This window comes from Coregonus clupeaformis, chromosome 17, assembly GCF_020615455.1.
Source record: "Coregonus clupeaformis isolate EN_2021a chromosome 17, ASM2061545v1, whole genome shotgun sequence".
Lineage (NCBI taxonomy): Eukaryota > Metazoa > Chordata > Actinopteri > Salmoniformes > Salmonidae > Coregonus > Coregonus clupeaformis.
This window is the reverse complement of record NC_059208.1, coordinates 31,561,514-31,633,602: the sequence shown is the minus strand read 5'-3', so window position 1 is coordinate 31,633,602 and position 72,089 is coordinate 31,561,514. Positions and strand designations below refer to the sequence as shown.

At 46.4% G+C, this 72,089-nt stretch overlaps 1 pseudogene; it reads right to left on the bottom strand.

The window, feature by feature from the left end:
* Positions 1-40,443: 40,443 nt before the first annotated feature.
* On the bottom strand, positions 40,444-56,307 carry LOC123492838 (annotated as a pseudogene).
* Positions 56,308-72,089: the final 15,782 nt, after the last annotated feature.

Below are 72,089 nucleotides of genomic sequence, written 5' to 3'. Positions count from 1 at the left end.
ATTTTTGCTCACCGTTCTTGTGATCATTTTGACTCCACGGGGTGAGATCTTGCGTGGAGCCCCAGATCGAGGGAGATTATCAGTGGTCTTGAATGTCTTCCATTTCCTAATAATTGCTCCCACAGTTGATTTCTTCAAACCAAGCTGCTTACCTATTGCAGAGTCAGTCTTCCCAGCCTGGTGCAGGTCTACAATTTTGTTTCTGGTGTCATTTGACAGCTCTTTGGTCTTGGCCATAGTGGAGTTTGGAGTGTGACTGTTTGAGGTTGTGGACAGGTGTCTTTTATACTGAAAACAAGTTCAAACAGGTGCCATTAATACAGGTAACGAGTGGAGGACAGAGGAGCCTCTTAAAGAAGAAGTTACAGGTCTGTGAGAGCCAGAAATCTTGCTTGTTTGTAGGTGACCAAATACTTATTTTCCACCATAATTTGCAAATAAATTCATTACAAATCCTACAATGTGATTTTCTGGATTTTCTTTTCTCAATTTGTCTGTCATAGTTGACGTGTACCTATGATGAAAATTACAGGCCTCTCTCATCTTTTTAAGTGGGAGAACTTGCACAATTGGTGGCTGACTAAATACTTTTTTTCCCCACTGTACCTATGTCATGCCTGAAACAAGTTATCATCCTATAGGCTTTGATTACATTTCAATTATCCTCGCACACGTGGAAATTCTGTAAGAGTAATATACACTACCAGTCAAAAGTTTTAGAACACCTAGTCATTCAAGGGTTTTTCTTTATTGTTACTATTTTCTACATTGTAGAATAATAGTGAAGACATCAAAACTATAAAATAACACATATGGAATCATGTAGTAACCAAAAAAGGGTTAAACAAATCAAAATATATTTGCACTCTATTGGCATTCTCTCCACCAGCTTCACCTGGAATGCTTTTCCAACAGTCTTGAAGGAGTTCCCACATATGCTGAGCACTTGTTGGTGGCTTTTCCTTCATTCTGCGGTCCGACTCATCCCAAACCATCTCAATTTGGTTGAGGTCGGGGGATTGTGGAGGCCAGGTCATCTGATGCAGCGCTCCATCACTCTCCTTCTTGGTAAAATAGCCCTTACACATTCTGGAGGTGTGTTGGGTCATTGTCCTGTTGAAAAACAAATGATAGTCCCACTAAGCCCAAACCAGATGGTATGGCGTATCGCTGCAGAATGCTGTGGTAGCGATGCTGGTTAAGTTTGCTTTGAATTCTAAATAAATCACAGACAGTGTCACCAGCAAAGCACCCCCACACCATAACACCTCATCCTCCATGCTTTACGGATGGGAAATACACATGCAGAGATCATCCGTTCACCCACACCGCGTCTCACAAAGACACAGCGGTTGGAACCAAAAATCTCAAATTTGGACTCCAGACCAAAGGACACATTTCCTCTGGTCTAATGTCCATTGCTCGTGTTTCTTGGCCCAAGCAAGTCTCTTCTTCTATTTGGTGTCCTTTAGTAGTAGTTTCTTTGCAGCAATTCGACCATGAAGGCCTAATTCACAGAGTCTCCTCTGAACAGTTGATGCTGAGATGTGTCTGTTACTTGAACATATATTTGGGCTGCAATTTCTGAGGCTGGTAACTCTAATGAACTTATCCTCTGCAACAGAGGTAACTCTTGGTCTTCCATTCATGTGGCGGTCCTCATGAGAGCCAGTTTCATCATAGCTCTTGATTTAAAAAAAATATGTTAAAATGTTTTTTAAAATATATTTGTATTCAAGTTTTACAAGTACAAAGATATTACCATATCCCAACCACCCTCCCTCCCTTCCTCCACACAAGACATCCACCCAACCCCCCAGGCCCTTCCCTATCTCTCCGCCCTACCTCAGTCCACCCAACTCGATTCCCTCCCTCACAGTTTTGTTGGTGGAGTGTTTGTCCAATGACATAATACACAGATAGATCTGAGAAATGACTGCTTTCTGTCGAGGTAATAGCGTATATGCCATCCGAGGGTTGGCAAGGGGGTGGAGCAGGGAAGGCAGAAAATTGGGAGGAGACACAATGCCTAATTTGAAGGTAACGGAAAAAGTGAGATGGAGGCAAAGTGTATTTAGAGGCCAGGTTGGGAAAACTAGAAAAAAATGCATTTACATACAAGTCTTGGAAGGACGTAATACCTTTCCTTGTACAGTGAGAGAAAGCATTATCTATTAGGGAAGCGGGGAGTAAGTGATTATTGTCAATAGGACCCATAGTAGATGCAGAGGACAATTTAAAATGCAGTCGAAACTAGCACCAAATCTTAAATGTGGAAAGCACTACAGGATTGCGAGTATAGCGAGAGGGGGATGCTGGGAGAGGAGCAGAAATACAATAATGTACCTCTAGTTGGCACCATGGGGTATCTGGAACATGTAACCAGAATGGCAATTTCTGAAAGTTGGCTGCCCAGTAAAATTATAAAAAGTTGGGAACGTACAATCTGCGTACCTTTACTCCCCAGATAAATGTGGTAACAGCCTGATTGATTAAAAAAACACATTGGTGAAAACAATGGGGTAGATTGAAATAAATAAAGGAATTTGGGTAAACTGTTAATTTTTTACAAGCGATAGTGGCAAGCTACCCCATCTCTGAAAATCAGTTTTCATTTGCGCAAGAAGGGGAGCAAAGTTTGCAGAAAAAATAGCATGTAATTGATGGGAATTTTAAGTAAACTATAAGATAAACAAAGTTAATCACAACATGACGAACACGGAGCCAGGGTTAAACATGGATACATCTCTGTTGCTAGGCAAGAACTTAATTGGTTCATCTCACTGGTGTAGTTATTGTGTGTGAAATAGGATTGTTTTCTTCTTTTTTCATCTGACCTGTCTTCGGGTCAAATTCCTCGCTCCTCCCTAATCCACGGCTGTCCTGCCTTATCAGTGACTGAAACCAGACTGCTGCCCTTTGCCTCTCTCCTCAGGCATAGTCCTGGAACACGGAGCCAGGGTTGAACAGAGTTCAGACTAAACATGGTTGATCACAGCATGAAGGGCGTTTACACTGGGTGAGACAGAGGGAGAAGGCTTGTATATATTTGAGAGATTGATTATGGACCTGCCATGTTTTAAGCCATGTTTAAGTATCGATTGATAGGTTTGGGAATCAATCAAAGGGTCAGAACGGAGTCAGGGAATGGCTCTGTAATTTTTGCATGACGGGGCTTGGTCCCACCACTATTATTTCCAGACATGGATCTAAAAGGGAGGGAAGTCAGATACCGCCATTAATGAAGTGGGCAGAGCGGTCAAGAAGTGAAAACTGGAGACAGTGGTGGAGGAACCAAAGAGGGAGAGATTAAGCTAAAATGTATGTAAAGTGACTATATAAACTGAGAGCTGAGAGGTGGAGAGGAAGATGCTCTGCTATATTGATTGTAATAAAGTATATCTTAATTCTACAAAAACACTTTGTTTGCTTGATAATTTTCTACAACATAATGAATGAGTTACGTTCACGCCAATGTATTTGAAACCAGAGTGGCTAAACTGAAAAGGCAAGTCTGTCTGCTGGAGCTGTAGCGCTGCTGGATTGATTGGGAAACACTCACTTTTCTGGAGATTCAGCTTGTAAACGGAGAAGGAGCCAAACTTCTCCAGAATAGAAAGGATATAAGGTAAACAGGTTACAGGGTTATTTACATTGAGTAACAAATCATCTGCATATAATGATAACCTATGTACAACTCCTTCCCGTGTTACACCTTGGAAAGAGGAGGATGCCCGTAAAGCTACGGAAAGGGGCTAAATGGCGACGGTAAATAATAAAGGGGACAGTGGGCAGCCCTGGCGTGTCCCACGATCCAGGGCAAAATCATCAGAACGGGTGTAATTGGTACAGACACTGGCCTGCGGAGATGTATACAAGAGATGGATCCATGAGCTACGTTCAAGTGACTTATTATACATAGATAGAAGTAAAGGGGCTAACTTGGTATGGAATTTCTTAAAGAACTCAGTTGGAAACCCATCAGGACCTGGAGCCTTGCTGCTCTGCATTGACTTGATAGACTGAATAACTTCTTTTAGACTGAAATCTGCAGTTTCAGCCTCAACTGTGGGAGTCTCCAGTTCACCCAAAAATGTAGTCATATTGGCAGTATCTGATGGAAAGTCAGACGCATACAGGGAGGAATATAAATATTTGAAGGTGTCATTGATCCCCGTAGGGTCAGAAATCAAGCTATTAGAGGAATCTTTAATTTGGGGAATCAGACGGGTAGCAGCACTGCGTTTTAATTGGTGTGCAAGCAGACTACTTGCCATGTTCATAGTAGGTAAAACATGAATGCAATAGTAACCATTCTGCATCTGTAGTGGACAGGAGATTGAATTCAGATTGTAAGATCAAGCATTGCTTATATACAGTGGGGAGAACAAGTATTTCATACACTGCCGAATTTGTAGGTTTTCCTACTTACAAAGCATGTAGAGGTCTGTCATTTTTATCATAGGTAAATTCAACTGTGAGAGACGGAATCCAGAAATCACATTGTATGATTTTTAAGTAATTAATTTGCATTTTATTGCATGACATAATTATTTGATACATCAGAAAAGCAGAACTTAATATTTGGTACAGAAACCTTCGTTTGCAATTACAGAGATCATACGTTTCCTTTAGGTCTTGACCAGGTTTGCACACACTGCAGCAGGGATTTTGGCCCACTCCTCCATACAGACCTTCTCCAGATCCTTCAGGTTTCGGGGCTGTCGCTGGGCAATACAGACTTTCAGCTCCCTCCAAAGATTTTGTATTGGGTTCAGGTCTGGAGACTGGCTAGGCCACTCCAGGACCTTGAGATGCTTCTTACGGAGCCACTCCTTAGTTGCCCTGGCTGTGTGTTTCGGGTCGTTGTCATGCTGGAAGACCCAGCCACGACCCATCTTCAATGCTCTTACTGAGGGAAGGAGGTTGTTGGCCAAGATCTCGCGATACATGGCCCCATCCATCCTCCCCTCAATACGGTGCAGTCGTCCTGTCCCCTTTGCAGAAAAGCATCCCCAAAGAATGATGTTTCCACCTCCATGCTTCACGGTTGGGATGATGTTCTTGGGGTTGTACTCATCCTTCTTCTTCCTCCAAACACGGCGAGTGAAGTTTAGACCAAAAAGCTCTATTTTTGTCTCATCAGACCACATGACCTTCTCCCATTCCTCCTCTGGATCATCCAGATGGTCATTGGCAAACTTCAGACGGGCCTGGGCATGCGCTGGCTTGAGCAGGGGGACCTTGCGTGCGCTGCAGGATTTTAATCCATGGCGGCGTAGTGTGTTACTAATAGTTTTCTTTGAGACTGTGGTCCCAGCTCTCTTCAGGTCATTGACCAGGTCCTGCCGTGTAGTTCTGGGCTGATCCCTCACCTTCCTCATGATCATTGATGCCCCACGAGGTGAGATCTTGCATGGAGCCCCAGACCGAGGGTGATTGGCCGTCATCTTGAACTTCTTCCATTTTCTAATAATTGCGCCAACAGTTGTTGCCTTCTCACCAAGCTGCTTGCCTATTGTCCTGTAGTCCATCCCAGCCTTGTGCAGGTCTACAATTTTATCCCTGATGTCCTTACACAGCTCTCTGGTCTTGGCCTGTCACGCCCTGGCTCTGGGGACTCTTATATGTTGAGCCAGGGTGTTAGTTTCTATGTTTAGTTTTCCAGGTTTTTGTTCTAGTATGTTGTATGTTCTATGTTCATGGTCTAGTTCGTTGTATTTCTATGTTGGCCAGGGTGGTTCCCAATCAGAGGCAGCTGATTCTCGTTGTCTCTGATTGGGAACCATACTTAGGCAGCCTGTTTTGCACTTGTCGTTTGTGGGATCTTGTTCCGTTTAGGTTTGTGTTGTATGACCGAGGACTTCACGTTTCGTTTTGTTGTATTGTGCAAAGTACGCATTAAAAGATGTACGCATATCACGCTGCGCCTTGGTCCGTTGCTTACGACGAACGTGACAGAAGATCCCACCATACAAGGACCAAGCAGCGTGTGCAGGAGCAAATGCCGGGTAAGGAGCTGGAGAGGTTGGTGAGCAAAGGGCCATGTTCGCGGGCAAAGGGCCATGGGCTAAAGTTAAAGCCCTGGCGAGAGAGGAGGTACGGCGCCAACAGTGTCGTCATCGGACAGGCGAGAGGCAACCCCAATAATTTTTTGGGGAGGGGCACACGGCATGGACGACGGGGCTGCTGGAGGCAGCTACAGGGTGAGTTTGTGGACTAGGAGAGGAGGCCACCAGGTTACGGGGGCTATTGGTCAGGAGGGAGAAGGAGAGTGTAGAGGCACGGCGAGAGGAACTGAGTAGGCAGCAGAGGGAGCGGAGGTTTATGAGGAAACCCAGTCCCGCTCCTCGCACCAAGCAAGTGGTGTGTGTCACCAGTCCGGTCCGGCCCGTTCCTGATTCCCACACAAGGCCAGTGGTGTGTGTTCCCAGTACGGTCAGGCCCGTTTCTGCTCCCCGCACTAAGTTAGTGGTGCGTGTTCCCAGTACGGCCCAACCCGTCCCTGCTCCCCGCACTAAGTTAGTGGTGCGTGTTCCCAGTCCGGCCCGACCCGTTTCTGCTCCCCGCACTAAGTTAGTGGTGCGTGTTCCCAGTCCGGCCACACCCGTTCTTGCTCCCCGCACTAAGTTAGTGGTGCGTGTTCCCAGTACGGCCCAACCCATTCCTGCTCCCCGCACTAAGTTAGTGGTGCGTGTTCCCAGTCCGGCCCGACCCGTTCCCCCTCCCCGCATTAAGTTAGTGGTGCGTGTTCGCCAGCCCGGCCTGTTCCTGCCCCTCGCACCAAGCCTGTGGTGCGCGTCGCCAGCCAGGCCCGGCCTGTTCCTGCCCCTCGCACGAAGCCTGTGGTGCGCGTCACCAGCCCGGCCCGGCCTGTTCCTGCTCCTTGCACCAAGCCTGTGGTGCGCGTCGCCAGCCCGGCCCGGCCTGTTCCTGCCCCTCGCACCAAGCCAATGGTGCGCGTCGCCAGCCAGGTCCGGCCTGTACCTGCTCCCCGCACCAAGCCAGTGGTGCGCGTCGCCAGCCCACTCCGGCCTGTTCCTGCTCCCCGCACCAAGCCTGTGGTGTGTGTCACCAGTCCGGTCCGGCCCGTTCCTGATTCCCACACAAGGCCAGTGGTGTGTGTTCCCAGTACGGTCAGGCCCGTTCCTGCTCCCCGCACTAATTTAGTGGTGCGTGTTCCCAATACGGCCCAACCCGTTCCTGCTCCCCGCATTAAGTTAGTGGTGCGTGTTCGCCAGCCCGGCCTGTTCCTGCCCCTCGCACCAAGCCTGTGGTGCGCGTCGCCAGCCAGGCCCGGCCTGTTCCTGCCCCTCGCACGAAGCCTGTGGTGCGCGTCGCCAGCCCGGCCCGGCCTGTTCCTGCTCCTTGCACCAAGCCTGTGGTGCGCGTCGCCAGCCCGGCCCGGCCTGTTCCTGCCCCTCGCACCAAGCCAATGGTGCGCGTCGCCAGCCAGGTCCGGCCTGTTCCTGCTCCCCGCACCAAGCCAGTGGTGCGCGTCACCAGCCCACTCCGGCCTGTTCCTGCTCCCCGCACCAAGCCTGTGGTGTGTGTCACCAGTCCGGTCCGGCCCGTTCCTGATTCCCACACAAGGCCAGTGGTGTGTGTTCCCAGTACGGTCAGGCCCGTTCCTGCTCCCCGCACTAATTTAGTGGTGCGTGTTCCCAATACGGCCCAACCCGTTCCTGCTCCCCGCATTAAGTTAGTGGTGCGTGTTCGCCAGCCCGGCCTGTTCCTGCCCCTCGCACCAAGCCTGTGGTGCGCGTCGCCAGCCAGGCCCGGCCTGTTCCTGCCCCTCGCACGAAGCCAGTGGTGCGCGTCGTCAGCCCGGTCCGGCCTGTTCCTGCCCCTCGCACCAAGCCTGTGGTGCGCGTCGCCAGCCCGGCCCGGCCTGTTCCTGCTCCTTGCACCAAGCCTGTGGTGCGCGTCGCCAGCCCGGCCCGGCCTGTTCCTGCCCCTCGCACCAAGCCAGTGGTGCGCGTCGCCAGCCCGGTCCGGCCTGTTCCTGCTCCCCGCACCAAGCCAGTGGTGTGCGTCGCCAGCCCGGTCCGGCCTGTTCCTGCTCCCCGCACCAAGCCAGTGGTGCGCATCGCCAGCCCACTCCGGCCTGTTCCTGCTCCCCGCACCAAGCCTGTGGTGCGCGTCGTCAGCCCGGTCCGGCCTGTTTCTGCTCCCCGCACCAAGGCAATGGTGTGCGTCGTCAGCCCGGTCCGGCCCGTTCCTGCTCCCCGCACCAAGACAGTGGTGCGCGTCGTCAGCCCGGTCCAGCCCGTTCCTGCTCCCCGCACCAAACCAGTGGTGCGCGTCGCCAGCCCGGCCCGGCCTGTTCCTGCTCCCCGCACCAAGCCAGTGGTGCGCGTCGTCAGCCCGGTCCGGCCCGTTCCTGCTCCCCGCACCAAGCCAGTGGTGCGCGTCGTCAGCCCGGCCCGGCCTGTTCCTGCTCCCCGCACCAAGCCAGTGATGCGCGTCGTCAGTCCGGCACAGCCCGTGCCTGTCCCACCGGTGCCTGGTCAGGTACCGGTCAGCTGCTCCACACCGGAGCCTAAGCAATCCGCTCCACCGATGTCCAGTCCAGCTCCAGCCAGCGGGACCAGACCAGGGGCGCTACGGGGGGGGGTAGCTAGAGAGTTGTGGTCACGCCCGGAGCCGGATCCGCCTCCGAGGTGGAATGCCCACCCGGCCCCTCCCCTGTTGGGTTTAGTTGGCGCGGTCGCAGTCTGCGCCTTTGGGGGGGGGTACTGTCACGCCCTGGCTCTGGGGACTTTTATATGTTGAGCCAGGGTGTTAGTTTCTATGTTTAGTTTTCCAGGTTTCTTTTCTAGTATGTTGTATGTTCTATGTTCATGGTCTAGTTCGTTGTATTTCTATGTTGGCCAGGGTGGTTCCCAATCAGAGGCAGCTGATTCTCGTTGTCTCTGATTGGGAACCATACTTAGGCAGCCTGTTTTGCACTTGTTGTTTGTGGGATATTGTTCCGTTTAGGTTTGTGTTGTATGACAGAGGACTTCACGTTTCGTTTTGTTGTATTGTGCAAAGTACGCATTAAAAGATGTACGCATATCACGCTGCGCCTTGGTCCGTTGCTTACGACGAACGTGACATGGCCATTGTGGAGAGGTTGGAGTCTGTTTGATTGAGTGTGTGGACAGGTGTCTTTTATACAGGTAACGAGTTCAAACAGGTGCAGTTAATACAGGTAATGAGTGGAGAACAGGAGGGCTTCTTAAAGAAAAACTAACAGGTCTGTGAGAGCCGGAATTCTTACTGGTTGGTAGGTGATCAAATACTTATGTCATCCAATAAAATGCAAATTAATTACTAAAAAATCATACAATGTGATTTTCTTGATTTTTGTTTTAGATTCCGTCTCTCACAGTTGAAGTGTACCTATGATAAAAATTACAGACCTCTACATGCTTTGTAAGTAGGAAAACCTGCAAAATTGGCAGTGTATCAAATACTTGTTCTCCCCACTGTAGCTCTGGAGATGGCGTCAGGGCATATTGATGGTCTAAGTCAAGGATGGCTTTAGAGAGTTCTTCTAGTTTAGCTTTCCGAGTTTGGTTTAAATTAGAAAAATAATAAATAATTCATCCTCTAACATAGACCTTAAGTGATTCCCATAAGAGAGAATGGGAGGTTGAGCTTGTCTGATTAGAAAAAATAAAATTATCAATAGAGCTGGAGATTCAACGTTTCAAAAGTCTGCATCAGACAGGAGAAGATAATACAATCTCTAGAGAGGAGTACGAGTTTGCCCTGATAGGACTATGTCGAGGGCTAAAGGTCCATGGTCAGAAATTACAATGGGTAAATATTCAGAAGAGGTGACATTTGGAAGTAACGGATGATCAATAAAGAAATAGTCAATACAAGAAAAACAATGGTGTACATGTGAAAAGAATGAATACTCTCTTGCCTGGGGATTCAGAAATCTCCATGGATCTGTACACCCATTCTGAACCATAAAATCTGAGAAGGACATTGACATAGCAGAAGGAGATGTAGTTCTGGGGTTGGAGCGGTCTAAAGCTGGGCTAATAACACAATTAAGATCACCCTCCACTCCCCTCCCCTCCCACCCAAACCCAAAGTCTCCTTCCCCAGCAAATGGAGACAGCAGGTTGAAGTTTGCGCAGCTTCGGTGCATATGAACAGAAAACCTTCCTATCCTAACGAGTAGTGAAATACATTTGAAAAGGCATTCACAAAACAGTAAAGTAGGTCAACAGATAACCAAAACAATGACAGAAAACCCCATAACAGTAAAACGGAACTGTCCTGACTCAGGGAGTCTTCAATCAGTGCAACACGTACAATGTGTCTTAAGGATGGCCAAATAAGTGTCCCTCGTTATGTTCCCCTGTTACAAAAAGGGAAAAGGGCAGAGTGTCTGCACGTGTACGAATGATCAAGAGGGCGTAATAAAGTGGTGAAAAGTCCTTCAGTAAGTATCTAGACAAAAAAACTAATAAAGGAAAACTCTGCAAAAGCCTGGAATTGTAGCCATGCATTAACGTACTACGCTAACCATCAAGCCAAAGAAAAATGACCTCCCAAACGTGTAGCTAAATAACAACCACACAAGACAGTTTTATACATTTTTATCGGAGTTCAATAGTGTACTGCTGAGTAGAAAAGGAATGGCAACAGGGGGCAAAAGGCCCTGCCGTAAAAGTCAAAACATACCTTCGACATAGAGGGTAGGCTAGGCTAGGCTATGCATGCTACCTGACAAAAGAGTAGGTCAAAGATACGGCTCAGAAGTGACTGTCGAACCAACACTGGGCGTCCTCGTGGGAGTTGAACTGTAGATTCCCCCCCGGCATGTTCAATGTGGAGACGAGCAGGGAAGCGGACTGAGAATTTAACTTTCTTCTCATGAAGGTTGCGTTTCACATCGATGAATTTAGCTCTTTTCAATGCGACATTCGAGCTGAGGTCAGGAAAGATGAACACCTTGCGTCCGAAGAAGTGTAGCTGGTCCCTGCCCTGCCTCTGGGCGATGCGCTCCTTGTCACGGTAGTAGTGCAAACGGACGATAAACACTCTAGGCTTGGAGTTGTCGTCTCCGCCCGCTGGGGAGGGGCCAATGCGGTGGGATCTATCCTGCTTCGGGGGTGCGGGAACGATGGCCGGACCCAGCACCTCCACGAAGAATTCTGACACGAACTTAACTGAGTCCCCTCCTTCACGTTTCTCTGGTATACCAACAACCCGAAGATTTCAATGGCGAGAACGGGATTCCAGGTCATCGGTCTTGTCAATCAGCTTTTGGTTTTCGGAGCTCAGACGGGCGACTGTTTCCTCAAGGGCTGCTATGCGGTCACTGTAGTCACACAGGTCATGTTCAAAGCCGTCAATTCGGTTGCCTTGTTCATCTGCAGCGGCTCGGACACCATCCAGGACGGCAGAGAAGGGGGCCAGAGCAGCATCGATGGCAGTTTTGAGCTGAGTGGCAATGGTAGCTGTAATTTCCGAGACCAGAACCATACAGAGGTTCTGAAGATCTGTGGGGAGTGTGACCGCATGAGGCTCTGTAACGGTTGGACTGGAGTCGGCGCCATTTCCACTCACATTTGCCATCGCGGTTGAAACGTTAGTTACAGGTCTTCTGCTCCTAATGCGTAGGAGCCTCGTCCACAAGCTTCTTCTCCACTCACAGCTAAACTGGAAGCCGCGCTTGATGTTTCTGCGACTGCACTTCAAGAAACTTTCTTGAAATTTTCCATAAAGTAATGATGGACTGTTGTTTCTCTTTGCTTATTTGAGCTGTTCTTGCATAATATGGACTTGGTCTTTTACCAAATAGGGCTATCTTCCAAGATAAAAACATCATATTAAAAATCAGTAAGTTAGACTAAATATTAGCATTTCATATATTCGCAGTTAATAAAATTCAATCTGGATAATAACACAAAACAAATCATAAGGCTAGAGAAATATATCGACAAATATTACAACAACACGCAACACCCAAACATGTCGGAAGATAAATGAGGAGAACCAATCTCCAAGAGAAAACGCGACTCGTCGACTGATACAGATTATTTATGCTTTTCACCACTGGGTCTGGTAAGTGTGGAAAGTGACCTGTTGAAGTCGATAAATGACAAACTGGGCATACTAGAGTTGGTCAGTAAGGATGTAAAGGAGTTGAAAGATAGTCTTGAAATGAGTACCGAAAAAGCTGTGATAATGGAGAAAGAAACCAAAAAATTAAAAGTGACAGTCACTAAGATGGAAATGGATGTTAGGGAACTTAAAAAGGAGAACAACCTTCTGAGAGAAGCCTTACTAGACATCCAAACTAGATCAATGAGAGAAAATCTAGTACTTACGGGTATTCAGGAAAAAGAGGGAGAAGTAACTGAGAATATTGTGAAGGACTTCTTTCTTACAGCGCTGCAGATTCCACTCGAGGCTGTCGATAAAATCCAACTCGAACGTGTACACCGTTTCGGACAAAGAGGACAGAAATACGAGCGTCCAATCGTTGCCAAATTTGCTTTTTTAAAGTTAAAAGCCTAGGTAAAAGACTTGCTGGCACGAAAATAGGCATGAATGATCAGTTTCCGAGGGAGATTGCAGAAAGGCGCAAAGTTCTGTACCCAATCTTCAAGAAAAATAGATTAAAAGGGAAACGTGTTGCACTCATTGTCGATAAACTGTATATTGACAACCAAATGTTCCGAGACACAAAGATTACTCCATGGCTATTCTAGTTCTAATAGAGGAGTCGAATAATGGAACACCCAATACTAGCCATGATAGGGATTGTAATATTAAAGAACAGGTAGAGTATTTTATAAAAGGATAAGACGATATAACAAGAAAAGATAATAATCGGAATAATACATCTTCAAATACAACTAATTAGAACATTGTATTTTTGGCAGGCAATTGTTGTTTTGGCGGACAGTTGTTGTGGTTGGTCCTGTGTTCTCCCTGGCGTCCTTTCCCCCTTGCGGCAGGTGAATCGCAGTGGTTGTTTGTTGAAGTGGTAGTTGCTTGTTAAATATGTAATGTAATACAATGGCAATTCGGGTTATATGTTAAAATCCTACGCATGAATGCCAACATTATTACACACATTAATTGATAATGATGGAAAATAAGATATGCAAGATATTTGAATAGATGTTTTTTAAATAGCTATATAAATATATTGAGGTGAGAGCATTGGAAATGCTTTTGGCGGTTGACCTGCTTCTGTTTTGTTGGTGGCACTATGTGATGTTTTCGATGGATGGGTCCTGGCCCCTCGGGGGCATATGGATCCGGGGGGACAGGGCTGGTATGCTGATTAATGGGATGACAGCCCAACTTGGGATGGGGAGGGGTTTTAGCGGGGGAATTAGTGGAGAACAATTGGAGGGTTATTTAGTAACATTGCAAATATCATGGTATAGCTACAGTGGGGGAAAAAAGTATTTAGTCAGCCACCAATTGTGCAAGTATTTTCTATTGGTAAATTTACAAACATATATAATGACAAATAGATTTGAAACTTGTATCTCATTATGGTATGTGGTGAAATAAGTATAGCCAGTTATAATTGTAATGGTTTAGCAGATAATAACAAAAGAAGAACAATATTTACATGGCTCAAAGAGAAGGAATATAATATCTATTGTTTACAGGAAACCCATTCAACAATTCTAGATGAAGTTGCGTGGAAAAAGGAATGGGGGGGCGAAATATACTAAGAAACTCAAAAGGGATGATGATATTAATTAACAGTAATTTCGATCGCAATGTACAAATTGTCCAAACAGATACGCAAGGTAGATGGATTATTTTAAATATGTTATTGGACCATAAACAAATATGGCTCATTAACCTTTACGGACCAAATAATGATGATCCACACTTATTTGAAAATATATATAATAAATTATCGACCTTGCAAGCAATTCAAGACTCTATTATTATGGTGGGAGATTATAATACCGTTTTAAATAGCTCAATGGACCGTAAAGGAAATCACACTATAAACAATCACCCTCATGCGCTTAAGGAAATCGTGAATGTCATGTATACATTAGAACTAGTAGATTTATGGAGGTTTAATTATCCTGATCTAGTGAGATATACATGGCGGAGACTCAATCAAGCTAGTCGAGGATATTGGAAATTTAATCAAAGCCTATTGGATGATAACTTGTTTTTAACTAAGACAGAGGAATTTATAACTGATTTCTTCTGACATAACATAGGTACAGCAAATCCCCTTATTGTATGGGACACCTTTAAATGTGCCTTTAGAGGCCATGGAATTCAGTTCTCATCTCGAAAACAAAAGCAATTTAGGTCAAAAGAGTCCACACTAACAAAGGAAATAGAAGGTCTAACAGAACAGATAGATAGCAATAAAAACTGTAACATAGAGGCTCAGAATAAATTAGAGGAAAAACAAAAAGAAATGGAGAAACTTATTCAAGAAAGATCAAGTGTAATATATTATAAAAATAAAGCAAACAGGATGGAATATGGGGAAAAATGCACCAAATTATTTTATAATCTTCAACATAGGAATGCTACCAAAAATAATTTATTGAAACAGGTTACAAATGATGGAGTCACCCATGATTCACCAAATTATATTTTGAAGGAGGAAACAAAGTACTTTAAGCATATGTTTTCGTTTCAGTCGCCTCCATCTCCTCTAACTGAAGCAAATTGTAGATATGTTTTTCTATTGATAATGTAAAATTAACAGCCATACAGAAAGACTCATGTGAAGGTGAAATTACAGAGGAGGAACTTCTGGATGCAGTTAAAGACTTTAAGTCCGGGAAAACTCCAGGATTGGATGGAATACCAGTCGAGGTATACCAAACCTAGCGCATAGAATTAAAAAGGTATTGTCGGACATTATTCATTCTAATCAGACAGGTTTTTTACATGGGCGATACATTGGAGATAATACTGTATAAAGCAAGTACTGGAAACAATAGAACACTATGAAAAATCTGGGAAGCCAGGCCTACTATCAATAGCAGACTTCTAAAAGGCATTTGATAAAGTACGACTGGGGTTTATATATAAATGCCTGGAGCATTTCAAAATTACAACCAAATAATTGCAGCATTACTGCAAAAATTGAAGAGGAAAGTGGAAGGAGGAAAAAGTAAGGAACTTGTCTGTCGGCCTTGCATTAAAGAACATAATTGGTTAAATAAAGTTTACCAGTTTCATTTAAGGACCAAAAGATTGACAGCCATCCCATATAAATTGCAAAATAGTTGGGAAGAGATTTTTGATGTACCGATTCCATGTCATAGTGTTTATGAACTGATACGCATAACGACGCCGGATTCAAAACTTAGAATTTTTCAATTTAAATTATTATATAAAATTCTTGCTACCAATAGAATGTTATTTGTATGGGGGACACAATCTTCCCAGCTCTGCAGATTTGGCTGTGAAGAGACAGAATCATTAGATCATTTGTTTTGGTACTGTCCATTTGTAGCTTGTTTCTGGACACAAGTCCAGGAATGGCTGAAGGATTGCAATATTTCAATGGAGCTGACCCTGCAGATAGCACTACTGGGTGATCTGAAAAGTCATAGTCAATCGATCAATAATATAATAATATTTTTAGCAAAGATGTTTATTTTCAATTCACAAACTGTAGAAACAATGAGAATAGAAAGGTTCAGCACTTTTATAAAACATCACAGTACAGTTGAAAAATATATGGCAAATAGAAATCCAATATGGATGGTGTTAAAAGATAGATGGGAGGTGTTGAATGGAGCTGAAGGATGGGACTAATAACAACAACTAATAACAACAAGATAACTAGTGTAAGACAGGCTGTGTCCATAATGAGTATATAAGTTATATATTGTGAGCTTTTGTGAAAGAGCACAGTTAGAAAGATATGGCATATAGAAGCATACCAGATGGACATCATAAAAATGATCGGAGGAAGTTCAGGAGTAAAAACAAACAAAATATAATTATTGACTGTGTCCATAAAATGTATATAGTATGTATAAGCATGACGTAGAGGCCTAAGCATTGTTGTTCACTAGTTTACTCCAATTAGGGAAGGGATGGTGGGGTTGGAAAGTAATAAAGGGAAATATATATATTTTTAAAGGATATGTATGTACAGTGGGGAGAACAAGTATTTGATACACTGCCAATTTTGCAGGTTTTCCTACTTACAAAGCATGTAGAGGTCTGTAATTTTTATCATAGGTACACTTCAACTGTGAGAGACGGAATCTAACAAAAAAATCCAGAAAATCACATTGTATGATTTTTAAGTAATTAATGTGCATTTTATTGCATGACATAGGTATTTGATCACCTACCAACCAGTAAGAATTCCGGCTCTCACAGACCTGTTAGTTTTTCTTTAAGAAGCCCTCCTGTTCTCCACTCATTACCTGTATTAACTGCACCTGTTTGAACTCGTTAACTGTATAAAAGACACCTGTCCACACACTCAATCAAACAGACTCCAAACTCTCCACAATGGCCAAGACCAGAGAGCTGTGTAAGGACATCAGGGATAAAATTGTAGACATGCACAAGGCTGGGATGGGCTACAGGACAATAGGCAAGCAGCTTGGCGAGAAGGCAACAACTGTTGGTGCAATTATTAGAAAATGAAAGAAGTTCAAGATGACGGTCAATCACCCTCGGTCTGGGGCTCCATGCAAGATCTCACCTTGTGGGGCATCAATGATCCTGAGGAAGGTGAGGGATCAGCCCAGAACTACACGGCAGGACCTGGTCAATGACCTGAAGAGAGCTGGGACCACAGTCTCAAAGAAAACCATTAGTAACACACTACGCCGTCATGGATTAAAATCCTGCAGCGCACGCAAGGTCCCCCTGCTCAAGCCAGCGCATGTCCCGTCTGAAGTTTGCCAATGACCATCTGGATGATCCAGAGGAGGAATGGGAGAAGGTCATGTGGTCTGATGAGACAAAAATATAGGTTTTTGGTCTAAACTCCACTCGCCGTGTTTGGAGGAAGAAGAAGGATGAGTACAACCCCAAGAACATCATCCCAACCGTGAAGCATGGAGGTGGAAACATCATTCTTTGGGGATGCTTTTCTGCAAAGGGGACAGGACGACTGCACCGTATTTGAGGGGAGGATGGATGGGGCCATGTATCGCGAGATCTTGGCCAACAACCTCCTTCCCTCAGTAAGAGCATTGAAGATGGGTCGTGGCTGGGTCTTCCAGCATGACAATGACCCAAAACACACAGCCAGGGCAACTAAGGAGTGGCTGCGTAAGAAGCATCTCAAGGTCCTGGAGTGGCCTAGCCAGTCTCCAGACCTGAACCCAATAGAACATCTTTGGAGGGAGCTGAAAGTCCGTATTGCCCAGCGACAGCCCCGAAACCTGAAGGTCTGTATGGAGGAGTGGGCCAAAATCCCTGCTGCAGTGTGTGCAAACCTGGTCAAGACCTACAGGAAACGTATGATCTCTGTAATTGCAAACAAAGTTTTCTGTACCAAATATTAAGTTCTGCTTTTCTAATGTATCAAATACTTATGTCATGCAATAAAATGACAATTAATTACTTAAAAATCATACAATGTGATTTTCTGGATTTTTGTTTTAGATTCCTTCTCTCACAGTTGAAGTGTACCTATGATAAAAATTACAGACCTCTACATGCTTTGTAAGTAGGAAAACCTGCAAAATTGGCAGTGTATCAAATACTTGTTCTCCCCACTGTATATACAGGTAAAAGTCAGTAAATTATAATATTTTGAAAAACTTGATTTATTTCGGTAATTGCATTCAAAAGGTGTAACTTGTACATTATATTTATTCATTGCACACAGACTGATGCATTCAAATGTTTATTTCATTTAATTTTGATGATTTGAAGTGGCAACAAATGAAAATCCAAAATTCCGTGTGTCACAAAATTAGAATATTGTGTAAGGGTTACATTTTGAAGACACCTGGTGCCACAAACTAATCAGCTGATTAACTCAAAACACCTGCAAAGGGCTTTAAATGGTCTCTCAGTCCAGTTCTGAAGCCTACACAAACATGGGGAAGACTTCAGATTTGACAGCTGTCCAAAAGGCGACCATCGACACATTGCACAAGGAGGGAAAGACACAAAAGGTTATTGCAGAAGAGGCTGGCTGTTCTCAGAGCTCTGTGTCCAAACACATTAATAGAGAGGCAAAGGGAAGGAAAAACTGTGGTCAGAAAAAGTGTACAAGCGATAGGGATCACCGCGCCCTAGTCAAGATTGTGAAAAAAACCCATTCAAAAATGTGGGGGAGATTCACAAGGAGTGGACAGCTGCTGGAGTCAGGGCTTCAAGATCCACCACCAAGAGACGCTTGAAAGACATGGGTTTCAACTGCCGCATACCTCGTGTCAAGCCACTGTTGACCAAGAAACAGCGCGAAAAGCGTCTCACCTGGGCTAAGGAAAAAAAGAGCTGGACTGCTGCTGAGTGGTCTAAAGTCATGTTTTCTGACGAAAGCAAATTTTGCATTTCCTTTGGAAATCGAGGTCCCAGAGTCTGGAGGAAGACAGGAGAGGCACAGGATCCACGTTGCCTGAAGTCTAGTGTAAAGTTTCCACCATCAGTGATGGTTTGGGGTGCCATGTCATCTGCTGGTGTCGGTCCACTCTGTTTCCTGAGATCCAGGGTCAACGCAGCCGTCTACCAGCAAGTTTTAGAGCACTTCATGCTTCCTGCTGCTGACCTGCTCTATGGAGATGGAGATTTCAGGTTCCAACAGGACTTGGCGCCTGCACACAGCGCAAAATCTACCCGTGCCTGGTTTACGGACCATGGTATTTCTGTTCTAAATTGGCCAGCCAACTCCCCTGACCTTAGCCCCATAGAAAATCTGTGGGGTATTGTGAAAAGGAAGATGCAGAATGCCAGACCCAACAACGCAGAAGAGTTGAAGGCCACTATCAGAGCAACCTGGGCTCTCATAACACCTGAGCAGTGCCAGAAACTCATCGACTCCATGCCACGCCGCATTAATGCAGTAATTGAGGCAAAAGGAGCTCCAACCAAGTATTGAGTATTGTACATGCTCATATTTTTCATTTTCATACTTTTCAGTTGGCCAACATTTCTAAAAAATCCCTTTTTTGTATTAGCCTTAAGTAATATTCTAATTTTGTGACACACGGAATTTTGGGTTTTCATTTGTTGCCACTTCAAATCATCAAAATTAAATGAAATAAACATTTGAATGCATCAGTCTGTGTGCAATGAATAAATATAATGTACAAGTTACACCTTTTGAATGCAATTACTGAAATAAATCAAGTTTTTCAAAATATTCTAATTTACTGACTTTTACCTGTATATACAGTGAGGGAAAAAAGTATTTGATCCCCTGCTGATTTTGTACGTTTGCCCACTGACAAAGACATGATCAGTCTATAATTTTAATGGTAGGTTTATTTGAACAGTGAAAGACAGAATAACAACAAAAAAATCCAGCCTTGTGTAGGTCTACAATCTTGTCCCTGACATCCTTGGAGAGCTCTTTGGTCTTGGCCATGGTGGAGAGTTTGGAATCTGATTGATTGATTGCTTCTGTGGACAGGTGTCTTTTATACAGGTAACAAACTGAGATTAGGAGCACTCCCTTTAAGAGTGTGCTCCTAATCTCAGCTCGTTACCTGTATAAAAGACATCTGGGAGCCAAAAATCTTTCTGATTGAGAGGGGGTCAAATACTTATTTCCCTCATTAAAATGCAAATCAATTTATAACATTTTTGACATGCGTTTTTCTGGATTTGTTTGTTGATATTCTGTCTCTCACTGTTCAAATAAACCTACCGTTAAAATTATAGACTGATCATGTCTTTGTCAGTGGGCAAACGTACAAAATCAGCAGGGGATCAAATACTTTTTTCCCTCACTGTATATATATATATATGCGAGAAATAAAAAAAAACATATGGGGGATTGGAAGTGATGCAGACAATTACATTGATGGAAGTTACAATCTATCTGCAATATTAAATCTGATCTACCCCCTAAAGAAAAGAAAAAAATAAGAAACAAATTAACTTTTAAGAAGGCACACCTGTTAATTGAAATGCATTTCAGGTGACTATCTCGTGAAGCTGGCTGAGAGAATGCCAAAAGTGTGCAAAGCTGTCATCAAGGCAAAGGGTGGCTATTTGAAGAATCTCAAATATAAAATATATTTCGATTTCTTTCACACTTTTTTGGTTACTACATTATTCCATATGTGTTATTTCATAGTTTTGATGTCTTCACTATTATTTTACAATGTAGAAAATAGTACAAATAAATAAAAACACTTGAATGAGTAGGTGTTATAAAACTTTTGACCAGTAGTGTATATGCCAATTATTTGATGGTCCGACCGCATTCTGTCCCTTATCAACACTTTAAAAAAACGTTTGGTGCCAGAGAGAATGACATAAGAAAGTAGTCAAGACCACTAGCTTGATTGAGCCTCCGCCATGCATATCTCACTAGGTCGGGATATTTAAGCCTCCATATATCCACTAGATCCAGTATATCCGTGATTTCCTTAAGTGCATGAGGGTGATAGTTTGTAGTGTGATTTCCTTTACGGTCCATAAAGGTATATAAAACCGTATTATAATCTCCCACCATAATAATAGAGTCTTGTATTGCTTGTAGGGTTGCAAAATTATTATATATATTTTCAAAAAAGTGTGGATCATCATTATTTGGACCGTAAAGGTTAATGAGCCATATCTGTTTATGGTCCAATAACATATTTAAAATCATCTACCTTGAGGATCTGTTTGGACAATTTGCACATTCGGTTCAAAATTATTGTTAATTAATATCATCACCTCTTTTGAATTTCTTTGCCCATGGGATAAATATATTTAGCCCCCCCAGTCCTTTTTGCATACAACTTCATCTAAAATTGTGGAATGAGTTTCCTGTAAACAATAGATATTATTTTCCTTCTCTTTTAGCCAGGTAAATACTGATCGACTTTTTTTTATTATCTGCTAAGCCATTACAATTATAACTGGCTATACTTATTTCACCATTTACCATAATGAGATACAAGTTTCAAATCTATTTATCATAATATATGTTTGTAAACTCACCATTAAAAAGTACCATAGTGATTGAGTGTCCATACCATGATATTTGCATTGCTACTAAGTAAACCTCCAATTGTTCCCCACTATTCCACCCGCTAAAACCCCTCCCCATCCCAAGTTGAGTTGTCATCCCAGTGAACGGCAGACCACCCCAGTCCCCCCGGATCCCAGTGCTCCTGAGAGACCGTGACCCATCCGAAAAGAGCACACAGTGCTACCCACAGAACAGAAGCAAATCAACCACCAAAAGCAGGTGATCAAAAGCAGGTTCTTTGAAAATGCATTGCATTCTACAGACAATAACACACATTACAAGTTTGAACTGTGATTTATTGGTGATGCTTATTCCTATGCTCAATGATGCAAAATAGCAAAGCCTGCTGGTGAAACACTTGACCTACATAGCCTACACAGTACAGCCGGATTGGAACAGCTCACAACCATCTGGATCAAGTAGTTCCCTACCCCATCTGGAACAAGGAGTTCCCGTACCCCATCACCATTTATTGTAGTGTAGCGTCGCCTGCTGGTGAAAGTTAACATTTGTCTGTTTGTGCATAATAGTGTACTTTTAATTACGACAAGGCTGTGGTCTAAATGATCCATTATAAGAAAAAAATATATGAAAATAGGAAGACTGAAAAATCTAGCAAAGTACCTAGACCTACTTAGGCCTGATGACAAAGTAGGGTACACAAAGTACATTTTGACTGATGCCAATGATATGTTCACCTATGGTCCCGTGTGGCTCGGTTGGTAGAGCATGGCACTTACAACGCCAGCGTTGTGGGTTTGATTCCCATGGGGGACCAGTACGAACGAATATGAAAATGTATGCACTCACTACTGTAAGTCACTCTCGATAAGAGCGTCTGCTAAATGACTAAAATGTAACTATGGCTAGAGGTTTACTTCCAAACGTTAATAAGACCTCTGTGTTGATGTATCAAATAAAACAAGTGAGGTGGGCGATATGGACATTTAATTAGTCAATCGGACAATGACAAAGCCACCTTACCAGGTGAAAACAAAAAAAACACGCCTCCCGTATTCCAAGGACCAGTGTATGAAGACCATGACCTCAACAAAACAAGATCGAGTATAGTATACATTTTTAAAAACATTCCTGTGAGATAATAAAGCCTAGGAGGATGCAAAGATGATGATGGTAAAGTCCCATGGGCCACACCCTCTCATTCAATGCCATGCTAATTGACCACATGGTGGTGCAATAACAAACGATTGAAAATGCTAACTTTGAAAGCTCACACCCCTCGCGCTGATTTATAGCATCTATGGACCAAGGACTCTCAACGCAATATTTTTCAGGCCAGCATCTAAAAAACATGGCCGCTACTGACCAATAAACATTCACATTGACGTGGTCTGGCACATAAATTCATATTTATCAGACAAGGAGAAATATGTTTCCATTGATGTCTTCGCCCAAGATATTAGTGACCATTGCCCAGTTGTTTGTGTTGGAGATGTGAGAATACAAAAATCCATGCCTTGTGTTATCACAAAGAGGAACTTAAAAAACTTCAGTGAACAGACATGGCAGCTCTGCTTCTAGCTCCTAAGCAACTTCGCAGTACATCGTTTTTTTGTGTTATTTCTTACATTATTAGCCCAGAACGTTTTTTGTGTTATTACATACAGCCAGAAAGAATGTTTGGATTTCAAAGCGGCGATAACTCTCCATCATTACAACCAGAAATACGACTTTCCTGAATTGTATACTTTGTTCGTACCCCCCAGGGCTATTGAATGGATCCCAGAGGCTGCTCCAAAATGCCGCTGGCGGAGAAGAGGTATTCGGAGTGGACTTCTAGTCCGGCTCAGGAGGCGTGCACACCATCCACCGCTTCCGAGTATACTACTCGCTAATGTTCAGTCCCTGGACAATAACGTAGATGAGCTCAGGGCGAGGATCTCCTTCTAGAAAGACATCAGGGACCGAAAAACATACTATGTTTCACGGAATCATGGCTCTCTCCGGATATACTGTCACCGTCCATACAGCCATCTGGGTTCTCAGTACATCGTGCAGACAGGAAAAAATAACTCTCCAGGAAGAAGAAAGGCGGTGGTGTATGTTTCATGATTAACTACTCATGGTGTGATTGTGATAACGTGCATTAACTAAAGTCATTTTGTTCACCCGACCTAGAATACCTCACAATCAAATGCCGACTGTATTACCTCCCAAGATAATTATCTTTGGTTATATCCACAGCCGTGTATATTCCCCCTCAAGCCGATACCACGACAGCCCTCAAGGCACATTAACATGGACTTTGTGCTCAGGATATCTGGAAACCACATATCCTGAGCCCGTATTTATTGTAGCTGGGGATTTTAACAAAGTAAATTTGAGGAAAACACTACTGAAGTTCTATCAACACATTGCATTTAGTACTCGCGCTTCAAAAACTCTCTACCATTGTTACTCCCCCTTCTGGGATGGCTACAATGCCCTCCCCCGCCCTCCCTTTGGCAAATCAGATCACAACTTTATTTTGCTCCTCCCTTCCTATAGGCAGAAACTCAAACAGGAAGTACCCGTGCTAAGGTCTATTCAACGCTGGTCTGACCAATCGGAATCCATGCTTCAAGATTGTTTTGATTACACGGACTGGGATATGTTCTGGGTTGCCTCTGAGAATAACATTGACGAATACACTGAAATGGTGACTGAGTTTATCAGGAAGTGTATAGGTGATGTTGTGCCTACTGTGACTATTAAAACCTACCCAAACCAAAAACCGTGGATAGATGCAGCATTTCGCGCAAAACTGAAAACGTGAACCACCGCATTTAACCACGGCAAGGTGACTGGGAATATGGTCAAATACAAATAGTGTAGTGATTCCCTCCGTAAGGCAATCAAACAGGCAAAATGTCAGTACAGAGACAAAGTGGAGTCGCAATTCAAAGGCTCAGACATGAGACGTATGTGGCAGGGTCTACAGACAATCATGGATTACAAAGGGGAAACCAACCACGTCGCAGACACCGACGTCTTGATCCCGGACAAGCTAAACATCTTCTTCGCCTGCTTTGAAGATGACACAGTGCCACCGACGCGACCCGCTCCCAAGGACTGTGGGCTCTCATTCTCTGTGGCTGACGTCAGTAAGACATTTAAGTGTGTTAACCCTCACAAGGCTGACGGCGCAGACGGCATCCCTAGCCATGTACTCTGAGCATGCACAGACCAGCTGGCTGGAGTATTTACAGACATATTCGGTCTCTCCCTATCCCAGTCTGCTGTCCCCACATGCTTCAAGATGTCCAACATTGTTCCTGTACCCAAGAAAGCAAAGGTAACTGCAATAAATGACTATCACCCCGTAGCACTCACTTCTGTTATCATGAAGTGCTTTGAGGTCAGTACAGGTTTATCAAAGCTGTGACCAAGAGACTGAAAAACAGCTTCTATCTCAAGGTCATCAGACTGTTAAATAGCCATCACTAGCCGGCTACCACCATCACTAGCCGGCTACCCCATAATGACAAAGCAAAAACAGGTTTTTAGACATTTTTGCTAAGTTGTTAAAAATAAAAAACAGAAATATCACATTTACATAAGTATTTAGACCTTTACTAAGTACTTTGTTGAAGAACCTTCGGCAGCAATTACAGCCTTGCGTCTTCTTGGGCATGATGCTACAAGCTTGGCACACCTGTATTTGGGGAGTTTCTCCCATTCTTCTCTGCAGATCCTCTCAAGCTCTGTGAGGTTGGATGGGGAGCGTCGCTGCACAGCTATTTTCAGGTCTCTCCAGAGATGTTAGATTGGGTTCAAATCCGGGCTCTGGCTGGGCCTCTCAAGGACATCCAGAGACTTGTCCCGAAGCCACTCCTGCATTGTCTTGGCTGTGTGCTTAGGGTCGTTGTCCATTTGGAAGGTGAACCTTGGCCCCAGTCTGAGGTCCTGAGCGCTCTGGAGCAGGTTTTCATCAAGGATCTCTCTGTACTTTGTGCCATTCATCTTTCCCTCGATCCTGACTAGTCTCCCAGTCCCTGCCGCTGAAAATCATCCCCACAGCATGATGCTGCCACCACCATCCTTCACCGTAGGGATGGTGTCAGGTTTCCTACAGACGTGACGCTTGGCATTCAGGCCAAAGTGTTCAATCTTGGTTTCATCAGACCAGACAATCTTGTTTCTCATGGTCTGAGAGTCCTTTAGGTGCCTTTAGGCAAACTCCAAGTGGGCTGTCATGTGTATTTTACTGAGGAATGGCTTCCGTCTGGCCACTCTACCATAAAGGCCTGATTGGTTGAGTGCTGCAGAGATGGTTGTCCTTCTGGAAGATTCTCCCATCTCCACAGAGGTACTCTGGAGCTCTGTCAGAGTGACCATCGGGTTCTCCCTGACCAAGGCCCTTCTCCCCCGATTGCTCATTTTGGCCAGGCGGCCATCTCAAGGAAGAGTCTTGGTGGTTCCAAACTTCTTCCATTTAAGAATGATGGAGGCCACTGTGTTCTTGGGGACCTTCAAAGCTGCAGAAATTGTTTGGTACCCTTACCCAGATTTGTGCCTCGACACAATCCTGTGTCGGAGCTCTACGGACAATTCCTTCGACCTCATGGCTTGGTTTTTTCCTCTGGTATGCACTGTCAACTGAGGGACCTTATATAGACAGGTGTCTGCCTTTCCAAATCATGTTCAATTAATTGAATTTACCACAGGTGGAGTCCAATCAAGTTGTAGAAACATCTCATGGATGACCAATAGAAACAGGATGCCCCTGTGCTCAATTTAGAGTCTCATAGCAAAGGGTCTAAATTCTTAAGTAAATAATCTATTTCTGTTTTAAGTTTTTTATACATTTGCAAAGATTTCTAAAAACCTGTTTTTGCTTCGTCATTATGGGGTATTGTGTGTAGATTGATGAGAAAAAAATACTTAATCAATTTTAGAACAAGCCTGTAATATAACAAAATGTGGAAAAGGTCAAGGGGTCTGAATACTTTCCGAAAGCATAGACAAGGAATCGCTGGTCAATTTAATAATGGAACGCTGGTCACTTTAATAATGTTTATATACTGCGTTACTCATTTCATATGTATATACTGTATTCTACTGTATTTTAGTCAATGCCACTCAGGCATTGTGAATTGTTATATACTACTGCACGGTTGGAGCTAGGAACACAAGCATTTCACTACACCTGCAATAACATCTGCTAAATATGTGTATGTGACCAATACAATTTGATTTGATTTTACATTATTATAATTTTTTGTGATCTTGATTGTATTTCAGCTATCTCTGAACCTGATTCAGCTTTTAACCTTTTTTCAAATGTATTCAATACTATTGTGGATAATCATGATCCCTTAAAAAACTAAGGGTTAAAGGTAGGTCGAATGCCTTGTACACTCCGGAATTATCAGAAGTCATTCATAGAAGAGATGATGCTTGGGTAAAGGCCAGGAACACAGGCGTAGGCCAGGACTGGCAACCTTTTAAGCAACTGAGGAATCATTGTGTAAGACAAATCAGAAAGGCTAAATCTGATTATTATGTGACCTCTCTTTCGGATTGTAATGGGAACCTGGCTAAATTCTGGAAAACGGTCAAATCCCTGAAGGGTTCTACTTCCTCTTCTCTGCCACAACAAATTAATTCAGGCCTCATTACGGAAAAAAATGCCATCATTGATGAATTTAATCACCATTTTATTTCAGCAGGCTAGCTCTTTGAAATAACTTATTCACAATGATACTGGGCTGGATGCTGATAGGGGAAACTTGCTGAATAATCAGAGAAATTATAGTCAAAGCTTTTCTTTTAGCCTATTTTCAGAAAAAGAATTCCTGGATTCTTTGATAGCAATAGACAACTAGAAATACACAGGGGCAGACCAATTGGATCCCGGTCTGCTTAAGTATACAGCGGCCATCATAGTTGGCTCAATAACCCACATTTGTAATTTAACATTGTTATCAGGAAATGTTCCAAAAGTATGGAAATCATCTCTTGTGCTCTTAATAATTATCAACCCATTTCAAGGCTTCTTTGTCTAGCTAAGATTCTTGAATCCTTGGTAAATATACAACTTTGCTCTTTTTTTATCTGAGAAATGTATTGTGATTTTACACCAATTAGGGTTTAGGCCTGGGCATAGGACTGTTTTTAATTATCTTGTCAATGCTTTATACACTAAAATTGAATGTGCTGCTATGTTTGTGGACCTGTCAAAAGCTTTTGATACTGTTGATTATGATATTTTATTGAATAAATTGCCCTCGATAGGCCTGAGGTCTGACGCCTATTCATGGTTTCATGATTATCTTAGTGACAGAACTCAGGCCATCGTGATTGATGGGGTTAAGTCTGAATTTCTTGAAGTGCATAAAGATGTACCACAGGGTCAATTTTGGGACCAGTTCTCTTCACTATTTATATAAACACCATTTGTCAATCTGTTAAAAATTGTCAACTTCATCTATATGTGGATGATACTATTATGTATGCTATTGCCGTGACTGTAGATCTGGCTGTGTCAAAACTACAGTCAGATTTTATAGCCATGCAGGAATCCCTTGCTGATTTAAAACTTGTGCTTAACACGGGCAAAACGAAACACGTTGTTTTCAAACTCTCTTAAGAAAGTTTGTTTATGTTCAATAATTAGATGGTTCTCCAATTGAACGTGTTCCCGCATATAAATACTTGCTTTTGGATTGATCTGGATTTGACGTTTAAAAAACATATAGATGAGCTTGTTAAGAAGCTAAGATTTAAAGTTGGCTTTTTCTAAGCAGTAGGAAGCAGATTATTCAGTCAACCTTTTTATCTGTTCTTGATTATGGTGATATTGTTTATCAAAGTGCAGCTGGTACTACTCTTAAACCTTTGGATGCCATCTACCATAGTACACTTCATTTAGTTACAGGTGACAGTTTTGATACTCATCACTGCATCCTGTGTCAAAAGGTTGGCTGGACTTCACTAAAGACCCGTAGAGCTCTACATTACTCTCTATTTGTTTACAAGGCCCTACTTCATAAACCTCCGTCTTATCTAACATTGCTGTTGAAATATGGACACCTAAGTTGCCTAACCCGTTCACAGGATTGGTTAACTCTTGAGGTTCCTAGGGTTTCCACCGACCTAGGTAAATCTGCTTTTAGTTTTAAAGCACCGTATTGCTGGAACAAAATGTAATGTAATCTTAATGTTCTGGTGCCATTCGGGCAGTTTAGAGTATTGATTGGGGACATATTTGTGGAGGAATGTAATTTGATTTGACATTTTACTTGTGCTTCCCATGACTGTGTTTTTGCATTTTAATGTGTATATGTGACCGACCGGCTCGATTAGGTCTTATGTAGTAACATTTGAAATTGTGTTTTTTACATTGGATAAAGTAGAGACTCAGAGCTACAAAATGGTATGTCATACACTACAGTTGAGGAACAGTGGGAAAGTTATTCTGCTTTGAAAGTTGATCAACTTGTAACCCCACTTTTGAGAAAATGGCCCTTGAATGTTTTGGTACACCTACTGGAGAGCTCTTCTTTGTCTACACCCATTCAGCATAGTTCACACCCTCTTAAGCCTTACCCCCACCCATATCTTTAAGGATTCACATGTGAAGCCATGTGCTAAACAGTGTGAGTACGGTAGTGTACTAAACAACCAAAGATTTCAAGACTATAGCTGGTTTATGCTACGTCTATCAACATGTCTGTAGACAGTTGTCGCAGTGAACATTCTATTGCCGTCCGACATCAAACTTGTCGTTGTCGTTATGAAAAAGTATAAACACAAACAAGACAGGCTGCATGACATCAGCAGCCTGGTGGTCCAAAATAGCATAACTGGTTTATTTTAACACCAATATACCCATCCGTTTAAAAATGAATTTAGTATATGTCTAAACTAAAAGCAACTTTCTAAACAATGTTTTGGTTCGTTTCTAGCTTGTTAGCTAGCTAGCTAATGTTAAGTTAGCTGGCTAGCCAGTTCAAATAATGACCATGTCATAGCTGACAATGTCTTAACTTTAGCACATTTTATTCATTATTACAGGAAGATAAACTCACAACAAGATAATTATTTACAAGTTAATGGCAAGCTAATTACAGAAAATTGTTTACGGTTGTGAGTGTGAAAATAAAAGCAGGGCATTCTACCGGATAACTTTAGAACTTGGACACTGTGTCAACGCGTGCTGTAGGTGGGTGCAGTGGTGGAATCAAACGCAGGACACCGACGGATAGTCCAACAGACTTTAGTAATCGCCAAACACGAAAATAGGACAACTCTGGCCCGAAGGCGAAATACGCACGAAGGCGCACAAAACAAAAGCGCACAAAACAGGTGCGTAATACTCCAACGCAGTGGAGGGAAGCTCAACCGAGCGAAATACAAGAATGAAGCCCTACACACGACTGACCAAAATCAATAACACACAACACTAGACAAACACAACGAGAAACTTATAGAACACTAATTAGGCTAAACGAGAACAGGTGTGACAACAAACAGACAAAAGCAACCGAACATGAAACATACAACGGTGGCAGCTAGTATTCCGGAGACAACGAACGCCGAAGCCTGCCCGAACAAGGGAGAGAGGCAGCCTCGGCCGAAACCGTGACAGTACCCCCCCCTTGACGCGCGGCTCCAGACGTGCGCCGACTCGGCCTCGGGGACGACCCGGAGGACGCGGAGCAGGGTGCGTCGGGTGCCCACGATGGAATTCCGTCAGGAGAGACGGGTCCAAAATGTCTCTCCTCGGCACCCAGCACCGCTCCTCCGGACCGTACCCCTCCCACTCCACTAGATACTGGAGACCCCCCATCCGACGTCTCGAATCCAAGATGGACCTCACAGTGTACGCCGGTGCCCCCTCGATGTCCAATGGGGGCGGAGGAGTCTCCCTGATCTCACTTTCTTGGAGTGGGCCAGCTACCACCGGCCTGAGAAGGGACACATGGAACGAGGGGTTAATACTTTTATATTCAACAGGCAGTTGTAATTTGTAACACACCTCGTTCAACCTTCCCAGGACTTTAAAGGGCCCTACAAACCGCCGACCCAGTTTCCGACAGGGCAGGCGGAGGGGCAGGTTTCTGGTAGAGAGCCAGACTCGATCACCAGGTGCGTACACCGGTCCCTCACTGCGGTGGAGATCGGCGCTCGCCTTATGACGTCGGAGGGCCCGCTGCAGGTGGACGTGTGCAGCGTTCCATGTCTCCTCCGAGCGCCGCGCCCACTCATCCACCACAGGAGCCTCGATCTGGCTCTGCTGCCAAGGTGCCAGAACCGGCTGGTACCCTAACACACATTGGAAAGGGGTTAGGTTAGTGGAGGAATGGCGTAGGAAATTCTGGGCCATTTCGGCCCAGGGAACGTACCTTGCCCACTCCTCCGGCCGGTCCTGGCAGTATGTTCTAAGAAACCTACCCACATCCTGGTTCACACGTTCCACCTGCCCATTACTCTCCGGGTGGTAACCCGAGGTGAGGCTCACCGAGACCCCCAACCGCTCCATAAAGGCTCTCCAGACCCTGGAGGTAAATTGGGGACCCCGATCAGACACAATATCCTCGGGTACCCCGTAGTGCCGGAACACATGGGTGAATAGTGCTTCGGCGGTTTGCAGGGCAGTAGGAAGGCCCGGCATGGGGAGCAAACGACAGGCCTTAGAAAACCGGTCCACAACGACCAGTATAGTGGTGTTCCCCTGTGAAGGAGGAAGGTCAGTAAGGAAATCCACCGAGAGGTGAGACCATGGTCGTTGTGGAACGGGCAGGGGTAGTAACTTACCCCTAGGCAGATGTCTAGGCGCCTTACACTGGGCGCACACCGAGCAGGAGGAAACATAAACCCTCACATCCTTCGCCAACGTGGGCCACCAGTACTTGGCACTAAGACAGTGCACTGTCCGGCCGATACCAGGATGTCCAGAGGAGGGTGACGTGTGAGCCCAATAGATCAATCGATCCCGAACCTCGAGCGGAACGTACTTCCGACCCTCAGGGCATTGCGGTGGACTAGGGTCGGTGCGTAACGCCCGCTCGAGTTCAGCATCGACCTCCCACACTACCGGTGCCACCAGACACGACTCCGGCAGTATGGGAGTGGGCTCCACGGACCTCTCCTCCGTGTCATACCGCCGAGACAGCGCATCTGCCTTCCCGTTCTGTGACCCAGGGATGTACGTGATCTTAAATGTAAACCTGGTCAAGAACATATTCCATCTTGCCTTTCGAGGGTTCAGCCTCCTCGCTGCCCGGATGTACTCCAGGTTACGGTGGTCCGTCAAAATGAGGAAAGGGTGTTGAGCCCCCTCAAGCCAATGCCTCCATACCTTTAGGGCCTGTACCACGGCTAACAGCTCCCTGTCCCCTACGTCATAGTTCCGCTCCGCCGGACTGAGCTTCTTAGAATAAAAAGCACAGGGGCGGAGTTTAGGTGGCGCGCCAGACCGTTGTGAAAGCACGGCTCCTAGACCGGCTTCTGACGCGTCCACCTCTACCTGGAACGGCAAAGAGGGATCCGGATGCGCCAGCACCGGGGCCGAGGTAAACAGGTCCTTCAGCCTCCCAAACGCCCTGTCCGCCTCGGCCGACCACTGCAGACGCACCGGACCCCCCTTCAAAAGAGACGTGATGGGAGCTGCCACCTGTCCAAAACCCCGGATAAAATTCCGGTAGTAATTCGCAAACCCCAAAAACTGCTGCACCTCCTTCACAGTGGTTGATGTTTGCCAATTACGCACGGCCGACACCCGGTCTACCTCCATCTTCACCCCTGACGCAGACAACTGATACCCCAAAAAGGAGACCGACTCCTGGAAAAACAGACACTTCTCTGCCTTAACATACAGGTCGTGCTCCACCAGCCTCCGCAACACTCTGCGCACCAGGGCCACATGCTCGACACGGGTAGGCGAGTACACGAGAATGTCATCTATGTACACAACCACCCCCTGCCCCTGCATGTCCCTGAAGATCTCATCCACGAATGATTGGAAAACTGACGGAGCGTTCATCAACCCGTATGGCATGACCAGATACTCGTAATGGCCCGAGGTGGTACTAAAGGCTGTCTTCCATTCATCGCCCTCCCCTGATGCGCACCAAGTTGTACGCGCTCCTGAGATCTAATTTAGTGAAGAAACGCGCCCCCATGCAATGACTCAGTCATGGTCGCAATCAGCGGGAGTGGATAACTGTACTTCACCGTAATCTGATTGAGACCACGGTAATCGATGCACGGGCGCAAACCACCATCCTTTTTCTTCACAAAAAGAAACTCGAGGACGCAGGGGGAAGTGGAAGGCCGTATGTATCCTTGTCTCAGAGATTCCTCTATGTAAGTCTCCATAGCTTTCTTCTCCTCTTGAGACAGAGGATACACATGGCTCCGTGGGAGCGCAGCTCCTGCCTGGAGGTCTATCGCACAATCTCCCTGCCTATGGGGCGGCAACTGCGTCGCCCTCGACTTACTAAACGCAATAGCCAAATCCCCATACTCAGGGGGAACGTGCAATGCGGGCACCTGGTTTGGACTCTCCACCGAGGTAGCCCCTACGGAAACGCCTAAACATCTACCCACACACTGGGCAGACCACTCCATCAGAGCCCTCTCCTGCCACGAAATAGATGGGTTATGGGTACTCAACCAGGGCATGCCCAGCACCACCGGATACGCAGGAGAGTCAATCAGAAATAGCTGAATCATCTCCTGATGACTGGTGTCCCTACAGGCCAGCTCCCGACGGACGTCCTCTCGTAGACTACATCTGTAGTGATCGACGAGGGCCCGATCATTCCACCCTGCATCTGCCGCTAGAGTACGGAATTCGAGGGCGAACTCCTGAGCACTCCTCCTCCCCTGCCGGAGGAAGACCAGACGCTCCCCGCCGCTTCCCCTCCGGGGATGGTCAAACACCGCCTTGAAGCGGCGGGAGAACTCGTCGTAAGTTATGGTGTCCGCGTCGATCCTCCTCCACTCGCGTTGGCCCATTCCAACGCCTTCCCGGACAGGCAGGAGATCAGGGCGGACACGCTCTCATGTCCCGAGGGCGCCGGGTGCACGGTGGCCAGGTACAGCTCCACCTGGAGAAGGAAACCCTGGCACCCGGCCGCGGTCCCATCGTAAGCCCTCGGGAGCGAGAGTCGAACTCCTCGGGGTTCCGGTGCGGGAATAGGCTGACTGGCCGATGGTGCTGGCAGGGAGGGTGGCGGTGGAGGCGTCCCCCAGCCTCGGATGGTGGTGATCACCTCCTGCAGCGCGGTCCCCATCTGCAGGATCTGGTCAGCTTGTTCCCGGACCCTGTCCTCCAGCGTCGCCTGGGCTGCTGCGGCTCCTGCTGATTCCATTGTAGGTGTGTTATTCTGTCAACGCGTGCTGTAGGTGGGTGCAGTGGTGGAATCAAACGCAGGACACCGACGGATAGTCCAACAGACTTTAGTAATCGCCAAACACGAAAATAGGACAACTCTGGCCCGAAGGCGAAATACGCACGAAGGCGCACAAAACAAAAGCACACAAAACAGGTGCGTAATACTCCAACGCAGTGGAGGGAAGCTCAACCGAGCGAAATACAAGAATGAAGCCCTACACACGACTGACCAAAATCAATAACACACAACACTAGACAAACACAACGAGAAACTTATAGAACACTAATTAGGCTAAACGAGAACAGGTGTGACAACAAACAGACAAAAGCAACCGAACATGAAACATACAACGGTGGCAGCTAGTATTCCGGAGACAACGAACGCCGAAGCCTGCCCGAACAAGGGAGAGAGGCAGCCTCGGCCGAAACCGTGACACACTGTCTCGTTGGCCTAACGCTATACCCTAATCTGACTTAGTTGCAGGTAATGTTGTTCTTCACATTACTGTCTCTGGTAAACACACACTATATCAAATAAAATCAAAGTTTATTTGTCACATGCACAGCATATAGAAGATTTAAATGTACGTTGAAATCGTTACTTGCATAGTGGAGTCTTTTGTTTAGACATGTAGCTAGCTAAACAATGAACCATAATCCCAACTCATACCATTACTACCTTGCATGAATCTGCAGGTAGCTAATGCTAAGCAACTAGGTTCAATGTTAGCTAGCAAGCTAACATTAGGCTATAACTAACAATGCAAATGGATTTCTGAGATACGAATAATATTACTACACAGATCAGACATGTAACTTTAGCTAGCGAGCCAGCCAGCTAACGTTAGCTAGCTATCTAACAGTACAATTTAACTTGCAATAAAAATGACTGTGACAAAACTAGAAACGTATAATATCTGAAAATGTAGCTAGCTAGATTATTTTACCCTTAAGAATGGATGAACGCTTCTCTCTGTCACTGATGCCATGGTTGCCCTTAGTTTGAAGATGTAATCCGGAGACTGTGTGTTCTCTTTTCGACTTCCTCTGCATTATTTGCAATCAAACGCCAGAATTTTCTCCATCTCCTTAGCTATCATACTCTGCTTCCACTGGGCATTCCACTAATTTCAAAACTCTGTCAACTTCTTCTGTGACAACAACACTGTTGATCGCCATTTCAGTTAAAATTAAAATGTTTTTACATAAATCTGGGATTTCCTCATTGTCTGATTTATTTTCAGAGTCAGAGAGAGTCACCATCGCACGATTGTCCTCCAGAAAGTGGAGAGCATTAGCAATACTTTTGCAGTTCTTCGTGATATCTTTAAAAAAAAGCCACGTTGGAAAGGATTACCTACACATACTGAGCAGCTCATGTTATAAACAGAAGCATGCTACATGGCAGACCACTCCGAACTCATCTCTCGGCATGTCCAGCCCATCCATTATCTCAGCCAATCATTGCTAGCGGGAAGGTTCCTGGCTTTTTCCGTGGCTAAACCAACTAGGCTCGTAATTTAACCATTTTATTCGTATTTACAGATGGAATACAAGTTTGTTATTAAGACACATGAAAGTTCACATGTTCCAGAAGGTGTTTCTGCCAAAAAACGTGATTTTTATTTTTTTATGTTTAAGTTCAAATGCCTCTCCTGTCAAATAAAATAAAATAAAGCCATATTTTATTTGTCACATACACGTTTTTAGCAGATAGTTATAGTTATAGCGGGTGTAGCGAAATGCTTGTGCTTCTAGCTCCGACAGTGCAGTAATATCTAACAATTTCACAACATATACCCAATACACACAAAAGGAATGGGATTTAAGAATATATACATATATGGACAAGCAATGACAGAGCGGCATGGACTAAAATACAGTAGAATATTATAGAATAGAATGAGTAGTGCAAGATATGTAAACATTATTAAAGTGACTAGTGTCCATTCTTAAAGTGGCCAGTGATTTCAATAGGCATCAGCAGCCTCTAATGTGCTAGTGATGGCTATTTAACAGTCTGATGGCCTTGAAATAGAAGCTGTTTTTCATTCTCTCGGTCCCAGCTTTGATGCACCTGTACTGACCTCGCCTTCTGGATGATAGCGGGGTGAACAGGTAGTGGCTCGGGTGGTTGATGTCCTTGATGTTCTTTTTGGCCTTCCTGTGACATCGGGTGTTGTATGTGTCTTGGAGGGCGGGTAGGTTAACCCCGGTAATGCGTTCAGCAGACCTCACCACCCTCTGGGGAGCCCTGCGGTTGTGGGCGGTGCAGTTGCCGTACCAGGCGGTGATACAGCCCGACAGGATGCTCTCAATTGTGCATCTGTAAAAGTTTGTGAGGGTTTTAGGTACTAAGCCGAATTATGAAGAGGCTCTGTTGTGCCTTCTTCACCACACTGTCTGCATGGGTGGACCATTTCAGTTTGTCGGTGATGTGTACGCCAAGGAACTTGAAGCTTTCCACCTTCTCCACTGCAGTCTCGTAGATGTGGATAGGGGGGTGCACCCTCTGCTGTTTCCTGAAGTCCACGATCATCTCCTTTGTTTTGTTGATGTTGAGTGAGAGGTTATTTTCCTGGCACCACACTCCCAGAGCCCTCACCTCCTCCCTGTAGGCGGTCTCGTCATTGTTGGTAATCAAGCCTACTACTGTTGTGTCGTCTGCAAACTTGATGATTGAGTTGGAGGCGTGCTTGGCCACGCAGTCATGGGTGAACAGGGAGTACAGGAGGAGGCTGAGCATGCACCCTTGTGGATCAGCGAAGTGGAGATGTTGTTTCCTACCTTCACCACCTGGGGGCGGCCCGTCAGGAAGTCCAGGAACCAGTTGCACAGGGCGGGGTTCAGACCCAGGGCCTTGAGCTTAATGATGAGCTTGGAGGGTACTGTGGTGTTGAATGCTGAGCTATAGTCAATTAACATAATTCTTACATAGGTATTCCTCTTGTCCAGATGGTATAGGGCAGTGTGCAGTGTGATGGCGATTGCATCGTCTGTGGATCTATTGGGGCGGTAAGCAAATTGAAGTGGGTCTAGGGTGACAGGTAAGGTAGTAGGGTGACAGGTAAGGTAGTGATATGATCCTTGACTAGTCTCTCAAAGCACTTCATGATGACAGAGGTGAGTGCTACAGGGCGATAGTCATTTAGTTCAGTTACCTTTGCTTTCTTGGGTACAGGAACAATGGTGGCCATCTTGAAGCATGTGGGAACAGCAGACTGGGAAAGGGAGAGATTGAATATGTCCATAAACACACCAGCCAGCTGGTCTGCGCACGCTCTGAGGACGCGGCTAGGGATTCCGTCTGGGCCGGCAGCCTTGCGGGGGTTAACATGTTTAAATGTCTTAATCACGTCGGCCATGGAGAAGGAGAGTCCGCAGTCCTTGGTAGTGGGCCTCGTCAGTGGAACTGTGTTATCCTCAAAGCGGGCGAAGAAGGTGTTTAGCTTGTCTTGAAGCGAGACGTCGGTGTCCGCGACATGGTTGGTTTTCTTTTTGTAGTCCGTGATTGTCTGTAGACCCTGCCACATACGTCTCGTGTCTGAGCCGTTGAATTGTGACTCCACTTTCTCTCTATACTGATGTTTTGCCAGTTTAATTGCCTTGTGGAATGAGTAGCTACACTGTTTATATTCTGCCATATTACCAGTCACCTTGCCATGGTTGAATGCTGTGGTTCGCGCTTTTAGATTTGCGAGTTTGCTGCCATCTATCCACGGTTTCTGGTTAGGTAAGGTTTTAATGGTCACAGTGGGCACAACATCACCTATACACTTCCTGATAAACTCAGACACTGTTTCAGTGTATTCGTGTAAATTAATTTCGGAAGCTACCTGGAACATATCCCAGTCCGCGTGATCAAAACAATCTTGAAGCGTGGATTCCGAATTGTCAGACCAGCGTTGAATAGTCCTTAGCACGGGTACTTCCTGTTTGAGTTTCTGCCTATAGCAAGGGAGAAGCAAAATGGAGTCCTGGTCAGATTTGCCGAAAGGAGGGCGGGGGAGGGCCTTATAACCATCCCGGAAGTTTGAATAGCAATGGTCGAGGATTTTAGCAGCGCGAGTACAACAGTTGATATGTCAATACGGAAAATGTCAATAACATTGAACATTTCTTCAAGTGCAGTCGCAAAAACCATCAAGCGCTATGATGAAACTGGCTCTCATGAGGACCACCACAGGAATTGAAGACCCAGAGTTACCTCTGCTGCAGAGGATAAGGTCATTAGAGTTACCAGCCTCAGAAATTGTTCAAGTAACAGACAAATCTCAACATCAACTGTTCAGAGGGGACTGTGTGAATCAGGCCTTCATGGTCGAATTGCTGCAAAGAAACCACTACTAAAGGACACCAATAAGAAGAAGAGACCTGCTTGGGCCAAGAAACACGAGCAATGGACATTAGACAGGTGGAAATTTGTCCTCTGGTCTGGAGTCCAAATTTGAGATTTTTTGTTCCAATGGTGTGGGTGAACGGATTATCCCCGCATGTGTATTTCCCACCTTAAATCATGGAGGAGGAGGTGTTATGGTGTGGGGGTGCTTTGCTGGTGACACTGTCTGTGATTTATTTAGAATTCAAGGCACACTGAACCAGCATGGCTACCACAGCATTCTACAGCGATATGCCATCCCATCTGGTTTGGGCTTAGTGGGACTATCATTTGTTTTTCAACAGGACAATAATCCAACACACCTCCAGGCTGTGTAAGGGCTATTTTACCAAGAAGGAGAGTGATGGAGTGCTGCATCAGATCACCTGGCCTCCACAATCCCATGACCTCAACCAAATTGAGATGGTTTGGGATGAGTCGGACCGCGGAGTGAAGGAAAAGCAGCCAACAAATGCTCAGCATATGTGGGAACTCCTTCAAGACTGTTGGAAAAGCATTCCAGGTGAAGCTGGTTGAGAGAATGCCAAGAGTGTGCAAAGCTGTCATCAAGGCAAAGGGTGGCTATTTGAAGAATCTCTCATCTCAAATATATTTTGATTTGTTTAACACTTTTTTGTTTACTACATGATTCCATATGTGTTATTTCATAGTTTTGATGTCTTTACTGTTATTCTACCATGTAAAAAATAGTAAAAATAAAGAAAAACCCTTGAATGAGTTGGTGTGTCTAAACTTTTGACTGGTAGTGTATGTCACAGGATGCTCCTTGCCCCCTCAAATCTCAGACAGCATGGCCCCAAGGCCCACCTGTGAGGCATCGGTATGGACCACAAAGGGCTCCTGGACGTTGGGGGTGACGAGTACCGGTTCCACCCAAAACAAATCCTGGTCCACCAATTTCTTCCAAGTGATGTTGTTGGGCAGGTGTTGTCTGGTCATGTCATGGAGAGGGGCAGCAGTCGTGAGAATCTGGGGACTAAACCGTTGATAATACCCCACCAACCCATAGAAAGTTTTTACCTGCTTCTTTATGGTGAGCTTAGGCCAGGTTGAAATAGCCTCCACCTTTAGCTGCTGAGGTTTGACACTCCCCCAGCCAATCATGTAGCCCAGATATTCAGCCTCTAGGCCTGCATTTTCTCTCGTAGGGCCCTCAAGACTGCGTCCAGCCGTGCTAATTGGGTGGTCCATTCTGAACTATGAATGACTATGTCATCCAGGTAGGCTGCTGTAAACTCACGGTGTGGTCGCAGGATCCGGTCCATCATGCGTTGGCAGGTGGCCGGAGCTCCGTGCACCCCGAACAGAAGGACCAGATAGTGGAATAGTCCCTCTGGGGTGGAGAAGGCCATTTTTCTTTGGCGGCTTCTGTCAGGGGTATGTGCCAGTACCCCTTGGTCAGATCTAATGTGGCGATAAAGCGGGCAGGCCCTAATCTCTCGGTTAGTTTGTCTACTCTGGGCACAGGGTAAGCATCAAACTTTGAAATCTCTTTTAACTTCCGGATGTCATTACAGAACCGAGTGCTACCATCGGGTTTGGGCAATAGTATAATGAGCTAGTCCAAGAACTGTGGGATTCTTCAATGATGTCTAGTTCTAACATCATCCTCACCTCCTCTCGGATGGTCTCTCTTTTAGCCTCTAGGATGCGGTATGGCCTTAATCTCACCTTCTTACCAGGTTCCGTGACGATGTCGTGCTGGGCCACTGTGGTGCTTCCTGGTATCTCTGAGAAGACATCCAGGTTTTGGCTGATCAGCTCCTGGAGATCCTGTCGTTGGCTGGGGCCAAGCTGGGGACCCATCGGCACCTCTGGGAGCCTTGGGGAGAGGGGTACACCAGATAGGGCAGTCACTCTCTCCCGGGAAGGGGCATGCCACTGCTTTAGCATGTTCACGTGATATAACTGGGTAGGTTTGCGTCTCCCCAGTTGCTTTACTTTGTAGTTCACCGCATTCACAGTTCCTGTGCCTTGGCACGGGCGCTGGTGGCACGTAGTGGGATGGCATCAGAGTAGCGGGTGGCGTAGTCCATGATTACCAAGATGTACCTATGTCCTCAATTGGACTTGGGCAGAGGTCCCACTATGTACATGGCAATCCTCTGAAATGGGGTCTCGATTATTGGTAAAGGGATTAAGGAATTTTGATAGATTACCTTTGGGGCTGTTTTCTGGCATTCCTCGCACTGCCGGCAGTAATCCTGGACAGCCCTCTTCACTTCAGGCCAGTAGAACCGAGCCAGGATCCGATCATGTGTTTTCTCCACTCCTAGGTGTGCTCCAAGCAAATGTGAGTGTGCTATGTATAGGAATTTGGAGATTTGGGCACTAAGAGTTGTTCTACCATTTCATCTCCCGCTTTCACAACCCAATAAAATAGATTATTTTTTGACCGCAAAATGTGGAAAGGAACGATCACTCACCCCCTCTACTGGTTTTCCACCGACAGCTCTTACACTCGTCCTCACCTGCTCCAGGGTGGGATCGGTGAGTTGGGCGGTGCTAAACTATCCCGGGGAGGTTCCCTTTCCCTCCTCCTCAATGGGAAACTCAGAAAATTCTTCATCTCGGTCGGTGCCTGGGGGAGCCAAGGAGGGGATCGGCTGGGGCCTCCACAGAGTCTGAGGAGGTGGGCGGGGAAGCGGCGGCACAGGCTGGTATGATGCTTCTACGTCGGGGAACCATTCTCCTTTTCCCCAAAGCTGATCTCCTAGGTGCTGTGGCCCCTCTGCTCCAGAATCTCTGGAAAATCGGGCAGTCCCGGCCCACTAGGACATCTACTGGCAATTTCTCTACTACCCCTACAATCACAAAGCTACCTTGAGGGGTTTGCACTACCACACTGCAGGTGGGGTAACTTTTCGTGTCTCCATGTATACAAGCCACTGTTATGGGCGGCCCTAAGGGGTCGGCGGCAAATTGAGTCTTGATGAGAGTGACCATACTACCTGTGTCCAACAAGGCGGCCACATCCTGACTGCCTATGTTGATGGGGATCTGGGGGGCTGCAGTTGCTTCGTGGGCCCAGCAGGTTGTGAGGTAGCCGCACCTTCTGGTGGTCTTCTCTGCGGAACTGGCCATCAGCATGGACTCATCGTTTCCTGGGCAGCTCCAGGCCAGGGGTCCCTCCTGGCCACAGGTGTAACACCTTCTCTGGTCCCCGCTAACTAGCGGCCGCTGCCTCTGGGGTGATCTGGGTTCAGTAATAGGAGGCCGTCTTGAAGCAGGGTTCAACTAGGCATATCCCTTTCCACCACGCGTTGGTTCGGCCTTGACTTAAGGCCTACTGGGCTCTGGCCTACTGCTTTGCAACATCTCTGCAGTAACCTGGTGATTTTCGAATAAAGCGATCAGGGCGTCAACTGATGGGGGTCAGCATGGCACTTTGCGTCTTTGGGGAGGCCCCGGATACATTTGTCCATTACCAGTCGATCTATTGCTGATGGCCCGTCCCCCATGGTAAGCCAACTTCTAGTTTGTCTAACCAGCTCGGCAATTTGAGGTCTTACCGGGGAGTGGCCATCATAGGCCCAGGAGTGGAACCGTTGGGCCTGGGTTGGTAGGTTGTGCCCATAATGGGCCAGATGGCAGTTTTCAGAGCAGCATAGTTGTCGACTTCCACCAGTGCAAAGTCCCTACAGGCCCTCTGGGCTTCTCCAGTCAGAAAGGGGGCCACTTTGCCAGCCCAGTTCTCCTTGGGCCCTCGCTCTCTCTCAGCGGTGTGCTCAAATATCTCTAGATAAGCTTCAATGCGGGAGACAGCGGGAGACCGTTCTGCGGTGCTCAAACAAAAGTTGTTCTTTAATAAAGGTTGTGGGGAACGGGAAGGAGAGAAATACAACTGAAAGGCCTCTCAGGTAACGGGTGGGTCACTCTGTGTCCGGCGAGGAGGCTCCTCGGACCACCTGTGTTAATGAACAAACAAAAAAGAGAGAGAGAGCGATGAGTCCGGGGTTTCAATATTTGCTCGAGTATGGGTCCTCTTCCTTTGGGGGCAAAGAAAAGGAAGAGAGAGAGACAGGTGAGTCAAACATTGCCTAGTATCTTATTTGCTGTCTGATCAAGGTGCTTATCATACTCACTCCGGTTCTTCTGAGGTCTAGGCGTACGCTCAGCCTGTCTGCTCAAGCGCCCTACTTATACCCATTTGGGATCAATTCCAGGTGCCAATTGGTTGCAGTACCTAGACTGGGTAGTATTGGTGTTGACTCACCAGCCCCAGTTGGTGCCTGTAGAGCTGTACATGGTGATGACTCACCTTGGCCTCTCTAGCCCTCTGGAGCTGACCAAGGTCCTGCTCCTTCCTTTGTAGCTCCCTGCTGGCGCCCGGTTTGCCACAACATGCATACAAGATAGCGTAGCAGTGCGGTCGTGTTCTCTTGTGTGTCCATGTAAATAGCCAGTTTTTTGTATTTTTTTGTGTGTATTTTACGTATATATTTCCATATCACACTTTTCATCCTTCTACTAAATATACTTTCCTGCAACCAGCCTCACTCAATGTGGAACGGATTCTATTATTTACTCACCTTTATCTAGAATCTCCAGTTGAAACTAGCCAGCCAGCTAACTAGCTAACTAGCTACTTGCTATTAGCCACCGTTAGCGGTTTTCACCCAGAACATCAGATTTTCTGCCAGAATAACTGAATCACTGGATCTTAACACCAGATCTAGCTAGCTGCAACCGAATGGATGTTGCTGTAGGCTAATCACCACTGCCCCCGTAGCACCAGTTAGCCTTGAGCTAGCCCTGGCTATCTACCTCTCTGTCTACCGGACAGGAGTACATTTACATTTACATTTTAGTCATTTAGCAGACGCTCTTATCCAGAGCGACTTACAGTTAGTGCATACATTATAATTTTTCATACCCCCTGTGGGAATCGAACCCACAACCCTGGCGTTGCAAACGCCATGCTCTACCAACTGAGCTACATCCCTGCCGGCCATTCCCTCCCCTACCCTGGACGACGCTGGGCCAATTGCGCGCCGCCCCATGGGTCTCCCGGTCGCGGTCGGCTACGACAGAGCCTGGATTCGAACCAGGATCTCTAGTGGCACAGCTAGCACTGCGATGCAGTGCCTTAGACCACTGCGCCACTCGGGAGAACCAGCTAACTAGCTACTTGCTATTAGCCACCGTTAGCGGCTTTTTCTTTTTCTCCATTGTCCGTGGCCTGCACTACCTACCAGCCAGCTCTAGCCTGGACTATTATCGGCCAGTCTGCACTGTCTGCACAGCAAGTTTTTTGCCTGAATCACTGAATCACTGGACCTTTAACACTGGATAATCGCAACTAGCTAGCTACAGCCAAATTAACGTTGTTGTTGACTAATCAGCCTTGAGCTAGCCTTGAGTCAAGCACATCTCCCGGCTATCTACCTCTCTGTCAACCGGATGGGACCTCCTAGAGTCGACACGGAGCCCTGCCGATCCATCACGACTGGTATGCCGACGTAATCGTCTGTGGTTTCAACAGGTTTCCCGTTGCGACGACCACGAAGATCCATCTGCTAGCCCCGGCCCGCTAGCACACGCAAACTACAACAGTGCTTCCTGCTCGCTGTGCTGAAGCACCAATTTGAACTGCTCTCGGACTCACATATTGCTGTTCACTGGACCTTATGATCACACAGCTGATGCCTGCTGGACTGTTCCTTTACACGGTACCCTGTCCTGTTTATTCTGTTTAGCCTCAGCCCAAACTTTATCGCCATTACCAGTTGTTGTCTTAGCTCTCTCTAATAACACCTGTGATTGCTTTATGCCTCTCTCCCTTGTCAATATGCCTTGCCTATTGCTGTTCCATTTAGTTCTTATTATACAATTTCACTGTAGAACCCCAAGTCCCTCTCAAACTGCCTCAAATAGTTCCTATGTTCCACCCCCCATATACGCCGAGACCGGCTCAATCGGTGCCTCCAGTGATGCTATCTCTTTCATTGTTACCCAACGATTAGGTTTACCTCCACTGTACTCATATTCTTCCATATCCTTGTCTGTACATAATGCCCTGAATCTTTTCTACAACGCCTGGAAATCTGCCCCCTTTATTCTCTGTACCCAACGCACTAGAAGAACAGTTCTTAAAGCCTTTAGCCGTATCCTTATTCTAGTCCTCCTCTGTTCCTCTGGTGATGTAGAGGCTAACCCAGGCCCTGCAGCCCCCAGTATCACTCCTACTCCCCAGGAGCTATCATTTGTTGACTTCTGTAACCGTAAAAGCCTTGGTTTTCTGCACGTTAACATCAGAAGCCTCCTTCCTAAGTTTGAGTTATTCACTGCGTTAGCACACTCCGCCAACCTTGATGTTCTAGCAGTGTCTGAATCCTGGCTTAGGAAGGCCACCAAAAATTCTGACATTTCCATCCCCAACTACAATATTTTCCATCTAGATAGAACTGCCAAAGGGGGTGGAGTTGCAATCTACTGTAGCGATAGCCTGCAGAGCTCTATCATACTATCCAGGTCTGTGCCCAAACAGTTTGAGCTTCTACTTCTAAAAATCCACCTTTCCAGAAATAAGTCTCTCACTGTTGCTGCTTGCTACAGACACCCCTCAGCCCCCAGCTGTGCCCTGGACACCATATGTTAATTGATTGCCCCCCATTTATCCTCAGAGTCCGTACTGCTTGGTGACCTAAATTGGGATATCGGAGGGCCTGTTGTCTGGACTTATGGCAGTCTCTATGGGGGTGCCACAGGGTTCAATTCTTGGGCCGACTCTTTTCTCCGTGTATATCAATGATGTCGCTCTTGCTGCTGGTGACTCTCAGATCCACCTCTACGCAGATGACACCATTTTGTATACATCTGGCCCTTCATTGGACACTATGTTAACAAACCTCCAAACGAGCTTCAATGCCATACAACACTCCTTCAGTAGCCTCCAACTGCTCTTAAACACTAGTAAAACTAAATGCATGCTCTTCAATCGAACGCTGCTGGCACCCGCCCACCCGACTAGAATCACTACTCTCGACGGGTCTGACCTAGAGTATGTGGACAACTACAAATACCTAGGTGTCTGGTTAGACTGTAAACTCTCCTTCCAGACTCACATGAAGAATCTCCAATCCAAAGTTAAATCTAGAATCGGCTTCCTATTTCGCAACAAAGCCTCTTTCACTCATGCTGCCAAACATGCCCTCGTAAAACTGACTATCCTACCTATCCTTGACTTCGGCGATGTCATTTACAAAATAGCCTCCAACACTATACTCAGCAAATTGGATGTAGTCTATTACAGTGCCATCCGTTTTGTCACCAAAGCCCCATATACCACCCACCACTGTGACCTGTACGCTCTTGTTGGCTGGTCCTCACTACATATTCGTCGCCAAACCCACTGGCTCCAGGCAATCTATAAATCACTGCTAGGCAAATCCCCGCCTTATCTTAGTTCATTGGTCACCATAGCAACACCCACCCGTAGTATGCGCTCCAGCAGGTATATCTCACTGGTCATCTCCAAAGCCAACACCTCCTTTGGCCGCCATTCCTTCCAGTTCTCTGCTGCCAATGACTGGAACGAATTGCAAAAATCTCTGAAGCTGGAGACTCTTATCTCCCTCACTAACTTTAAGCATCAGTTGTCAGAGCACCTTACCTATCACTGCACCTGTACACAGCCCATCTGAAATTAGCCCACCCAACTACCTCATCCCCATATTGTTATTTATTTTGCTCATTTGCACCCCAGTATCTCTATTTGCACATCATCTCTTGCACATCTATCATTCCAGTGTTAATACTAATTGTAATTATTTTGCATTATAGCCTATTTATTGCCTTACCTCCATAACTTGCTACATTTGCACACACTGTACATATATTTTCTGTTTCTGTTTTTGACTTTCTGTTTTGTTTTACCCCATATGTAACTCTGTGTTGTTGTTTTTATCGCACTGCTTTGCTTTATCGTGGCCAGGTCGCAGTTGTAAATGAGAACTTGTTCTCAACTGGCTTACCTGGTTAAATAAAGGTGAAATATAAAAATAAAAAATAAAATAAAATACGCACACAAGCGCTGGCACACGCATACTACACACAAGTACATTGTAATATTGTTGTATGGTGGTATTATACATTTTGTATTGTAGATATGTGGTGATGTAATAATGTTATATTATGTACTGTTTTTGTTTTATATGTATTGTAAGTGCCTTAATGTGTTTGGACCCCAGGAAGAGTCAGCAGTTAATGGGGATCCCTAATAAATACAAATACAAATAATGTGGTTATTCTGTAAGGGTAGGATTTATTTATTTATTATTACCATTATTATTCTTTATTTATTTATTCAGGGAAAACCCATTGAGACCATGTTTTCATTCCCACGGGTGCCCTGATCACAACAATACAACAACCAATAAATACAATGTAAAACAAAACAGCAGTCAATACAAAACACAACATTTATGAAAAACAGTTACAGTCCTCAGCTACTAGGTTCTCATCAAGTATGGATCACTCAAAAATGTATTATGTTACATCATGGAGAATGAACGGCCTGGTGTCTCCAGAAGCACTATGACAAGGACATCAAAGGTGTTAAGATGGACTGGTGTTTCCTTAGCAGCCTGTGCTGTAATACCATAAAACAGCTTTTCTTTGACATGGACCTAGTCGACTATTCTGTATGATGAGAAATAGATTACAGAGGGACATTGACAAGTAAGAAAGATTTGTGTTGTGTGATTTCTTCATTGTCGTCGACTGACCTTATGTGAGCAGTTTCCACTGTTTCAATATTGATCATACTGTAACTCACCATATAACATGGCTTTGATCAATAGTAATAAAGTTCTAACAAACTCACTGCTTAGTATCCAAATATTAGGTTATAGTCTTTCTATTATAGCATACAAATACTGTCATTTAGACCTGTGTAATGCCTCTGAGTCTAGAGTCCAATTCTACTGCTGGCTGCATGAATAGTCTAGTCTCCAGTGTTTTAATGGATAGAGCTGTGGTGGGTCTGTCTACTTGATACTGAATTTTCCATATCCATAAGACAGCAATCCATGCTTTAGTTTTGTTTACCTGGCCACTGTCCTTTAAATGCTAACTTTTTAGCATCCCAATAAAGCCCAGATACTGTATAAGAATGTTTCCCATTTTATGTCAAAACCAAAGCATGGATTGCTGCCTTACCTTGTCCAAAGACTGCTTACAGGGTATGGAAACCAAAATGTAAATGAGTTATTTGGGTGTACTGTCCCTTTAATAGTCTAGTCCCCTCAAAATCAACTCTGGACCTCGAAGCCAGTTCCACTCCTTTTTTTAATTGTTCCCCTCTAATCAGGGACTGATTTAGACCTGGGACACCAGGTGGGTGCAATTAATTATCAGGTAGAATAGAAAACCAGCAGACTCCGGATCTCGTAGGGTAAGAGTTGAATACCGGTAGTCCACCCAATACAACATTTTCCATATCTGTAACGGGACCTGATTAATCCAGTTCCTTGGGGAGGTCTACTTATTCTAGATGAAGGCTCTCTCCTGTGTGTGTGTGTGTGTGTCTGTGTGTGTGTGTGTGTGTGTGTGTGTGTGTGTGTGTGTGTGTGTGTGTGTGTGTGTGTCGTAACAGAACCATTAGAATCTTGAAATTTAGAGTGATATAAAGTGGCTTTAGCAGCGGATACAGAGGAAGAGAAGATTGAGAGGAGGGAGTGAAAGGATGATAGGTCTTCAGGAAGTTTAGTTTTCCTGGAGGGGGGTTGAAGTGAAATTAGTAGGCGAACAACCTCTAGTAAAGATGAGATCAAGCGTATTGCCTGCCTCGTGAGTTGGAGGGGATTGGGAAAGGGTGAGGTTAAAAAAGGCAAGGAGGGGAAAGAGAGATTTGGAAAGAAGTTTATCGAAAGTAGACGTCGGGCGGTTGAAGTTGCCTAATAAGAAAAGCAGTGAGCCATCGTCAGGAAATTAGCTTATCAAGGTGTTCATTGAGGAACTTTCCAAGGGCACCTGGTGGGTGATAGATGACAACAATGTTAAGCTTGAGTGGAAAAGTGACAGTGACAGCATGGAATTCAAATGAGGAGATGGACAGGTGAGAGAGAGACTTTGTAATACATTTTGTACGACACTTTATAATGCTTCTGTAAATTACATGTTTGTAAAACACCCATATCTTGTGGTACATAACATGTGGCAAAAACAAACTTATTTTTTTTGCTAAAACGTATTTAGTGTTCTTGCTTGATATTTCAGGTCATATATATTGAAATCTGCACTGTAGGCTGAGGAGGTGAAATGCATAAAAGTATAAAATGCCATGGGGCCATTCAACCCTTACTAAGCTTAATGGAATGGTCAGACTGCAGAACATTGTTGAATTTATTTCTTCCATTTCCTTCAACATAAATTACTTCGCATTTTGAAATAGCCAAAAGCCCCCTGTAGATATTAGTGTGCATATAAGTGATGTCCAAGTGATAGATTCATTATGAATGACTAATTATTACACCTTGAAACTGTGTATAATGTGTTAGAAATGTGTGAGTGTAGGACCAGTAAAGGCTATGGCATTGAGCCACTATTTAGCAATGTGAGTAAGAGTTAGGCCAGACAACAAAGGACAAGGAGAACTGTCTATAGACAACTGAGAAACTAAGATGAAGAGGCCTCCCAATTTAGGGAGGGGAGAAACTGTTATGAAAACATGGTGCAGAATATTGTGAGAACGGCAAAAACTGAGTAATGCAGGGAGTAGGCTATGTGTGTGTGTGTGTGTGTGTATGTATGTGTGTATGCATGTGTGTATATGTGTGTGTGTGTGTGAACTGATGGTCATGAGAGCAGTTTTAGAGTGGAAAACTACAGCCCGCCTACAGAGGGGAGGGATTTTTTTGTATGACGTATGAGTATAAAAGATGGACTCTGAAATTGTGATGGCAGAATTCTCAATGAATAAATATCTCTGACTATGCAGACCTGGACTCTGTCCGTTACTTAAATCCCAAAAGACTTACAACCTTTTGGGAGACGCACAGAGACACTGAAATAGTTTGTTAAATAATTCACGTAACATCAAGTCAGTCTTAAGTAACGTTGGTATGCAGATATTATTTGATAACTCTTCTTCTATCAATTCAATATATAATTCAATATACACCCACTAGGTGGTGATGTAACATCATGTGTGTATTTTGAGGTTGCATACTTGAGGTAGGAGATACTGTAGATATACATCACAAAGGAAATTGTGCCTGAGATTTAAATTTAAATTTCCACAACACATAAAGTAAAAATATCAAACATTTTGATGAATTTCATTCCGAACACAGGCATGCATAGCAACACATTTTGACAATGTATTTTTTGACATTGGAATGATCACATCACCCAAACTTCATGGTCAATACTCATAAACATTTACCAGGGCTTGATGATAAACACTTTTTACTAAGATCGATAGGGCTGTCCAGATCATCTTGAGCTATGGCGTTGCACTTAGATATCAGAGCTGATTTAGTGACAGGGAGATTAGCCTCTGGATGCTTCGGAACCATGCCAAGAAACATATTGTAACTGGGGTGAAACTGGTTACCATATATCTTCCCTGGGTCATGGTACATGCCTCGTCCTCCAATGGGTGCTATCCCAAAGTAATGTGGATGATGACAAATGGGACACCTCTGTTGTTCGTGGTTGGGAACATTCATTTCTAAGTTCTTCCTCCGTTTCCGCGTAAGCACCATTCTCTGGGTTGCAGGCAGTTTGTTTCCATGCACTCGTTTCATTGGCGGGTCATGACGCGTGGCGCAGTAATACTGCTTGTGAACCATGTAGGTCTCGGTATGACTGAAGGTGATCTTACAGGGCTCGCACGTCGTCTTGTTAGGGTCTAAGATGTCTGTCTCGGGCGTTTGGGACGTTTTGGGACGTGTCACATCTCCCTCTATAGAGGGGTTCTCATCTGAAGTGGTGGGGGTGGAGCGGTTCTTCACGCTATCTGGGAACTCAGCATGTACCTGTGCCTTCCCCTCCCCAACGTCCAGTCCTGACAGGTTCAGGCGGGGGGACATGAGATAACTGTTGTGGTCAGATAGATGACCATGACCCATCATGTTCAGGCTGCCCAACCCACCCAAACCCCCACATTTAGGGCTCCCTGTATCAGCCGCTTTGTCCAGGACACCGGTGTAATCATGTGGCTTGGCCATGTGCTGCCAACGGCTAATACAGTAGTCCTTTTTATGAACTAAGTAGTTTATCGAAAGTGATATTGCATTCGAAACACGTGGCCCCTTTGGGGACAAGGGTGCTGTACATGACATGAGGGGGGTAGTTGTTAGTATCTCCATACCTCAGTCTACGGTGGACCAGCTCGGACATCTTAGCCAGGATCTTCGAGGCCTGGGGGGCGGCTGTTATGTCGTGTGAGAAGGGGAAATGGGGTAAGAATGGCCCCATGGGGAAAGCAGCGGGGCCCATGCAGTTCTGGATGGGCGAGGTTGGCTGGCGAGGGCTGGAGGGTTCCGATTTGACACTGGTGTAGGAGAAACTAGCCCTGCTCCCAGAGTTAGGATCAGCATCCACAAGGGAAGTCTCCATCTTCTCCAGCTCCGCATTGGGACAAGTCCTGGTGTCAAGGCTGCTACCCAGAATTTGGCTCAGAAGGAGCTCCTTTTCCTGCTCCACAATGGCCTGATGGGGGCTCCTCTCCACGCTGCTGCCTTCCCTGGGAGAGCACACTGTCTCGACCTGCCTGGGACCGTGCTGTCTGAGTGGGCTGTGGCTGTGTCCGTGATTCTCCCGGTGCTTGTCCAGTTCCCTGGGGGAGGTGAAGCTGAAGTGGCAGTGGGAGCACTGGTAGCTTGTCTGAGACAGGTGGGAGAGAATGTGCTGCTGGAGGCTGGGGAGGGAGTCCACTGTGTAGTCACAGACTGTACATTTCATACTACCCCTGCCAGTGGACACCGCCTCCTCCATCTTAACACCTGGGGAGAAGATTACAAAGACAAAAAAGTATTTGATCCCCTGCTGATTTTGTACATTTGCCCACTGACAAAGAAATGATCAATGTATAATTGTAATGGTAGGTTTATTTGAACAGTGAGAGACAGAATAACAACAAAAAAATCCAGAAAACCACATGTCAAAAATGTTATAAATTGATTTGCATTTTAATGAGGGAAAAAGTATTTGACCCCCTCTCAATCAGAAAGATTTCTGGCTCCCAGGTGTCTTTTATACAGGTAACGAGCTGAGATTAGGAGCACACTCTTAAAGGGAGTGCTCCTAATCTCAGCTTGTTACCTGTATAAAAGACACCTGTCCACAGAAGCAATCAATCAATCAGATTCCAAACTCTCCACCATGGCCAAGACCAAAGAGCTCTCCAAGGATGTCAGGGACAAGATTGTAGACCTACACAAGGCTGGAATGAGCTACAAGACCATCGCCAAGCAACTTGGTGAGAAGGTGACAACAGTTGGTGCGATTATTCGCAAATGGAAGAAACACAAAATAACTGTCAATCTCCCTCAGCCTGGGGCTCCATGCAAGATCTCACCTTGTGGAGTTGTAATGATCATGAGAATGGTGAGGAATCAGCCCAGAACTACACGGGAGGATCTTGTCAATGATCTCAAGGCAGCTGGGACAATAATCACCAAGAAAACAATTGGTAACACACTAAGCCGTGAAGGACTGAAATCCTGCAGCGCCCGCAAGGTCCCCCTGCTCAAGAAAGCACATATACATGCCTGTCTGAAGTTTGCCAATGAACATCTGAATGATTCAGAGGAGAACTGGGTGAAAGTGTTGTGGTCAGATGAGACCAAAATCGAGCTCTTTGGCATCAACTCAACTCACCGTGTTTGGAGGAGGAGGATGGCTGGCTATGACCCCAAGAACACCATCCCCACTGTCAAACATGGAGGTGGAAACATTATGCTTTGGGGGTGTTTTTCTGCTAAGGGGACAGGACAACTTCACCGCATCAAAGGGACGATGGACGGGGCCATGTACCATCAAATCTTGGGTGAGAACCTCCTTCCCTCAGCCAGGGCATTGAAAATGGGTCGTGGATGGGTATTCCAGCATGACAATGACCCAAAACACACAGCCAAGGCAAAAAAGGAGTGGCTCAAGAAGAAGCACATTAAGGTCCTGGAGTGGCCTAGCCAGTCTCCAGACCTTAATCCCATAGAAAATCTGTGGAGGGAGCTGAAGGTTCGAGTTGCCAAACGTCAGCCTCGAAACCTTAATGACTTGGAGAAGATCTGCATAAGAGGAGTGGGACAAAATCCCTCCTGAGATGTGTGCAAACCTGGTGGCCAACTACAAGAAACGTCTGACCTCTATGATTGCCAACAAGGGTTTTGCCACCAAGTACTAAGTCATGTTTTGCAGAGGGGTCAAATACTTATTTCCCTCATTAAAATGCAAATCAATTTATAACATTTTTGACATGCGTTTTCTGGATTTTTTTGTTGTTATTCTGTCTCTCACTGTTCAAATAAACCTACCATTAAAATTATAGACTGATCATTTCTTTGTCAGTGGGCAAACCTACAAAATCAGCAGGGGATCAAATACTTTTTTCCCTCACTGTATACAGTGCCTTGCAAAAATATTCATCCCCCTTGGCGTTGTTCCTATTTTGTTGCATTACAACCTCTAATTTAAATGGATTTTTATTTGGATTTCAAGTAATGGACATACACAAAATTGTCCACATTTGTGAAGTGAAATTTAAAAAATAACTTGTTTCAAAAACAGAAAAGTGGTGCCTGCATATGTATTCACCCCCTTTGCTATGAAGCCCCTAAATAAGATCTGGTGGAACCAATTACCTTCAGAAGTAACATAATTAGTTAAATAAAGTCCACCTGTGTGTAATCTAAATGTCACATGATCTGTCACATGATCTCCGTATATATTCACCTGTTCTGAAAGGCCTCAGAGTCTGCAACACCAATAAGCAAGGGGCACCACCAAGCAAGCGGCACCATGAAGACCAAGGAGCTCTCCAAACAGTTCAGGGACAAAGTTGTGGAGAAGTACAGATCAGGGTTGGGTTACAAAAAAATATCAGAAACTTTGAAAATCCCACGGAGCACCATTAAATCCATTATTAAAAAATGGAAAGAATGTGGCACCACAACAAACCTGCCAAGAGAGGGCCGCCCACCAAAACTCACGGACCAGGCAAGGAGGGCATTAATCAGAGAGGCAACAAAGAGACCAAAGATAACCCTGAAGGAGCTGCAAAGCTCCACAGCGGAGATTGGAGTATCTGTCCATAGGATCACTTTAAGCTGTACACTCCACAGAGCTGGGCTTTATGGAAGAGTGGCCAGAAAAAAGCCATTGCTTAAAGAAAAAAATAAGCAAACACGTTTGGTGTTCACCAAAAGGCATGTGGGAGACTCCCCAAACATATGGAAGAAGGTACTCTGGTCAGATGAGACTAAAATGTAGCTTTTTGGCCATCAAGGAAAACGCTATGTCTGGCCCAAACCCAACACCTCTCATCACCCCGAGAACACCATCCCTGTGGGGATGTTTTTCATCGGCAGGGACTGGGAAACTGGTCAGAATTGAAGGAATGATGGATGGCGCTAAATACAGGGAAATTCTTGAGGGAAACCTGTTTCAGTCTTCCAGTATTTTTAGACTGGGACGGAGGTTCACCTTCCAGCAGGACAATGACCCTAATCATACTGCTAAAGCAACACTTGAGTGGCCTAGTCAAAGCCCAGACCTCAATCCAATTGAGAATCTATGGTATGACTTAAATATTGCTGTACACCAGCAGAACCCATCCAACTTCAAATCAAATCAAATCAAATTTTATTGGTCACATGCGCCGAATACAACAGGTGCAGACATTACAGTGAAATGCTTACTTACAGCCCTTAACCAACAGTGCATTTATTTTAAACAAAAAAGTAAGAATAAAACAACAACAAAACAGTGTTGAGAAAAAAAGAGCAGAAGTAAAATAAAGTGACAGTAGGGAGGCTATATATACAGTAAAATAAAGTGACAGTAGGGAGGCTATATATACAGGGGGTACCGTTGCATAGTCAATGTGCGGGGGCACCGGCTAGTTGAGGTAGTTGAGGTAATATGTACATGTGGGTAGAGTTAAAGTGACTATGCATAAATACTTAACAGAGTAGCAGCAGCGTAAAAAGGATGGGGTGGGGGGGCAGTGCAAATAGTCCGGGTAGCCATGATTAGCTGTTCAGGAGTCTTATGGCTTGGGGGTAGAAGCTGTTGAGAAGTCTTTTGGACCTAGACTTGGCACTCCGGTACCGCTTGCCGTGCGGTAGCAGAGAGAACAGTCTATGACTAGGGTGGCTGGAGTCTTTGACAATTTTGAGGGCCTTCCTCTGACACCGCCTGGTATAGAGGTCCTGGATGGCAGGGAGCTTTGCCCCAGTGATGTACTGGGCCGTACGCACTACCCTCTGTAGTGCCTTGCGGTCAGAGGCCAAGCAGTTGCCATACCAGGCGGTGATGCAACCAGTCAGGATGCTCTCGATGGTGCAGCTGTAGAATTATTTGAGGATCTGAGGACCCATGGCAAATCTTTTTAGTCTCCTGAGGGGGAATAGGCTTTGTCGTGCCCTCTTCACGACTGTCTTGGTGTGTTTGGACCATGATAGTTCGTTGGTGATGTGGACACCAAGGAACTTGAAGCTCTCAACCTGTTCCACTACAGGAGCTGGAGCAGTTTTGTTCCACCAACTTGAAGGAGCTGGAGCAGTTTTGCCTTGAAGAATGGGCAAAGTTCCCAGTGGCTAGATGTGCCAAGCTTATAGAGACATACCCCAAGAGTATGCTGCAAAAGGTGGCTCTACAAAGTATTGACTCTGGGGGGGGGGGGTTGTTTGTTTCACAAGAAAAATTATTATATATCCATTTTAATTACAGGTTGTAAGGCAAACAAAATAGGAAAAATGCCAAGGGGGGTGAATACTTTAGCAAGCCACAGTGTCTTCAGAAATGTTCACACCCCTTGACTTTTTTTCACATTTTGTTGTGCTACAAGTTCTTGAACATTATTCTTTAAAAGATTCTTCAAGGTCTATCAAGTTGGTCGTTGATCATTGCTATATCCATTTTCAAGTCTTGCCATAGATTTTAAATCAGATTGAAGTCAAAACTGTAACTAGGCCACTCTGGAACATTCAATGTCGTCTTGGTAAGCAACTCCAGTGTATATTTGGCCTTGAGTTTTAGGCTATTGTACTGCTGAAAGGTGCATTTGTCTCTCAGTGTCTGTTGGAAAGCAGACTGAATCAGGTTTTAATCTAGGATTTTGCCTGTGCTTAGCTCTTTTCTGTTTATTTTATCCTAAAAAACTCCATAGTCCTTGCCGATGGCAAGCATACATGATGCAGCCACAACCATGCTTGAAAATATGAAGAGTGGTACTCAGTGATGTGTTGTGTTGGATTTGCCCCAAACATAACACTTTGTATTCAGGACATGAAGTTCATTTCTTTGCAATTTTTTTTGCAGTTTTACTTTAGTGCCTTATTGCAAACAGGATCCATGTTTTGGAATATTTTTATTATGTACAGGCTTCCTTCTTTTCACTCTGTCAATTAGGTTAGTATTGTGGAGTAACTACAATGTTGTTGATCCATCCTCAGTTTTGTCCTACCATAGCCATTAAACTCTGTAACTGTTTTAAAGCCACCATCGGCCTCATGGTGAAGTCCTTGAGAGGTTTCCTTCCTCTCCGGCAACTGAGTTAGGAAGGACACCTGTATCTTTGTAGTGACTGGGTATATTGATACACCATCCAAAGTGTAATTAATTCACCATGCTTAAGGATATTCAATGTCTGCTTTTTTTACCCATCTACCAATAGGTGCCCTTCTTTGTGAGGCATTGGAAAACCTCCCTGGTCTTTGTGGTTGAATCTGTGTTTGAAAATCACTGCTCGATTGAGGGACCACCCTCAGACTTAGGAAGATGTAAAACTTTCCTTTTTATTCTATGAAATGTATTTGCCCATATAAAGTCTGTTATGAACGAGAATACTTTTTTATTTGAATGTCTTCGGTGGGGTCATTGGTATTACCAAAAATAAATACAAAAACTTTGGCAGCAATGCATTGTTATAGTCACGGGAGACAAATTCACCTGGGAGACTATTGTCCTGCTGAAAGGTGAATTTGTCTCCCAGTCTCTATAACAATGGCATTGCTGCCAAAGTTTTTGTAGTTTTTGTATTTATTTACCTATTACACTGGAGTGCTTATTAAGATGGGACATTGAATGTTGCTGAGTGGCCAAGTTAGAGTTTTGACTTGAAAATCTATATCAAGACATGAAAAAGGCTGTCTAGCAATGATCAACAACCAACTGGACAGAACCTGAATAATTTTTTTAAGAATAATGTGCAAATATTGTACAATCCAGGTGTGCAAAGCTTTTAGACTTACCCATACATTCTCACAGCTGTAACTGCTGCCAAAGGTGATTCTAACATGTATTGACTCAGGGGTGTGAATACTTATGTAAATTAGATATTTCATTTTCAATGAGTGCTAAAATGTCTAAAAACAAGTTTCACTTAGTCTTTATGGGGTATTGTGTGTAGATGGGTGAGAGAAAAACAAATCTCTGACAGAGCTCCAGAGTTCCTTTGTGGAGATGGAAGAACCTTCCAGAAGGACAACCATCTCTGCAGCACTCCACCAATCAGGCCTTTACGGTGTCCAGTGGCCAGATGGAAGCCACTCCTCTGTAAAAGGCACATGACAGCCCGCTTGGAGTTTGTCAAAAGGCATCTGAAGACTCTCAGACAATAAGAAACAAGATTCTCTGGTTGGCCTGAATGCCAAGCGTCAAGTCTAGAGGAAACCTGTTGTCTGGCTTCTACATACAGTGGGGGAAAAAAGTATTTAGTCAGCCACCAATTGTGCAAGTTCTCCCACTTAAAAAGATGAGAGAGGCCTGTAATTTTCATCATAGGTACACGTCAACTATGACAGACAAAATGAGGAAAAAAAATCCAGAAAATCACATTGTAGGATTTTTAATGAATTTATTTGCAGATTATGGTGGAAAATAAGTATTTGGTCAATAACAAAAGTTTCTCAATACTTTGTTGTATACACTTTGTTGGCAATGACACAGGTCAAACGTTTTCTGTAAGTCTTCACAAGGTTTTCACACACTGTTGCTGGTATTTTGTCCCATTCCTCCATGCAGATCTCCTCTAGAGCAGTGATGTTTTGGGGCTGTCGCTGGGCAACACGGACTTTCAACTCCCTCCAAAGATTTTCTATGGGGTTGAGATCTGGAGACTGGCTAGGCCACTCCAGGACCTTGAAATGCTTCTTACGAAGCCACTCCTTCGTTGCCCGGGCGGTGTGTTTGGGATCATTGTCATGCTGAAAGACCCAGCCACGTTTCATCTTCAATGCCCTTGCTGATGGAAGGAGGTTTTCACTCAAAATCACACGATACATGGCCCCATTCATTCTTTCCTTTACACGGATCAGTCGTCCTGGTCCCTTTGTAGAAAAACAGCCCCAAAGCATGATGTTTCCACCCCCATTTTTCACAGTAGGTATGGTGTTATTTGGATGCAACTCAGCATTCTTTGTCCTCCAAACACGACGAGTTGAGTTTTTACCAAAAAGTTATATTTTGGTTTCATCTGACCATATGACATTCTCCCAATCCTCTTCTGGATCATCCAAATGCACTCTAGCAAACTTCAGACGGGCCTGGACATGTACTGGCTTAAGCAGGGGGACACGTCTGGCACTGCAGGATTTGAGTCCCTGGCGGCGTAGTGTGTTACTGATGGTAGGCTTTGTTACTTTGGTCCCAGCTCTCTGCAGGTCATTCACTAGGTCCCCCCGTGTGGTTCTGGGATTTTTGCTCACCGTTCTTGTGATCATTTTGACCCCACGGGGTGAGATCTTGCGTGGAGCCCCAGATCGAGGGAGATTATCAGTGGTCTTGCATGTCTTCCATTTCCTAATAATTGCTCCCACAGTTGATTTCTTCAAACCAAGCTGCTTACCTATTGCAGATTCAATCTTCCCAGCCTGGTGCAGGTCTACAATTTTGTTTCTGGTGTCCTTTGACAGCTCTTTGGTCTTGGCCATAGTGGAGTTTGGAGTGTGTGTCACACTCTGGCTCCAGGACTGTGTGTTAGAGCCAGGGTGTATTTCATTTGGTGGTGTTGGGGTTGGGTGAGTTTCATTTTGTTTGTGTTTAGTGGTGATTGGTCAATGACTCCCAATCGGAGGTAACGAGTGTCAGCTGTCGGCTCGTTATCTCTGATTGGGAGCCATATATATACTGTTGTGTTTCACTGTTTGTTTGTGGGTTTTTGTTCCATGTTTCGGTCAGTGTTACAGAGGACTTCACTATCGTCATTGGTTGTTTTTTCGTGGTTGCTTTATTTCATAAAGTCATTATGTTCACTCGCAACGCTGCGTATTGGTCCGCTTCCTCAGACGCTCGTGACAGAAAAACCCACCATAAAAGGACCAAGCAGCGTGTCAAGCGACAACAGGATCCACCTACACAGGATTTATATCCACCCATAAAGGATTCATGGACATGGGAGGAGATACTGGATGGTAAGGGTCCTTGGGCACAACCGGGAGAATATCGCCTCCCTCGTGAAGAGCTGGAGGCAGCTAAAGCCGAGAGGAGGCGATATGAGGAGGCAGCACGGAGGCAAGGCTGGAAGCCCGGGAGTACTACCCAAAAATTTTTTGGGGGGCACATGGCTTGGGCGCCTGGGCAGCAGGAGGCTGCCACAGGGAGATGTGGAGAGAAGGCTATCGGATTACGGGAGCCATTGGCGAGTAGAGGGAGGGAAGTTGTTGTCGCACGGCATGAGAGACTGAAGTGTGTTACCAGTCCGGTCCGGCCCGTTCCTGATCCCCAGTTAAGGCCAGTGGTGTGTGTTCCCGGTGCACGGACCGGCCTGTTCCTGCTCCAAGCACGTATCCTCACGGGGTGCGTCACCAGCCCAGCCCGGCCTGTTCCTTCAGAGCCGTCCGCCAGACCGGAGCCGCTAGAGCCTTCCGCCAGACAGAATCATACACCTGCTATGGAATCAGCAGGAGCCGACGCAGCCTATGCTGGACTGGAGGCTCGGGTTCGTGACCGGCAGGAGCGGCTCATGCGGATGGGAGCCGCCCTGCTGGAGGTGATGACTGCAATCCGAGGCTGGGGTCCGCTCCACCGCTAGCCGCCCAGCCAGCACCATCAGCCAGCCATGAGCAGCCAGACCCGTCAGCCAGCCATGAGCAGCCAGATCCGTCAGCCAGCCATGAGCAGCCAGATCCGTCAGCCAGCCATGAGCAGCCAGATCCGTCAACCAGCCATGAGCAGCCAGATCCGTCAGCCAGCCATGAGCAGCCAGATCCGTCAGCCAGCCACGAGCAGCCAGATCCGTCAGCCAGCCATGAGCAGCCAGATCCGTCAGCCAGCCATGAGCAGCCAGATCCGACAGCCAGCCATGAGCAGCCAGACCCGTCAGCCAGCCATGAGCAGCCAGATCCGTCAGCCAGCCACGAGCAGCCAGATCCGTCAGCTAGCCATGAGCAGCCAGATCCGTCAGCCAGCCATGAGCAGCCAGATCCGTCAGCCAGCCATGAGCAGCCAGATCCGTCAGCCAGCCATGAGCAGCCAGATCCGTCAACCAGCCATGAGCAGCCAGATCCGTCAGCCAGCCATGAGCAGCCAGATCCGTCAGCCAGCCATGAGCAGCCAGATCCGTCAGCCAGCCATGAGCAGCCAGATCCGTCAGCCAGCCATGAGCAGCCAGACCCGTCAGCCAGCCATGAGCAGCCAGATCCGTCAGCCAGCCATGAGCAGCCAGATCCGTCCAGCTAGCCATGAGCAGCCAGATCCGTCAGCCAGCCATGAGCAGCCAGATCCGTCAGCCAGCCACGAGCAGCCAGATCCGTCAGCCAGCCACGAGCAGCCAGATCCGTTAGCCAGCCATGAGCCGTCCAGCCAGGATCCGCCAGAGCCGTCCAGCCAGGATCCGCCAGAGCCGTCCAGCCAGGATCCGCCAGAGCCGTCCAGCCAGGATCCGCCAGAGCCGTCCAGCCAGGATCCGCCAGAACCGTCCAGCCAGGATCCGCCAGAGCCGTCCAGCCAGGATCTGCCAGAGCCGTCCAGCCAGGATCCGTCAGCCAGCCATGAGCCGTCCAGCCAGGATCCGCCAGAGCCGTCCAGCCAGGATCCGCCAGAGCCGTCCAGCCAGGATCCGCCAGAGCCGTCCAGCCAGGATCCGCCAGAGCCGTCCAGCCAGGATCCGCCAGAGCCGTCCAGCCAGGATCTGCCAGAGCCGTCCAGCCAGGATCCGCCAGAGCCAGCCAGCCGGGATCCGCCAGAGCCGTCCAGCCGGGATCCGCCAGAGCCGTCCAGCCGGGATCCGCCAGAGCCGTCCAGCCGGGATCCGCCAGAGCCGTCCAGCCGGGATCCGCCAGAGCCGTCCAGCCGGGACCCGCCAGAGCCGTCCAGCCGGGACCCGCCAGAGCCGTCCAGCCGGGACCCGCCAGTGCCGTCCAGCCGGGACCCGCCAGAGCCGTCCAGCCGGGATCCGCCAGAGCCGTCCAGCCGGGATCCGCCAGAGCCGTCCAGCCGGGATCCGCCAGAGCCGTCCAGCCGGGATCCGCCAGAGCCGTCCAGCCGGGATCCGCCAGAGCCGTCCAGCCGGGATCCGCCAGAGCCGACCAGCCGGGATCCGCCAGAGCCGACCAGCCGGGAGCCACCAGAGCCGTCCAGCCAGTATCCGCCATTCAGCCTGGTACTGCCCCTTAGTCCGGTACTGCCCCTTAGTCCGGTACTGCCCCTTAGTCCGGTGCTGCCCCTTAGTCCGGTGCAGCGCCCTTAACCCAGTGGGGTTTAGTTGGGGGGGTGGTCATGTGGAGGAGGCTAGGGAAGCGGGTGGTGACTAAGGTGGGATGGGGACCACGACCAGGGGCAGAACCGCCACCGTGGACAGACGCCCACCCAGACCCTCCCCTAGACTGTATGCTGGTGCGCCCGGAGTTCGCACCTTTAGGGGGGGGTACTGTCACACTCTGGCTCCAGGACTGTGTGTTAGAGCCAGGGTGTATTTCATTTGGTGGTGTTGGGGTTGGGTGAGTTTCATTTGTTTGTGTTTAGTGGTGATTGGTCAATGACTCCCAATCGGAGGTAACGAGTGTCAGCTGTCGGCTCGTTATCTCTGATTGGGAGCCATATATATACTGTTGTGTTTCACTGTTTGTTTGTGGGTTTTTGTTCCATGTTTCGGTCAGTGTTACAGAGGACTTCACTATCGTCATTGGTTGTTTTTTCGTGGTTGCTTTATTTCATAAAGTCATTATGTTCACTCGCAACGCTGCGTATTGGTCCGCTTCCTCAGACGATCGTGACAGTGTGACTGTTTGAGGTTGTGGACAGGTGTCTTTTATACTGATAACAAGTTCAAACAGGTGCAATTAATACAGGTAACGAGTGGAGGACAGAGGAGCCTCTTAAAGAAGAAGTTACAGGTCTGTGAGAGCCAGAAATCTTGCTTGTTTGTAGGTGACCAAATACTTATTTTCCACCATAATTTGCAAATAAATTCATAAAAATCCTACAATGTGATTTTCTGGATTTTTTTCTTCTCAATTTGTCTGTCATAGTTGACGTGTACCTATGATGAAAATTACAGGCCTCTCTCATCTTTTTAAGTGTGAGAACTTGCACAATTGGTGGCTGACTAAATCCTTTTTTCCCCCACTGTATAATCACAGTTTTGACAGTACAACACGGAGCTACTCCCTCCACATGCGTCCTATCGGTACGCTCATGCGCCTCCTAAGTTATTCTAAAGACTGGGTGTGAATACTTTCTGAAGGCACTGTATCTAAACTCTTAGAAAAAATACACATAATGTACCTTCAGAGGTACACATAATGATCTCACATGGTACTGTTCAGTACCTTTTAGGGTACATGTGCAGATAAAGAGTATAGTGGTAAATATTTGCACAAACAATATTTTGAATATAAAGGTACAATAATCACTCTCACTCTCAAAAAAAGGGATACGGTGTGAAAATACATTTCCATTTCCCGGGTACAAAAGTATTTTTGTCCCGTCAATACCCTCAATACCTACCTAAAAGGAACTAACAGCTTTGTCACTGGGTTGGTACCCTAAAAAGGCACATTTGTACCATAACCATTATCATATTTCCAAGGTAGACTTTTTTAAATTGTTTTTAATATCTGTGCTTATGCTACACAAAGATCAATAGCATACATTTTCTAAACTAAACCAATCAGTTAGTTAGATTTTTTGCACCCGTTACTGAAATTGAGCATGATCGATCAGAAGGAGTAGAGAAACCTACCTTTTATAAAGTCCAACAGGCTTTACTTGCAATACCTGATGGTATTTGTATGAAGCTGGATATCATAACAAAGCCACAGCTACCTGATTTAACCCATAGCCCTTCAGTAGATGGGTTACATCAATCTGTCAGGATTCCAGCTCTGTTGTGACGCTCCATTTTTTTTGAGACGTGATGAAAGGATCAGCTTGGCTGGGTGAAGGTTTAGAATACATGTTAGATGAGAATTTACAGCATTGACTTTAGTCTGACCCTTTGGCTTTGAGAAAAAGCCATTTGCTGCAGTGTTGGAGGGAATGGGCTTTAAAATGTGTCCAATCTGTCCTAATAGGACCCTATAAAACACCTACGGAATCATGGAATCCAGATATTTTAAAACGGAATTCTACAATATTCAAAAATGTATTGAACTTGGGAATCAACTAAATGTATTGAAAATGAATTAATTTGCCCAAGTTTAACAGAAGAGATGAATAGAATGCATCAGTGATTTGTATTTCCTGCAACTTTCTGAAGAGGCAGGGAGAATGCCTCTGTGTATGTGCAGTGCGTGTGTCTACCACTTTGTGTAGCCTTTAGCGATGATGCTAATGAAAACAGTCTTCTGGTAGTTGTTGTAAAGGCTTCCACAAAAACCTTCTCAATTAAATGTTAACTGCAAAGTAGCCTATGCTTACCTGGCAGAATGATATCATGAATATTTTCATCAGCCCATTGGGTATTTGTTTTGCAAACTCTAACATCACATGCGCTATAAAAACCTACCTAAACAACAGCCTCTTGCTAGGTGCGCAATTGAATTACCTAAACAAAGGGGCTGAATACTTACACAACGTCTATTTTAGTTATGAATGTTTTATTTATAAAAATATAGATTATTGACAAAAAATGACAATTATATCTATTTGAATCCCGCTCTGTAACACACAATGTGAAGAAATCCAATGTCTGAATAGTTTTGCAAGGCACTGTAGAACATCCAATTTTATTGTAAAAAACAAACAAACTCGACAGCGGAAACGGAATTAGGCAAAAATAAGTGATTTTATACCCCCCACCCCCACATGGGCACAATAACTGTCCATGTCTGATCACACCCTTCTTGTTGGTGTAGAGGACATTATACAGTTTTAAAACGTATTTCCTGCAATTCTATACGTTTTGCCACTGGGTGAAGATATTATTTTGTTGCCATTTTGAAGCTAATTTCCTGCGATTCTACATATTTTGCAGTGTGTGTGTGTGTGTGTGTGTTCATGTGATATCTGAGTGACTCAAACATTACAACAAAATCTATGGTTGACCGCGCGCCTCCCCCGTCGACCACACGCCTTCCCCGGCCACCGCGCCCCTCCCCAGGTGACTACGCTCCACAGTTTGGGAACCACTGACCTACTCTACACTCCAGACAGTTCACTACTTCAGCTATTATTAGACAGACTGACAGGAAGTGCATCTGAAATGGCACCCTATTCACTATATAGTACTGGTCATAAGTAGTGTACTACATAGTGAATAGGGTGCCATTTCAGACCCAGTCAGGGACTTAGCTGTAATTCTTCTACCCATATTGTCCTGTGATGTACAGTAGGCTTACTTGTTGCCTGGTATATGGAAATACATCCTCTTTCCCTGGACAGATTGTGAGCGCCAGAGCCTGTTATTCAGACTAACACTGTTCTGAGGACTGCCCCTGGCCTGTTATTCAGACTAACAATGTTCTGAGGACTGCCCTGCCCCCTGGCCTGTTATTCAGACTAACACTGTTCTGAGGACTGCCCCGCCCCCTGGCCTGTTATTCAGACTAACACTGTTCTGAGAACTGCCCTGCCCCCTGGCCTGTGGGTGGATGTTGTTTTTAGTGATCAAGCACCGGTGTGGAGTGGCACCATGGCTGCATCCCAGACTCCTCCCTTCTCCCCATTGGTCCCTGGTACAAATAGAGAATAGTGCCACACCCTCTCCTCTCCTCTGTTCCAGCAGTGGTCTTCACCTGCTTCTGTTCTCATCAATGTGGTTTATGACAAACTCCCTGACTTGTTGTTTTCAGCTTGTTACTCTAGTTTATTCACACTGTTGTCCTTACTTTTCACTTGATCTTCCGCATCCCCCGTGTGTTCTCTCTGGAATAACAGAGCAGCAGGCCTCTGCCCTGTCATCCATCCATGGTGTCTCTGATTCAGTATGAGAGCTGAAATCTGTCACTCCATCAAAAAGGGCATCTCTCATTTGGCTCTTTGTCCAAATCTTCCAGAGAAGCCATGCAAGGCTGGGGATAACGTGTCCATGTTGTGTTTGTAGCAGCACAGTCAGAATTATTCTCTGAGTCCAGTGAAGACCAATAATCCTGATCATCAGGTGGTCCTGAAGATGATCAGGCATTACCAGGAGGAGGGTCAGGGCAGTCAGGTGGTTCAGAGTGTACTACTGGGCCTGGTTGTGGAGGACCGGCTAGAGATCACCAACTGTTTCCCCTTATCTCAACACACCGAGGACGACGCTGACTTTGATGAAGGTACATGGTCTAGAAAACCTCGTGTTTGTGCTTTGAATTGGTAACCTACTGCTCTTCTTAGTGTGTGTGTGCTCTGAATATTCAAGTGTTTCTCAGTATATCTCCTGTCTGTCAGGTCTGTGTGTCAGTCAGTACCTCATCAGAGAGCATTCCTCTGACCGGAGCCCCTGCTGCTTCACCTGACTGACAGCGTAGTCTGACTATAGGAAGGGAGAAGTCTCCAATTGTGGCTCTCACTAACAAGCTACTGTCCTGAATTCTGGGAAATACCAAAGCATGAAAGGTTGCTTAAGGTCGTTAGTATCGGGGTAAGGATGTATTGTAGGTAGTGAGTCAATTAAAGGTATGTCTGTAGTTGTGAATGTAGAACAGTGACCCTGAAATATCTGGTAGGGCTGTCTAAGGAGTAATGGTGTCACGATCGTCTACGAAATGAGTGGACCAAGGCGCAGCGTGCGATACGAACATGACTTTAATTGGTAAAGTACACGAAACAAAACAAAACACGATCGTAAAGTCCACAGTGACAACGACTGACAAGGAACAAAAACCCACAAACACAAGGTGAACACAGACAGTTTAAATATGGCTCCCAATCAGAGATAACGAGCCGACAGCTGACACTCGTTACCTCTGATTGGGAGTCACTCGATCAACCAAGAAAACACAACCAAAGACAACCAACCAAACCACAACAAAACGAACACACCCTGGCTCAAAATACAAAGTCCCGGAGCCAGAGCGTGACAGTACCCCCCCCTAAAGGCGCGGACTGCGACCACGCCTCAAAACCCCAAACAGGGGAGGGCTGGGTGGGCATTCCTCCTCGGAGGCGGCTCCGGCTCCGGGCTTGACCACCACCCTTCTTCAATCCCCCCGTAGCGCCCCCGGTCCGATCTGACCCAGCTGGTAGGATCTGGACTGACGACGCGCACCCCTGGCTTGGCGCGTGAGGCAGGAACGGACCGGACCTGGCCGACGATACGCACCCTAGGCTTGATGCGTGGATTCGGAACGGGCCTCACCAGGCTGACGACTCGCATCCCTGGCTTGGTGCGAGTAGCAGGAATGGGCTGGATCAGGCTGACGGCTCGCACCCTTGGCTTGGTGCGAGTAGCAGGGACGAGCTGAACCAGGCTGACGACTCGCACCCTTGGCTTGGTGCGAGTAGCAGGAACGGGCTGGACCAGGCCGACGACTCGTACCCCTGGCTTGGTGCGAGTAGCAGGAACGGGCTGAACCAGGCTGACGACTCGCACCCTTGGCTTGGTGCGAGTAGCAGGAACGGGCTGGACCAGGCTGACGACTCGCACCCTTGGCTTGGTGCGAGTAGCAGGAACAGGCTGGACCAGGCTGGCGACGCACACCGTAGGCTCTGTGCGTGGAGCAGGAACAGGCTGGACCAGGCTGACGACTCGCACCCTTGGCTTGGTGCGAGTAGCAGGAACAGGCCGGGCTGGCGACGCACACCGTAGGCTCTGTGCGTGGAGCAGGACCAGGCCGGGCTGGGCTGGCGACGCACACCGTAGGCCTTGTGCGTGGAGCAGGAACAGGCCGGGCTGGGCTGGCGACGCACACCGTAGGCTTTGGGCGTAGAGCAGGGACAGGCCGGGCTGGGCTGGCAACGCACACCGTAGGCTTTGTGCGTAGAGCAGGAACAGGCCGGGCTGGGCTGGCGACGCACACCGTAGGCTTTGTGCGTAGAGCAGGGACAGGCCGGGCTGGGCTGGCAACGCACCCCGTAGGCTTGGTGCGTGGAGCAGGGATAGGCCGGGCTGGGCTGGCGACGCGCACCATTAACTTAGTGCGTGGAGCAGGGACAGGCCTCACCGGACTGTGGAGACGGATAGGAGACCTGGAATGAAGAGCGGCCACAACCCGTCCCGGCTGAATGCCTACCTTCACACACTCTGTGTGAGGCATCCGCACAGGACGTACAGGGCTGTGTACCCGTACTGCGACATGACAGCACGTGATACTGGAGCAGGATATCCGGGGACCGCGGAGAGGCACAGGAGACCACGAGCGTTGAGCCGGCACACTCCGTCCTGGCTGCATACCCCCTTCGCACGACACGTGCGGGGTGCTCGCACAGGACGTACAGGACTGTGCCGGACCACTCGTGGCACCGTACGCTGCTCCGCATACCGCGGAACCTGCCCCGTCCCATGCTGCCATGCCTGAGTACGGGAAGTTGGTTCCGCTCTCCATCCCGGCCTCGCCAACCTGCCTTCTGGCCCCCAAACCCCGGTGGCCTCCTCTCCAAATTGCCCTGTGGCAGCCTCCTGCTGCCCAGCCGCCCAAGCCATGTGCCCCCCAAAAAATTTATTGGGGTTGCCTCTCGTCCTTCCGACGATGGCCCTGCTGACGCCGTTGCTCCTCTCTCGCCAGGGCCTTGATCCTACCCCAAGGTCCCTTGCCCCGAGCATGTCCTCCCAGGACCACGATTTGCCCACCTGGGCCATCGCCAGCCTCTCTATCTCCTTACCCGGCGCTTCCTCCCATGTCCAGTCTCCTTGCTCCTGGACACGCTGCTTGGTCCTTTTATGGTGGGTTTTTCTGTCACGATCGTCTACGAAATGAGTGGACCAAGGCGCAGCGTGCGATACGAACATGACTTTAATTGGTAAAGTACACGAAACAAAACAAAACACGATCGTAAAGTCCACAGTGACAACGACTGACAAGGAACAAAAACCCACAAACACAAGGTGAACACAGACAGTTTAAATATGGCTCCCAATCAGAGATAACGAGCCGACAGCTGACACTCGTTACCTCTGATTGGGAGTCACTCGATCAACCAAGAAAACACAACCAAAGACAACCAACCAAACCACAACAAAACGAACACACCCTGGCTCAAAATACAAAGTCCCGGAGCCAGAGCGTGACAAATGGCTGTGTGGTAGTGACTACTAGTGAGTGTATAGCAGTGATCCAGAGGTATCTGGTAGGATTTGGTCTCTGCCACTCCTCTTAGTTAATAAGGCCCCTATGGAGTTCCCCTGCAGCAGACCCCGGGAAGCCCTGTGTCAATATTCTGATATCGTCTTAGCTAAATATGCTTCCACTAAGACATACTGGTACACTACAGACCAAATAGTTTGACATACTATTAAGGTGTTTTCATACTTGGTCCTTTCAGACAATTTTTGTGAACTCAGTGCGGTTCGCTTATTTTTTGTGTGCAGTGTGAACACTCCAAAGGAACTCCGACCCCTCAAAAGAGCCCCCAAAGCAAACTGAACTGAAACCATCTCGAGAGGTGGTCTGAGTTCGGTTTGCTTGAATTCCGTGATCCGGTTCCCTTTTTTAGGGCAATGTGAACACAAAACCCCAGGTTTGCTTGTCGTTATTCCCGCACCACACACTAGACTACTGCAACACCGTTTCCCCTGCCATAACCCCTCACACTAGACTACTGCCATAACCTCTCACACTAGACTACTGCAACACTGTTTCCCCTGACATAACCCCTCACACTAGACTACTGCAACACCGTTTCCCCTGCCATAACCCCTCACACTAGACTACTGCAACACTGTTTCCCCTGCCATATCCCCTCACACTAGACTACAGCAACACTGTTTCCCCTGACATAACCCCTCACACTAGACTACTGCAACACTGTTTCCCCTGCCATTACCCCTCACACTAGACTACTGCAACACTGTTTCCCCTGACATAACCCCTCACACTAGACTACTGCCATAACCCCTCACATTAGACTACTGCAACACCGTTTCCCCAGACATAACCCCTCACACTAGACAAACGCCATAACACCTCACACTAGACTACTGCAACACTGTTTCCCCTGCCATAACCCCTCACACTAGACTACTGCAACACCGTTTCCCCAGACATAACCCCTCACACTAGACAAACGCCATAACACCTCACACTAGACTACCGCAACACTGTTTCCCATGCCACAACCCCTCACACTAGACTTCTGCAACACTGTTTCCCCTGACATAACCCCTCACAGTAGACTACTGCAACACTGTTTCCCCTGCCATAACAACTCACACTAGACTACTGCAACACTGTTTTCCCTGACATAACCCCTCACACTTGACTACTGCAACATTGTTTCCCCTGACATAACCCCTCACACTAAACTAATGCAACACTGTTTCCCCTAACATCACCCCTCACACTAGACTATTGCAACACTGTTTCCCTTGACATAACCCCTCACACTAGACTACTGCAACACTGTGTCCCCTGCCATAACCCCTCACAATAGACTACTGCAACACCGTTTCCCCAGACATAACCCCTCACACTAGACAACTGCCATAACACCTCACACTAGACTACTGCAACACTGTTTCCCCTGCCATAACCCCTCACACTAGACACACTAGACTACCGCAAAACTGTTTCCCATGCCACAACCCCTCACGCTAGACTACTGCAACACTATTTCCCCTGTCATAACCGCTCACACTAGACTACTGCAACACTGTTTCCCCTGACATAACCCCTCACAGTAGACTACTGCAACACTGTTTCCCCTGCCATAACCCCTCACACTAGACTACTGCAACACTGTTTCCCCTGCCATAACCCCTCACACTAGACTACTGCAACACTGTTTCCCCTGACATAACCCCTCACACTAGACTACTGCCATAACCCCTCACATTAGACTACTGCAACACCGTTTCCCCAGACATAACCCCTCACACTAGACAACTTCCATAACACCTCACACTAGACTACTGCAACACTGTTTCCCCTGCCATAACAACTCACACTAGACTACTGCAACACTGTTTTCCCTGACATAACCCCTCACACTTGACTACTGCAACATGGTTTCCCCTGACATAACCCCTCACACTAAACTAATGCAACACTGTTTCCCCTGTCATAACCCCTCACACTAGACTACTGCAACACTGTTTCCCCTGCCATAAGCCCTCACACTAGACTACTGCAACACCGTTTCCCCAGACATAACCCCTCACACTAGACAACTGCTATAACACTTCACACTAGACTATTGCCATAACCCCTCACACTAGACTACTGCCATAACCCCTCACACTAGACTACTGCAACACCGTTTCCCCTGACATAACCCCTCACAGTAGACTACTGCAAAACTGTTTCCCCTGCCATAACCCCTCACACTAGACTACTGCAACACTGTTTCCCTGACATAACCCCCTCACACTAGACTACTGCCATAACCCCTCACACTAGACTACTGCAACACCGTTTCCCCATACATAACCCCTCACACTAGACTACTGCAACAATGTTTCCCCTGCCATAACCCCTCACACTAGACTACTGCAAAACTGTTTCCCCTGACATAAACCCTCACATTAGACTCCTGCATCACTGTTTCCCCTGACATAACCCCTCACACTAGACTACTGCAACACTGTTTCACCTGACATAACCCCTCACACTAGACTACTGCAACACTATTTCCCCTGCCATAACCCCTCACACTAGACTACTGCAACACTGTTTTCACTGACATAACCCCTCACACTTGACTACTGCAACATTGTTTCCCCTGACATAACCCCTCACACTAAACTAATGCAACACTGTTTCCCCTGCCATAACCCCTCACACTAGACTACAGCAACACGGTTTCCCCTGTCATAACCCCTCACACTAGACTACTGCAACACTGTTTCCCCTGACATAACCCCTCACATTAGACTCCTGCATCACTGTTTCCCTTGACATAACCCCTCACACTAGACTACTGCAACACTGTTTCCCCTGACATAACCCCTCACACTAGACTACTGCCATAACCACTCACACTAGACTACTGCAACACCGTTTCCCCAGACATAACCCCTCACACTAGACTACTGCCATAACCCCTCACACTAGACTACTGCAACACTGTTTCCCCTGCCATAACCCCTCACACTAGACTACTGCCATAACCTTTCACACTAGACTACTGCTACACTGTATCCCCTGACATAACCCCTCACACTAGACTACTGCAAAACCGTTTCCCCTGACATAACCCCTCACAGTAGACTACTGCAACACTGTTTCCCCTGCCATAACCCCTCACACTAGACTACTGCAACACTGTTTCCCCTGACATAACCCCTCACACTAGACTACTGCCATAACCCCTCACACTAGACTACTGCAACACCGTTTCCCCAGACATAACCCCTCACACTAGACTACTGCAACAATATTTCCCCTGCCATAACCCCTCACACTAGACTACTTCAATACTGTTTCCCCTGCCATAACCCCTCACACTAGACTACTGCAACATTGTTTTCCCTGCCATTTCCCCTCACACTAGACTACTGCCATAACCCCTCACACTAGATTACTGCAACACTGTTTCCACTGCCATAACCCCTCAAACTACACTACTGGAACACTGTTTCCCCTGACATAACCCCTCACACTAGACTATTGCAACACTGTTTCCCCTGCCATATCCCCTCACACTAGACTACATCAACACTGTTTCCCCTGACATAACCCCTCACACTAGACTACTGCACTACTGTTTCCCCTGACATAACCCCTCACACTAGACTACTGCAACACTGTTTCCCCTGCCATAACCCCTCACACTAGACTACAGCAACACTGTTACCCCTGTCATAACCCCTCACACTAGACTACTGCATTACTGTTTCCCCTGACATAACCCCTCACACTACACTACTGCAACACTGTTTCCCCTGACATAACCCCTCACACTAGACTACTGCAAAATTGTTTCCCCTGCCATAACCCCTCACACTAGACTACTGCAAAATTGTTTCCCCTGCCATAACCCTTCACACTAGACTACTGGAACACCGTTTCCCCTGACATAACCTCTCACACTAGACTACTGCAACACTGTTTCCCTTGACATAACCCCTCACACTAGACTACTGCAACACTGTTTCCCCTGCCATAACCCCTCACACTAGACTACTGCCATAACCCCTCACACTAGACTACTGCCATAACCCCACACTAGACTACTGCAACACTGTTTCCCCTGCCATAACCCCTCACACTAGACTACTGCCATAACCCTTCACACTAGACTACTGTTACACTGTTTCCCCTGACATAACCCCTCACACTAGACTACTGCATTACTGTTTCCCGTGACATAAACTATCACACTAGACTACTGCAACATTGTTTCCCCTGACATAACCCCTCACACTAGACTACTGCAACACTGTTTCCCCTGCCATAACCCCTCACACTAGACTACTGCCATAACCCCTCACAATAGACTACTGCAACACCGTTTCCCCTGACATAAGCCCTCACAGTAGACTACTGCAAAACTGTTTCCCCTGCCATAACCCCTCACAC